Below are 72089 nucleotides of genomic sequence, written 5' to 3' on the forward strand. Positions count from 1 at the left end.
ACACAAATGTTTCCTTCTATTATTAGTTTAGATAGCCTCCGTCCCATAAAGTAAGTTTTAATAAATTATGTGTCATGCTTGGAAGTCATACGCATACTATAATATATATTACAAACACGGTAATTAAATATCGTAATGTCTGTCACGCTGGTCCTGAGGTAATAATTTTAAATGCATATTAATTCTTATAATTATTTGAGCGGTCACCTTTTTTTAATACGGCGTTGTTATTTAAATAAAGATCAACAGACTATTCAAAGAAAATCTCTATTATGTAGTTTTTGTTGATGTTGTAAGTAATGTTCTTATGAAACTTTATTATTTTAATTTAGCAGTACTTAGCCATTATATTATTTTTAGCTGTTTTCTCTTAAAATACAACGTTTTCGTGTTAAACCCTTTCTTTGACACCATTTATAACAAACATAACAGTTATTATTACACCAGTATATTTACCATGTGAATGTAGGTCAACAGTGGTCACAATTTAATTCCTTATTTTATTTCTTACTTATGTACTTTATGATTTCTTCACTTATAATACCTTGTTCGAGCTAAATGACAGAGATAATCAAAACAACCTAAAAATATTAACTAATAAATAGATGGATAAACAGTTTATTCGAGGAATACATAAAACAATAAACGCATTTAAACAGAAATAATAAAACAAACGAGCACACAATAAGCAAATATTAAAAACAGAAGCCTTTATTATGTAGGTACCTCCTGTGTTCCTTAAAAGGTTATAGCTCAATACTACCACATTATATAGAAAACTAGCTGTGCCGCGCGTTTTCACCCGCTCCTGTTGGTCTTAGCGTGATAATATATAGCCTATATTACTCGTGGTCCGTGGATAATGTAGCTTTCGAATGGTGAAAGAATTTTTAAAATCGGTCCGTAGTTTATGAGCCTATTCATTACAATCAAACAAACAAAGTTTTCCTCTTTATAATATAATATTATAGTGTAGACTGTATATTTGTTAGACTGTGATACTACCAAAGGAACTTAATCTGACATTTTGCCAGCACATCTGTAATCTGTATCGTCTTTTATTTAAATATGTAAAGGTGGTTTGAGTTTGATTTTTGATCGGTTTGAATAGATTTGGTTGAACTATGTAATTATTAGTTACTGCATTAGGAATTATTTTCATATTCCCTTTTTGAGTATACGTCTCTTTATCCCATTGAGCCCCGAGCGGCCCGATCGGACCATGACACAATAGATTTTCTATTGTGTCGTGGTTCGGGGTCTGTGATTCCGGGGGCTGAGTTATTATATTATAGATACTCATTGATTAAGAATAATTTAAGCACTTCAAAATCAATGTACTTTTCCCACCTAACTGTTATCTTAAAGCCGGTTCACAGTTACGAAATTTTAAACTCAATTAACAAAAGTGTTGTAAATGCATCATTAATCTCCATAATATAGTATTGATTTACTACCCGCACCTTGTTTAATTAATCAAAGCATTCATTTATATTTTCAAGCATTTTTATTAGATGCTACAGTAGTTTATTATTTCGTTTTGACATGTTTAATATTATTCGAACTGAATTAAGGAAAAGCAGTGGTGGCTCAGTGGTGAGGTGAGAACTTCAAATAGATAAGGTCGGAGTTCGAGACCAGGCAGGTTATGTAGGAAATAAATTGGGGGGACGGGGGAAGGGGGGGTGATTATGATGATTAGGTAAAATTAACTTGGCATTACGGATTTTGAATTCGTGTAAAAGATTTCGTTCAGTGTCTACAACTTCACTCTTACCGAAGCTCGGTATGATAAAAAACATTCTCCTTCAAAACGTATTAGGTATTTCTAGTTTTTTCGGTTTGTTCGTAGACATTATGGATGTTGAATAAATATTGAAAAGTTCAAATTTGTTGTTGACTTTTTTCAAGGATTTCAATATAATAGGCTTTCTTCTTTATTACACATGCTGATAAGTAGTTAGTTCATTAAAATATTTGGTATCAAGACATTTTCAAACGTAGTATGCATTCAAACTTATGTGAAATCTCATCAATGAGGTAGCAAGAATAATAATTAAAACAACTTTTATAATATAGCGCTAAGTTCTGTATTACCACGTATAACAATGTGGTACAAATCAAATCTATGAGGCAGTTATTTGCAATCAAAAACCAAAGAAATTGGAGAATTATAATAAAAGGATTCCGTTCCTGACCGCAAAATTTTTCTTTTTAAATATACGCCTAATGAATAAGGTGCCAATCAATCAGAGGTTCATAATTTTCAATTCAGAGGTTTTATAATCACGGTGACTTTGCGTATAATATTTTGATCTTGATTGCCAAAATGTATTTCTGATAAAATCTGCTATTTGAGTGGTAATAAGGAAACGGCATTATGTTTATATTTTATTAACGAAAACCTTTTCAAATTGTCACGGGGAAGATTGAGAAAGGAGTAGTTAAAACTTTGATGCATGTTTGACAGATCGTATAAGATTAATTAATTAGATGTTTTTGTTACGTAGGTAATTCAACCTTTTCATTCGCTTTTTTCAATTTTTTAACTTATGAGGCTTAATCAGTTTGTGTCTCTTTAAATAAATCGTGACTTTTCCTGTTAAACTTTTTGACTTGTATCTCCTATTTTCATTGACGATTATTAATTGAAATTTATAGTATTTTATAGGTATTTGAGTTGAATTTACTGCCTTGCAGACATACTTACTGTTTTATAACAGATAATGTTATTGTTATTTCAGATTGTACTTTTTTGAAGGTTCGAAAGTAGTTTCTAGGATAATAAATCTAATTTAATCCACCCAATTAAATCATAATTGATTTTGGATACCAGGCGCGCATAACAGCTTAGCAGCTTCGCGTCGTTTGAAAACGCTTAGAAAACTGAGCGCTGGCATCGGTCCTCATTAACCCACATGCTGGTCAGTGAAAGATGGAAACTAGCATAGGTGGTATAATAATGTGAGGAGGTACTGCCTCGGGTCCAGTTGGCACCGCGGCGCCGCCGGGTTCAGACGTGTGCTGTGTTTGTTAAGTGTTTGTGTGGACGTGCGTTCGGGAATATTTTGAGTAAGTTTTTGATGAGTTTTAAAGAATTAAAAAACGGATGTTAATTTTTTAGGTGGAGTAAAAAGTTTTTGAATTTGAAGGAGTTTTGAAGAACAAAAATATTTTAGGAAAAAAAATTAAAAATTCGTTTTTGGATGATTTGAAAAAGTTTTTTGATAATGCATGGTAAGAAAAAGTTTAGTATAAAATGGAAGAAAAAAGTTTATCACAAGTCTTAATAAGTAGGTACAGGGATAAGCTCTTAGCACTATCTTAAAATATTCTATTCAATTTATCGACACAATAAAACTTGGAGTGTAGGTAGGTACTTTCTTTGTAGACATTACCAATTAATGTCGTCATAAACAAATTTAAAAAAGGAATTAAGTATTAAAATACGCTTATGAAAAATACCGATTGTATTTTTCGGAAATGCACATAATAATATTTTCGACCGACTTACAAAAAGGGGAGGTTCTCGATTCGATTAATTTTTTTGGGTTTGTTACCTCAGAACTTTCGACAGGGTGAACTGATTGTAATGATTCTTTTCTTTTCTGAATGCTGATGTCTTCCCTATTAAATATTGTCTGCATCAACTAACAACTTGACAGTGGTTTAATTTTTTTTTATTTTTTTTCCTTAAACATGAATAATAATAATAATTTCGTAATTCAAATAAAAAAGGATACGGTTGACTTGACGTCGAAGATATTTATAGTCAGAATGTATGTAGTTTCGCAAAAAGAAAAATTTAACCGTGCAAATACGCGGAAGTTCAATAAATGTTTATATTGAATTTATAGACCATGTTTATTGAACTGACAACCTGTTTGTTTAACCACTGCGATATAAGATATTATAGCTCACTATATAACAGAAGATTAAATCTTGAATAGCGTAAACTATTATCTAGATAATAAAAGTTTTATGAATCTTAAAATCGAAAAACGATGTGATGTGGTAGTGTAGTATAGTTTAAAAACATATAAAGTAACTATTTTTAAATGTATGAACTAGTATGAATTTTCGTGGAAGTTTAGAATTTTTTTGTGTGAAATAAAATGTTGTGTGAAATAAAGTGGTTTAGACCAATAACTTCAGCAGGTATCTTATTATTGTAGGGCCTAAAATATATTTTATATAGACATTATAATAACCCGTATTTTCTATCAAAAATTGCGATTATCGAAAGTAATTTGACTTATTAGTTTTTTTTACTCAATTACCTATGTTTTTTTTTCATAATTGGCTTAAAAAACTTGATGAAAATGTTTATTGAATATAATTAATCTTTGTGTTTATCTGTGCCTATGTATCTACAGACTTTCTGGAGAACCAGAAAAACAGGCCACTTAAAATGTTGCTAGGTTGACTTGCATGCACAATTTACAGTTTTTCGTTTCACTTGATTTTTTTTGATGCGATATATTATAGTTATAAGAGTAGCTGGTAAAATTAAAAGTGGATATTTTTTAATTTTTATGACGTACCTAGGTAATTGCTATTTGAACAGTTTTAATTTTTATTATCACCTATACTTAATTATTATTAGTTCTAAAAAAATATTGGATTAAAAAAATGTTAATACTTAATCCATTGAGCCCCGAGTGGCCCGATCGGGCCACGACACAATAGATTTTCTATTGTGTCTGTGATTCTGGGGGCTGAGTTATAAAACAACAAAATGTAAAGAAAAAGTTGATTTTGACTTATTTTCTGTTACAATAATTATCATCAGAATTACCTATATTATAACTTATTATATTCATGTTGATAAATATGGAGCTTTTCATCAAGAAATTTTATTTTAAGGATTAAAATGAGTTGAAACAATTCCTACGATACATCACACGTCAAAATCTTCATTCAGAACTCTTAATCTATACATATAATAAATCTGTAGAAGGGTCAATTCTGTACATTGAAAATATTGAAAAAATAAATACCAGGGGGTGTTACTGGATCGATACCAAACCCAAATATGTGATTAAAAAAATTTTTGTCTGTCTGTCTGTCTGTCTGTCTGTCTGTCTGTCTGTATGTGAAGGCATCACGTGAAAACTAGCGGTTCGATTTCGATGAAACTTGGTATAATTATACCTTATTATCCTGGGCGTAAAATAGGATACTTTTTATCTTGGAAAAATACGTAGAAAAAAAATTAATCTTAATTTTTCAGTTTTATCCATAGACGTTGTTCCGTAGAACCGCGAACACACGTTGCGTATTATTATAAGCCTAGCCGTATTTGGGAATTGGGTCCAATAGATATTTAAGATGTTATTGTCAGAGGTTAGGTACCTACCTCTAAATGGAGAAATAAACCATCCACGCGAAGACCGACATCCGCGCGGACGGAGTCGCGGGCGGAAGCTAGTGATAAATAAACTTTCTTCCAAATAAAAAGTACCGCGTCTCAAAGGAATTGTAATTGATATAATCACCAATGGCATAATGCAGTAAATAAACAGGCTACTAATTAAGTTGTCAGGTCACTGAACCCTGTAAACGAAATGACCCAAATGTACCATTTTTGGCAACTTGCATTACGTGGGACTGACAGACAGACGTTTTAATCCTTTTGAAGTTTGCGTTTCGATACATCATTTTGCAGCGATCGTCTTTCGTTATTTCTTTTTCTTGATTCACTATAGCTGAGACTTCATATTAGCCCTACCCGTTCTGGGTAGGGCTAATATGAAGTCTCTGTCTGTCTCATCACTTTTTTACTAAGTCTCATCATCTGGTCTCACCACTTAGTTTCATCACCTGCTCTGATCACTGTCTTATAGAAGATATCTGCAAACAAACACGCATCTGCCCTGAGGTGCCTTATATTACAATCTCGACTCGTTGAAGTAACAAATGACATTTTTAGACCCTCAAGCGTAGAGTGAACAGGTATCTTCTGGGGAAGCGCGTACTACCTTAGACCACATCTCAGCTTAACATCAGGCGTAATTAATTCAGGAGTAATTAATTATTATTATTGTAATACACCATCACTTAAAGCTTTGTCTTTTTTTCGGGATTAACTAGTTGGTTGAGTATATACCTAATAACTGATCGTAGTTGCTTTCTTTTTTTTTTGGTACCAAAAATAGAAAATACAATGTTATCACTGTCATCGACTTAATTTATTTATTTTATACGTAGTTACTTAAATACCTTTGGAACTTGATTATTTTCTTGACAGAGAGATTTTCGGAGACACTAAAAAAAATCATCAATTTTTTTTCGAAAATGATCTAAGTAGATTCGTTCGAAAACTTAATTCCTCGTTCAGAAACTGCTGGTACGATGACCTCCTTTGATTCAATGGTGAGATTAGGGTCACGCGTCGAAAGTATCTAAGTTCGATACATGTATATCCGGTCAAGTGCAAATTCGCTTGTTTATGTACACAGTGCCGGGTTTAAAACGCGTTTAATATAGTATAAACAAAAAAAAATGAAATCGACATGTTTATTGAAAAACGCGCGTCTTTTCTATGACTGCAGAAACTTATTTTTTTAGATAATAATACAAATGTAATGTTGTTAAAAAATACTAACGGCAGTCCGTGGCTTTACGTGAGCACTATAATCCAGGCTATAATTTATTACCGCATCTCCTAATTGTCAGAAATTTGTCAGCTTCTCTTGTAAAAGCTCACAAATTTCACGTTTATAATAATACTAGATTACCGCCCACGGCTTCGCCCGCTTTGTCTAAAACCTAATAAATTATATACTAAAACCTTCCTCTTAAATCACTCTATCTATTAAAAAAAACCGCATCAAAATCCGTTGCGTAGTTTTAAAGATTTAAGCATACAAAGGGACATAGGGACAGAGAAAGCGACTTTGTTTTATACTCTGTAGTGATTAGGATTAAAGAAAAAACTTAAATAATTCAAAGTTGTCATCATATTATTATAATACATCGTTCCTCCAAAAATAAGTAAATTAATACAAAAATTATGCATTCTGAATTACGCAATGTTCTATAAGGTCATTGCACGATCTAGCGCGCTAGATCTGGTTTTATATCCGAAATATAATTAATTGGTCATAGTTATGCTAAACAGATGAATTTCTTGTTAAAAAACTGGAAATGTCTTAAAGACTCTCTTCCTGTGTGAGTTGAAGTTATTTTTATTAGTGTTTTATTTTAAAGGTGTATATTATTCGTTTCCGAAGTAGGTACAAGCTTTCTATTGATAAAGTATTTTTTTAACTCGAAAAGTTTTGTGTTAAAATCTCATTCTAAAATTGAAACATGCATAATAAAGATAATAATACTAGGTATATTGTAACATCTGTCTCCCCGTGACCACGCTCGCTGGTTTGGAGTTTGGTTGGAAGGTTTGCTAAACGTTTAAGATAAAATATAATGAATAGATCGCGTTTAAAATCCGTTAAAATCTTTAATTTCTAAAATATGTACAAATTACAACTAGCTTTCCTCCCGCGGCTTCGCCCGCGTTTTCAAAGAGAAACCCGCATAGTTCCCGTGGGATTTCCAGGATGAAACCTATCCTATGTGTTAATCCAAGTTACCCTTTAAATGTACAGTGCTAAATTTTATTGTAATCGGTTCAGTAGTATTTGCGTGAAAGAGTAACAAACACACACATTCTCACAAACTTTCGCATTTATAATATTAGTAGGATACTCGCGTAAAATCCAACACATGAAAATTCAAAATACTATAAGTCAAAATATGATTATAGCATACTTTATTTTGTAATCTAAGATAGCATACTTATAGCATCGTAATCAGTATTGCCAGTCCTAAAATGAGTAATTATGGTGTAGCGGTAAAAGCCATGCTTAATGTTGATTGGAGGTCGCGGGTTCGATTCCACAGAACACATTCAGTTCCGCTCTATTTTATGGTTACTATTATACATACATTAACGTCTATTGCTCGTTAAAGTTGCATTAAAAAATGCGTAACTGTTTTTTAGTTTCGTTAATTATGTTTTGTTACGTTTGAATGCATCTGTTTAGACAATATGTCATTGTATGGATTTGAATAATTTAAAATGTATGAGGAAAAAAATTAATAAATTTACATCTTTTTAGATTTAACATCATTATTTTTTTATGATAAAAAGTTCAGAATTACTGTTCAACAAGCATTGTAAAAAGCAAACATAAATTTCTTAAAATTAATTAATGTTTTAATATGCAGTTCAGAAACAAGACAATCTATTTATATCATGCGTACTATTCTTTGACTGGCCAGTTGGCTTGGTTGGTAGTCACCCTGGTCCCTGCCTTCAAAGTCTCTGGTCGTGGGTTCGATTCCCACCCGGGGCAAATATTTGTGTGATAAACATAGATGTTTGCTCTGTGTCTGGAATCCATACTTACTAATATTATAAATGCGAAAGTAACTCTGTCTGTTTGTCTGTTACTCAATCACGCCTAAACTACTGAACCAATTTGCATGAAATTTGGTATGAAGATATTTTGATACCCGAGAAAGGACATAGGCTACTTTTTATTGCGAATAAATATGTACCACGGGCGAAGCCGGGGCGGACCGCTAGTTATCTATATAAGTAATTATTTAAAATTAAATTAACTATATATGTATGTTTATCAGCCATCTGGTTTCCATAACACAAGCGAAAGCTTAGTATGGGATCAGATCGTGCCGTGTGTGAAAATAGTTCCGAAATATTTATTTATTATTCTTTATCGTGCATTTATATATTATAACACAAGTCATTTAAACCATAAATGGAATATCGCCTTATTCGAATAGAACTCGATTTATACACAGATAATAAATAATAAACCCATAAATACATTTCACCTACATGTAATGTTTTCTGTTAAACAATCCGTGAAATAACTGTAAATGCAACGTAATATTGCATAAAGTCATAAACTGTTTACCATAAACATGGGCATATTAGTATTCATGAATTTGAGTATTGTATAGAACTATATTTATATTCGTTCTATACATCGTATTTGAAACTCGAGATATATTATTGATGGAAAGTTGGAGTATCGAATGTGGGATGCTTTCGTTGAATACACCTTTTAAATTGTTTGGTATAACCTAAAATTGTTTGATGTTGGGTTCCCTTTTCCTAGCATGGTAATATGATTTACTACATAATTTTATTGTCCATTCATAATTATTATCCCGATTTAAATGTTATTTAGTAAATCTATTAGTTAAAAAGCTGAAGAGTTTGTTTGTTTGAACGCGCTAATCTCAGGAACTACTGGTCCGATTTGACTACTTATCGATTATTTTATCTTTAACTAGCGGTCCGCCTCGGCTTCGCCCGTGGTACATGCTTACGTTTTCTCTCCATAAGAACCATCCTCGTACTTCAAGGAATATAATAAAAAAAGAATTATCGAAATCGGTTCAGCCGTTCTCGAGTTATGCGCTTACCAACACATTTTGCGATTCATTTTTATATTATAGACTAGCTTTCCGCCCGCGGCTTCGCCCGCGTTTTCAAAGAAAAACCCGCATAGTTCCCGTTTCCGAGGGATTTCCGGGATAAAACCTATCCTATCTCTCAAGTTGGATCGAACTGCACATGGTGTGCGAATTTTATTATAATCGGCTAAGTGGTTTAGGAGTCCATTGAGGACAAACATTGTGACACGAGATTTATATATATTAAGAGAAGATAAGATCTTGTATTCATTTAAGAGTTTTGGAAATGATACTCTTTCTTTTCTTTCTTTTAATGTAATTTTTTAAACAAATATTTTTCTATAACGATCAACCAAAAATAAAACCGTAATAAAACAATACATTATGCATTCTCGACTATTCCGTTATTCCAATATGATAATGTTTGCATTTATTCATAGCTCTGCGAAATAACACATTCTGCTGAAGATTTCATAAGATACTATCATGCTTCATTTGGTTAGATTGTTAGATACGAAATAAATAACATTATTGTATTTATTTTTGTTATTATAATATTTTTTTACATAAACATAATATCTACGCTTCAAAGTCAGAACTATTTTTGTAACATCGGTTAAAATGTTTTTAAAAAAGATCAAACTTAATGGACTTGCCAAATCTGTATAAACGTCTTTTCGATTGGAATTTTAAAGTAATAAATAATAATAGGCAGTTGTTAAAAGTTTATTCAAATAAAAATGTTTATAGTTCAGGATACATCGCCCATTTTTGCAAGTGACTACTTTCAAGCTAATTTTCCGTTTGTAGCTTTATTTTGATGAGACGCCCAATAATTTCGTGTACGAAAGTCTCGATTGTGGTAGCTAACAGAGATAACAAGGATAAAATTTTTTGATTTGATGGTTCTCAAATATTTATTACTAACTGAATTTTTTTTTGTTCAATCTCAAGATAATTACCTAAATTATTGGAAAAAATATTTGTCCTACAAAATCTATGGTTTGTTCAAAGAGTCCCCCTTTCCAAAGTGTATCGATAACGAGGTCATCATAAATGATTACTAACAAGCTGATTTTTTTGTTTTCACTTAGTTAATGTTTATATAATTCAACAGACATATTGTCCTACAAATTGCGTAATAAATATTTGAGAACCATCAAATCAAAAAATTTTATCCTTGTTATCTCTGTTAGCTACCACAATCGAGAGTTTCGTACACGAAATTATTCGGTGTCTCATCAAAATAAAGCTACAAACGGAAAATCAGCTTGATAGTAGTCACTTGCAAAAATGGGCGATGTATCCTGTACTATTACGTTAAGAAATAAACGTTCCAAATACAAATATTTGAAACTTTATTAGTACGTATTTTAATACGACTTTTTTCTAAGAACTTCAATTAATTTCAAATGAAAGAAATAAATTAATTCAAAACTCAATAGGTACTAAGCAGTAAGCGTATTTCTAAAAAATCCTGCCTTACCAACGAAAGATTTAATGCTTTAAAGTACTACGGGTTCTTTCCAAAGAGTTAAACGTTAAGAGCCCAGGAGTTCCAGAGTCATTAAGGCAAATTATAATACCTTGAAACATTAAGCCCTCAATTATGGTAACAGTTAAACGTAATGGTCAATAATTGCCATGGTGGTGTCACAAAATACCTAAATTTGGGGATATAAAATTGAAAATCTGACATTGAGACGAGAAAAAAGAGATTTGAAAAGCCTGTATGTAATCGAAGTTAATGTGGGTCGTCCATCAATCATTTTATACTCAACAAACAAATATAAATAGAATATTTTATCATGGAATGCATTCGGAGTTCAGAATTAGTTACGTTAACATTCTTTACAAAAATAGTCTTATCAACCACAACATCAAATTCTATCTCTCAAATACCAAGAACTAAAGCATCAAAGCACCCTTTAGAATCGTTTAATATTTTTATATCAACATAAGTATTAAACTAGTCTATTAATAGACTATCTAATAAGGCTAACTGACCACTCCAGTCTAGAAAAGGCGTCACTATATGTAACTTTTATCGGTTCAATACCATCTCTCGTAATCGATTTACCTTCTCGTTTTATGACTAATGAAGTTTTGTTTGCAGTTTTAATGATCTGCTCAAGGAACAGTTAATCTGGCTATTTATATCTAATATTGACTAACTGTATCGTAGATATGTGTATGTGTATGAGTTGAGTAGTCATTGGACTTTATGTTTGATTTCATCGGGTTAAAAGGTGGCAAATGCTAATGTTAATTTATCGTCTACAATAAACTTGATATCTTTGAATTTGATCCTAAGTTATTTTGTATAAAATACCTATCTTATAGACTTCCTAAAAACGCAACAGTCAAAATAAATCTAGCGCTGTTTTCTTCGATATAGTAATTTTTTCTAATCCTAAACTTCATATCGAAAAAAAAAACAGATAAGACACCAAACGTTTTCAACGACTTTATTAATATGAAAGAATACTTCATAAAACATAAACCTAGCGTCAAGAGCTTTTGCTTACACAGTTAAACTGAATATAAAATCACATTTACGACCCACAATGCTCTGAAACGATGCCGTAATAACGCAAAGGCATTAAACTCGTGAATCTGACGCAGCAGTGTATCAAGACTTTGAACGTTTTTTCTCAACTTTTACCAAACCGGTACTAGGCGATTTGCTTTCGATGTTAGCGAAATAAAACTTTTTCCGCAATCCCATGTCAAGAATTGCAAGTTTCACTTGTCGTTCAGAATATCTAAGTGCTGAGAAATTCCTCGTATATATAAATGTTACACTTTTGAATTGAAATGTGTTTTATGTAAATGTGATACGGATTCTGGTGCTTAGCATAGATTATGTTCATTATAATATTTCGTAACCTAGTTTCGTTATTAATTATTAGCCGTTGTTTTGATGTTGTCCACGTGAGTTGTGTGGGTCAACTTTATTCTATAATACTTTGTATCTGATGTTTTCCTTGAAGAGTCTGACTTGGAATTTTATATTGGTAGCAGCATTGATTTCTACTTAAACTAATAATTAATAATGTATTTACCGTAGATGTTATTGTGTACTCAATATTTATATAGATAATTGGCCATGTAATGAGTATAATTGAGGTTATAAATTCCAGTTCTAATAAATTATATCATAGATAGAGTTATTTAGGTCTGTCCCCGCTATTAGAACTGTGCGAGCCGAGTAAGTAATTACTAGCATATATTCTAAATTCCTTGGACTATTCTCTGCTGCATACTGCGGTAGGGTCAGTGATCTCTACTGTAATTGAATTCATGCAGAAACTTATCCAAGCGCTAAATCAGTACCGTAAACTTTACTTCTCCTAGCAACAAACTTAACTGTTTCCAAGTTTGATCCAAACAAAAACGATTATAGAAATAGGACCAAATGTAGATCCCTGAGACACGCCCACAACTGTATTTAATAAATGCGAGATATGGATCCAAAATGTTAATTCGTTTCGTATCGGAACAGCGCGCTCAGCTTTACTAAAATATAGAACAATAATGGACTTTGTCTAGTAGACAATAGGGACGATAATTTAATGGCATATTAAATCAAAAGCAGAGAAATAAATTTTGAACTGCATATTCCTATCTTTGTCCGCTCACTACAAATGTCCTGAGATTTTTTGCTGAAGGCTAATTAAGAAACTAGAATTCTATTTTTTTACTTTGACAGGATGAGACGTCTGTTTTGTAGTTATAATCTGGTTTAATTAACCCGGCGTCATTGTGGCTACTAAACAGAACTTGGCCGTTGTGGCCGGGTAAATTTTACCCATGTACATTATTGTGCACTGAATCAAGCTTATGTCATTATTAGTTTTATATAATAGGGAAATAGGTAGTTAAATACATTATTAATAAAAATCAAACATTTATTTATCATAAAATGAGCATATTACTCATCAAATTAAATCTTTTTATTCTGCGATATTTTTTTTAGAACATAACATAAAACTTTTATTCGAAAACATAACATAATATACATTTAGAGATAAAACATAAAATTTTCTTAAGAACATAAACATGAAATCATGAACTATATAAAACAAAGCTTATTTACTTATAATATACTTGTCCGCTATCGAGATCAACGCAGCGTTTTCTGACCCTGTGCGGACGTTGGTCCGAGGTGGTTGCGAAGACCATTTGATGGAATTGTCTTTACCAATATAAAACAGCTGGTTACTTGTTGAAACAATTACTTCTTGCTCATCATCGCTGCATTCCTGTTCCGTATCACTGCCTTGACTTCGCTCTGAAATATGGTGCGATTTCACCCTCGTCGTCTGAACTGCACTGTTCATTTTCACTGGCGTCAGCTTGTTCAAACAAGGCTAGCAGTCGACGTTGTTCGCTTTCGTAAGACATGGTTCATAAAACTTTGAAAAACGATATGCAATTTATCAATAAACAATAAAAAACAACAAACACGCTGCCTTTATAAACGTTACGTGGCCATTGTGGCCGGGTATAACTTACCCGCGCGCTCTTTACACATGTCTACACTACGAGGTGGCCGCAGCAACACTAAAGAAGAGAAGAGAATACGCGAACAGAAGTCAACGAGCCAGCTACTGTAACGGACAAAAGACGTGCGCATTTTGTTTTAAAATTATGACAGTTTTAAAATGAGTCGGGTATTAGATACCCGGCAACAATGACGCCGGGTTAAGATTTATATTAGAGATTTAAGCAAGCAAAAACTAGTTTATCATGAGAATGATAGCTATATTACTGCGAATGTTTATCATTTGCGTCTAGACTAGATCATTGATAATATCAAGTAAGGTTTTGAGGTGGAAAAAGTGTGTTTTTTATTTTAAATTTCATTCACGTATTTGTGGCGTGTACGAGTTTCAACAATGAGAAATTTAAAATTCAGTATTGTATCTTCGCTTCGACTTAATCAAGCCCATTCTTGGTGGTTTCACCGGGCATTATATCTCGAATTACCATTGAATATCAATTTTAAACCGTTGTCCCGGCAATCGCAACCAATAAACTGTCTTTGTGTGACTAATGTTGTTTATTTGCGCACTAGCTGCGTCCCGTGGTTGCACTCGCGTTAATGACTTTTTTGGTTCAATCCTAGTATTCCTGATCCTTAATATCATAATAAAACAGCCAGCCAACCAATTTTTACAAACATGCACTACATTTTTATTATTGGTATCAGAATATAGACAATGCTCAGGAAAATATAACCACATATAACCTTAATACAAGTAATCTACTCTTTATCTGCTTTGTCAAAAGAAAGTTTTTATCTTGTGATTTTTTTATGTTTGTCCTTGATTTTGGCAGCGGATGAACTTGATTTTTTTATTGATTCTGGACACGACAAAAATATGCTAAAACGGAAACTATAAAACTGACAAAAATGGCTTTTTAATTAATACATCGAACATTATTTTTATTGCTTGTTATTAATAAGAAATGATAATAATTAAATAAGAAATATTTTATTTTTGCAAGAACCATCTTTAATGTTATACGTATAAATTAATGAATTTTATTATAGTTCATTAATGTTAATTTATTGCGGAAAGGATTATAGGCGACAAATTACAATATAAACAGCTTTCCTTTAAATCTATTGACAGAATTAAATTAAGAATGATCCTTAATCTAAATTAAGACGCATAAGCTAAGACTGATAATTAAAAAAATAAGAATATAGAAGTAATTATATAAACAAAATGAAACTGATTCTATTCAAATCACAATCACAACAACAATTGTACCAACGAAGTAGTTAAATTGAAACCAATCTAACTTGAGCTCTCCTGTCCTCCTCCTGTCCAACCATAAACGAACGAACCTGTAGATCGCAGGTGCCATCAAAACTAGCTTTAACTCGTTCAATTTATCTTCATCTCCCTCCTTATTCACAACTTTTATAAGCCATAAATGTGTAAATGCATTCATTCCTTCAAATGCACTTAGATTAACGTCACCTTATATATCTTGATCATTAAAGCCGGCTACTTATGTACCTGCCCCAGGGGCAATATTGGAACAATCTCGGTTGCACTGCGGTCAGAGCAATTTCATCTGTTCTCTAAAACCGGCTTCTCACCTAGCTACCACTTGTTGGGGCAATTTCGGAGTTGCACCCTTAATTGGATCCTTAATTGTAATATTATACAGCAGGGGCAATTTAGAGAACGGAAACATTGCTCCTATCGCCGACCAACCGAGATTGTTCGAATATTGCCCCTGCGGCAGGTACGTGAGTAGCCGGTTTATAAGAATATGCTAGGGAGCAATAAAATAGTTTTTCACATGTTGCTAAATTGAGGCATTTAAACGTGGATTGACATGTAATAAAACACTAAATTCCAACGTGATTTGAATTTGAATGGCTGGGAATTTTTCATTATAATATCTTCGTTGGCTTGCAATAAAACCCATACTTGTTTAGATTCTTTATAAAGCGTGGTGGTGTTCGGTTTGAAGACATTTCTTGTGTATTTTAAAGCCAAGAATTTAATAGAATGTGTGCTTGGAATTTCTTGAAGATGCAATGTAACAAATAAGAATATGGTAGCAAAATATGTGATGGTAAAAAAATATTTAATTTGTTATTGGAAAAACATTACTAGGGTAGCTTGATTCGACTGTTAAAAACATTATCCCGTATGTACCTAATATATACGTAGGTAGGTAATTTAAATAAATATTTCGGCTCAGTCAGATATGATTAAATTTGATGAACAGTTCGTCAAATTTTCGCATGAATGATTAACAAACATACTTCGATTCATTCTTACAAAATTTCACGTTTAATATTAAGTATCATCGCACATATCACAAAATGAAAATTCCAATCTTCCATCACCCGTAGTTTACCTTGACAATATGTCAGTCAGGGCATTGCCTTTTATACAAATGTAGATTATAGGAACTAATTTGTAACAGTAGGTGCCGTTGTTTTAACAAAATAAAAAGGCAGGTTTACGGTCTGCCAGGGCTTTAGTCCATGGCTTTGTTTCCATTTCTGATTACTTCGCCATTATTAGTGTTTTTATTTTCCCTTCTCACCGCCTTTTTTGGACAGACTGTGTTTTAAATAGTTTTATTGTTATGTTTTATATTTACTGCTGCTCGTCTTGTCTCTGGTTTCTTTGTTAGGTGCGTCTTGAGTATTATTTTAATTAATGAAAGGGTTTTGTAACATTTTAATTTTTTTAAAGTGTGACTGTTTAAAAATAGGACAAAATATGCAGTCTACTTATCTACTAAGGATAGCTAAGGATATTTTTCAAATTTCTAAACTCAAATCAATCACTGTTCAAATCACACAAACTGCTCATCTCTGCTATTAAAAAAAATAACTAAAGAAGCTCAAAGATCATGCACACATGGAAACGTGTCATCCTGCCCAAAATAAAATTGAGGACAAAATATTAAAAATTCAACGCCGATTTAAATTTAGATAAAATAGAATATAATATACAAGAAATATTTAATCTGTCACATCGTAAAACCACTTCTAATTAATTTAAAATGAAAGTGAAAGTAACTATACACGACTCTCATAGCTTAGATCCCCAAATGTTATAACCATTATAATAATATGCAGTATATTGTATTCCTACTGTATATAATTTGAACTTCCCGTCTGCATTCTTCATTTATTATCCGAGTTACGCTGGACTGATCAGAGTTGGATCGCTTTTAACTGGATCTCCTTGTGATAGATGTTATTTTCTGTTTAAACGACTTCACTTATTAGTTAGTGATTCAGGAAAGTTGAACAAAATAGTCAATATACTTTTTAGAATTATTAGGTGTAAACTTTAAGTTATGTCCAAAAATTGTTTTTTTTTTCTATAAGGTATAATAATATAACATTTTTTACTCGGTAAATAAGCAGTTTTCTTATGAAAAAATACCTAGTTGTTTAAAACGGTCAAGTTTTTAATAAATCGTTTGAAATAAAACCAAATCATAAAAATATTGCTCATTACAATATTAGTTTAGATACGCGTATTAATTTGCAAATTGTTCTTTTTCTCTTCAAATCAAACGCTTCAAACGTTATTACATTATAAAGAAGTGAAAATTCAAATTGCATCCATTCAATACCATGAAATCGATATTTATCCAATTTGACGTCCGCAAAAAACGCAAACTCATCTACGCTTATGACTTGCAAAAAATATAGAACAATACAATCAGAAAGCGCTTTCTCAACATTATTGTTAACAAAAGGCTTTAAACACACTGAAATGAAAGTGATGATAATCGAGTGACCATCTACTGTGATGATTTTGTTGATATGGCACGGTTTTGAGGCCTTGCTAATGATATGAGGTTTGAAAGTGTTTTTAACTGTCAATACATTCATTGACAGTTATAATATGATACATCATTATGTATCATGAGAAATTCTCCAAGTATCTACGTCTTTAATTGTATTAAATATGTAATTCATTCATATTAAAACTAGCTTTCCACCCGCTGCTTCGCCCGCGTTTCCAAACAAAATTCCGCATTGTTCCCGTTCCTGTGGGATTTCCGGTATAAAAACTATCATTTGTGTTAATCCAAGTTACCTTCTATGTGTGTGCTAAATAACAAAACACTATGTAATGAATTGAATGATCGTAGTATACCTACTTTGGATAAATTATTAAAATTACTGTAATCACACTTTGATTCGTGAGTGACGTGTCCTGTATTCGATACTCGGTGAAAACTAATAAAATCGATAGATATCAGTGATAGATGTTTACAGTATTACCCCACAAAAGGAAAAAGATTGATGTTTCAATATAGGTATCTGGTCATGGGAGCATCGCGAAACGGTGAAGGAAAACATCGTGAGGAAACCGACATGTCGAAGAGTCAAAAGTTCGACGACATGTAACATCTGCAAACCTGCACTTGGCCAGCGTGGTGGATTATGGCCTGTACCCTCATAGGAGGCCCATGTCCCAGCAGTGAGAACATATAGTATGAGCTGATGATGAAAAGGAAATAAATATCCCATTTTTATAACAACGAATATCGGGATTTTTAATCCACTTGAAAAATAGCTCTTTCTGGAGTAAATACATCAAAAACAGACCTGACATACCTGTTAAAATTGTATCTATTTTTATCAATCGAATAATCACCCGTGACTGCACGCTTGCCACCCAACGTTAAGTTTTTAGGGTTCCGTACCCAAAGAGTAAAAACGGGATCTTATTCCTTAAAACTTCACTGTCTGCCCGTCTTTCACCAGGCTGTATCTCACAAAACGTGATAGATGGACAGTTGACAATTCTCAGAAAATATATTGTTACATTTATGTTACCGCTAAATCAATAAATAATAAAATACCTAGATTATGCAATAGTTGGCATGGTCATAACTTAGATGGGTCAACAATTTAGTTTTGCAGTTGATGTTTAGCTTACTTTTACGGAACCCTTAGTGTCGCGAGTCCTACTCGCACTTAACGATTTTTTATAATATAGCCATTGTATAAAAAGTGAATGGGCAGAGAATTAAAGGGGACAAAAACTAGACGACGAAATAAAAGTACGATGTTCTCGTTGTGAATGAAAACAGCAAACACTTTGTGAACTTTTTGCGTTTTAATTTAATTTTGAGTTTGCAATGTCACCTATCGAATTTAGGGTTAGATGAAAATAAATTCATACATACTATTTCGTTAACCATAACCTACAAAATACATAAAAATCACAGATTACGTTGTTGAAAATCAGTTTCTGATTCTATCTATCTATACTTCTATGACAATATTATAAAGCTGAAGAGTTTGTTTGTTTGAACGCGCTAATCTCAGAAACTACTGGTCTGGTTTGAAAATTTTTATCGGTGTTAGATAACCCATTCATAGATGAAGGATATAATACAAATTTATAAAAAATAGAAAAATAGGCTCACGAGTGGCTGAGTTGGTCAGGCATCCGCCCCGGAATGGCGCGAAAGGATGCGGGTTCGAGTCCCGCCTCGTGATCGAATTTTTTCTATTCCTTATAAATTTATATTTATAAAGGTATGGTAATATCTTCAATCCGGGCTTGCTTAGCCATTGTTTCAATATTTCTAATAATCTTGATCAATTTTCAACCTTCCCTTTTATATTCAATTTACTTGTGTAACTTGTACTTTTACGTATCTTCATAATCTTCTCGTGATGTTGATATTTTTTCATAATTTATCAACCACGCTCTGCTACCATGTTGAAATAATTGTATATTGAAACACAACTTGTGGATGCTGATAAATTATCTTTATTTTTATAATACTTTATTACAAACTACATTGTGCGCACACGACATTACACCACGAACCACTGAGACAGAGAGGAAGGCAAAGACAATTGCAGTTTACAGTGATACCATACAGACTATACAATAACCAAAATACAGATTATAATATTTGCCTATTACAACAATTTTGAATGCCATAAAACCAAAAATATAAATTCATGGATATAATATATCATTACGCCAAGACAAAAAGGAGCCACGCGGATGAAACCGCGAAGCGCAGCTAGTAAAAAATAAACGTTTAATAATATCATAGAAAGCCTAAACAAGAATCTAGTCTAGTCCAGATCTCTCTTCGATATCACAGATGCTAATTAACAATCTACAAATAGAAAAAGTCGTTTAACGAATTCTTCATTATCTGTTTATAACCTATCACCACGGATAATAAACTAGTACATACCTGTGCGAGTCGGACTCGCGCACGAAGGGTTCCGTACTATGGGGACCCCTCTTATAATTTTTATTTTATTTTTTAGTATTTGTTGTTATAGCGGAAATACATCATTTGTGAAAATTTCACCTTTCTAGCTATCACGACTTATGAGATATTATAGCCTCTAGATAGACAGACAACGAAGTCTCAGTAATAGGGTCCCGGTTTACCCTTTCGGCATGGAACCCTAAAAAACATAAGAGTCAATGTCACAATTACAATGTTATTTTGTTAGTTTTTTTATCTGTACTCGCTTTCAAATCGTATAATTAGCTGATTTAATGATGACTTCGCAAACGCACTACGCATACATTAATACGACGCGAGGCAAGTAATTGACAGACAGACAATTTTATAGTGTAATTATTGACTTGTTTACTTTAGTAATAAAAAAAGGATTCTGTTCACATTGCACAGAACATAGTATAATATTAATTGTTAATTGTTGTAATGTTTTAAAAACTATAAAACGTAGTTTAAAGTTTCACAATTATAATACGTAAATTTGTGATAAACATATTATACTACAAATTAATTAAATTAAATTATATAAATACTACACACATATTTTGTTATAACTTATACTATTATAAAGTAAACCGTATATGTAAACAGTTAGGTACCTAAATTTCCAAGAATTTTACTGTACTGTCAAGTAAATATTTACTAAAGTTATCCATACTTATATTATAAATGCGAAAGTAACTCTGTCTGGCTGTCTGTTAATCAATCACGCCTAAATTACTGAACCAATTTTCATGAAATTTGGTATGGAGATATTTTGATACCCGAGGACATAGGCCATTTTTTATCCCGGGAAAACGACGCAATCCCGGAAATCCCACGGGAACGGGAACTATGCGGGTTTTTCTTTGACTGCGCGGGCGAAGCCGCGGGCGGAAACCTAGTTAAGATATAAGTATTATTAGCTCAAGAAGAATTAACAATTACAGTAAAAGTATAAAACCGATAGGAATCCCACACACAACTGACGTATTTCGACTTTAATTGATCGCACAAGTCGCTCGTTTGCTTCGTGCCAATTTGATTCACAAAAACTCCATACAATGAAGTGCTAACAGCAAAAACATGACAGCTTTAATTGGCTAAAAGAAATTTAATAAAATTATAGGTCATTTTTTGTTGACCGTACGTTTTCTTATACTTGACATAGAGACCTCGTATGAACAGGATGGGTATTGGAACGGTATATTTCGCTTTTTGTAAGCTTATTTGAACTTTGCGCTTTGATTTTTTATCTAAGGAAGTTTGTTAATCATGTTTGGAGTACAGACAATATGGCCTTTCCTTGTAAGTTAGTGTATCATTTATTTATACAGGGTGTCCCACTGTTGGTATACTAAGCTCAAAGGAGGTTATAGTTTTGCATACGCTGAGTACGTAAAAATACTTATAAAATTCCAGGAGCAGTTTTTTTTTAAATATATGAATTCTTAAAACTCTTATGTGTACACTCATAACAAGCAACCCGCCCAACTTTGCTACCAGCACGTGACCTATCGTTTAAGATTATGTTTTCATAGACAAAAATCTCACATTAGCGAAGAGAAGAAAACATGGATTTTCAGGAAAAATTTAGTAAAAATTTAACTTGGATTAACACATAGGACAGGTTTTATCCCGGAAATCCCACGGGAACGGGAACTATGCAAGTTTTTCTTTGAAAACGCGGGCGAAGCTGCGGGCGGAAATCTAGTAATATTATAAAGTGCTTCTAGAAGAAGTCTTATTGAATAAATAAATGTTTGAGAATTTACTTAGAGGAAATTTACTACGTCGAATATTCACAGTTTGACAGTTTAAATTTACAAAGACAGTTTGAGTCGTTAAAACAGTACATGTTCACATAAATACATCAAAATAACTCCAGCCGTTCCAACGGGTTATAATAATGATTAAAACGTATTCTACTGGTATGAGGAAATGGTCTAATTGTTTTGAAACTCGTTGAGACAAAGAGACATAATATAAATATTATTTCGTAGTGTAAAGTTATGTGTTTTATGGTAGGTATCTGTTTAAACCGTTGCCCGTTGTTCATGGGCTGTGTGATATATGCATTTTTATAACAATTGCATAGTCTGTTGTTTGAATTGTCTATGTAAAAATAAAAAATACAGTTTCCTAAAATAGAGCAAGGCAGTTTCAATAGTTTGTGCTGTGTTTTATTTTGTTTCAAATGATAAACGACTTATGGATCATTACAGTAGTTCCGGAGATCACCATGTTCAATCAAACAACCCATTCTCAAATAGAATAAAGTAACCACAAGTGGAGATACTAAAATTATCTGAAATATAGATAATAATTCAGCATTGAAAATTTAATGAGGGTCGAAACAAGGCGGTGTTTCTAAATAACAAGCCCTAATTCTATCTAGATAGACTCAAACCTAACAATGGGAAAGCTACTATCAGAAGCCTAGATCTAACTTCTGTTTAAATGGACCTTTTCATAATTTATAGGGTTAGAATTTAGATAAAGCTTTTAAATTTATTTATCTATACAACTGAAGAGTTTGTTTGTTTGTTTGAACGAGCTAATCTCAAGAACTACTGGTCCGATTTGAAAAATTCTTTTGGTGTTGGATACCGCATTTATTTATCGCATTAAGGCTAGGCTATATAATATCATCACGCTAAGACCAGCAGAAGCGGAGCCACGCGGGTGAAACCGAAGAGAGGTTTCTGACGTCTTCTAGTATTTGTCTCTTTCTTTTGTATATTTATAATCTCGGCTATCTCTTTTTAAAGGTATAATATTATTCTCAACTTAGAAACACCACGATTGCGCAAATATAGGTTTACACTTTATACTACCTTTTCGCCCACGGATTCGCCCGCGTTGTCTAAACTTTACCAAATTATGTAAATACTAAAGCTTTCCTCTTGAATCACTCTATCTATTAAAAGAACTGCATCCAAATCCATTACGCAGTTTTAAAGATCTTAGCATACGTAGGGAGAGAGCGGGTAGCGACTTTGTTTTATACATAGGAAGAAACTAGTGTTGCCCAAATTCAGTCTTGGTCTTGCAGTCTTGGTCTTGTTCTTGCGTTTTTGCAAGACCAAGACCAAGAACAAGACCGCGTATTTTTAGCAAGACCAAGACCAAGACTGACCGTGCAAGACTTGAGCAAGAACAAGACATAGCCTGCAAGACTCTTGCGTCTTGCAGCTAGGACTTTGATTTTTCGAATTTCTTATCAAATCTTCAGTTATTTATTAATCTGCTTGATCTTTACCATGGCTATGTTAATTCAAGCTCACAATGTTCCAATTGTAATACGTTTTTCTAAGATTTAAAGTAAACTTTAATAAATAGTAATACCTAGACTAATAGGTAATTGCAAGACTTGCAAGACTCTTGCTGCAAGACCAAGACCAAGACCAAGACTGAGAGCGCAAGACCAAGACCAAGACCAAGACCAGGTGTATTGGCGCAAGACCAAGACCAAGACCAAGACCAGGTGTATTGGCGCAAGACCAAGACCAAGACTGGCTAAGTCTCGTCTTGTTCTTGCATTTGGGCAACACTAGAAGAAACAGCAGCGGGTTACAACTTTGTTTTATACTAGGTACCTATGTAATAAAAGCTATGATATATAATAAGGTACCTAAATTAATTATTTTAGGCATAAATCAATTTTCTTTTAAATGGATTATCCAGTACCCACAAAGCAATTAAATAATTTATTATTATATAGGGCTATATATTAGAACTAAAATAACAGATATAATCTAGGAATTCAGTCTAGACACAGCTGGTATTGTAAAAACGGTATCTTGATAGCCTAGTACCGCAATAAGGTCGTTGTTATATAGCACGCTACAAACTAGCTTTGTTAAACTAACTTTAACAGCCGGCAAATTGCCAGAACGTGCGCCTGCGTAACCATGACAACATTAACAAATTATGCCCGAAAGAAACTATTCTTCTGAATACTTAATTATTCTTACTTTCAATATGCTCTTACAGTCTGTTCCTAATCCAAAATTTTCAGTTCGTCTTTATGTTTCATGTTTGGGCGGTATAATAGACTAGATTTTTTTACACTTACCAAATATAAAATGTTTTTTTTTTCTTTTATAACTGTCATATTTTTGTATGATATTTATAACTTAAGAACCATGATAAGTATAGTGCCATAATATAGCATGCAATGTTATAGCATTTACTCCACACAGACCTAATCTTAACACCAAGGCACGCTCCAGTGACAATTAGGATAGTAAAAAGAGTCAAGCGAGATAATTGTGTTTATTACAAAAAAGACAAGCATTATTTCCGCTTTGATAGACTAGTGGTTCAGTGGTTAACGACTAATAAAGGTCTACTGGTTCATTTTATATAGTTGTTAAAAAGTGAAATATGGTTTTTGAATTATGAATGAAGAATTGACTATACATATTTTAATATAGACCATATTTCAATCTTAAGTTCAATTGTGGTTTTACCGCATTCCTCCGGTGCTGTTGGTCTTAGCGTGATAATATAAAATAGTCTTCCTCGATAAATAGGCTATCCAACACTGAAACAATTTTCAAATCGGACCAGTAGTTCCTGAGATTAGCACGTTCAAACAAACAAACCCTTCAGTTTTATGATATTAGTATATCTATAATATAAAAATGAATCCCAAAATGTGTTGGTAAGCGCATATAACTTTAGAACAGCTGAACCGATTTCTTTAATTCTTTTTTTATTATATTCCTTGAAGTACGAGGATGGTTCTTATGTAGATTTTTTTACATAAGAACCATCACGTGAATAATCACATAACGTGAATATGAACCACGGGCGAAGCCGGGGCGGACCGCTAGTTATTTATAAAAAAGACAATCTTAGCCTTTTACCTGTTCTAGACATATTCCCAATAACATAATATATTTTTTAAATTTTAATCTAATCTTTTTCCAAAACCAAATTAAAATTCAATGTCAAAAATATTTAAAGCTTTTTAAGTTATTTTACTTTCGGCCTCCTTCAAGTGTCCATTTAAATTCATAACATGGAGATAAACATAACTTAAACTTAATCCATCTCACGAATATTAACTTTACCGTTACTTCTCCATAACTTAGTATGTGCTGTTATATTTAGCTTTATGATATTTACTTAATGTTAACTTACATACTAGGCCTTCCACATAATATATTTAATGCAGTATGCGAACTCTTAGAAATATGGCAAAATTAGATATTCGAAAAAATATATACCGGCCGAATGAAGAACCTCCTTTTTTGAAGTCGGTTTATAAAATAAACAAAAACAGGATTTCACAAATAGAGATAAACTTTCTTTAATTTATAGTCTTGGACTGTATATATATTGCTAGCTGTGCTCCGCGGTTTTACCCGCATTGCTCCGTTCCTATTTGTTATAGCGTGATATAGCGTTGCTCGATAAATGAAGTATCCAACAGTAATTTTTCAAATCGGACCTGTGATTCCTAAGAATAGCGCGTTCAAGCAAACAAACAAACTCATCACAATGCATAATGCTCTTTTATAATATTAGTACACTAGCTGCTGAGCGCGGTTTCACCCCCGTGGCTCCACTCCTGTAGGTCGTAGCGTGATGACATATAGCCTATAAGCCTTCCTCGATAAATGAGCTATCTAACACCGATAGAATTTTTTAAATCGGACCAGTAGTTCCCGAGATTAGCGCGTTCAAACAAACAAACAAACAAACTCTTCAGCTTTATAATACTATATAATAGTTAGTACATAATATAGATTCCTACTCAAAAACGATTTATAATGCAAATAAATAAATCATGAGTATCATAAAAACTAAGTTAGCGTAATCAAAATATCGTGATATTAATCTAGACATCTCGCAAATTGTTATTAATAATTTATAATTATTTTTATTTACAATTATTAATTACTAGCTGTTGCCCGCGACTTCGTCCGCGATTACGTCGTTTTAGGTCATTCGTCGTTTAAAAAAAATACGTGACACTTTATTTTTGAATGTTCTTAATTGTCTCTTATAAAATTTAACTACATTAAAATTGAAAACTCTGATAAGAAAATCTAAAAAATCGGAGAAAATCGAAAATCTGAGGAAAACATGAATAAATGTGATTTAAATTCTACATTACTTAGTATTTCAAATAATAATCTAAATTAAATGTAGATTAACAGTTTGAGCGTACCGTTATAGAATATGTACCTAAGTATTAAATAACGTTAGTTTACATAGTAACAAAACAAAAACACGATGACTTTCTTTCGCGCTCGGTACCACAAACTAAGCATGTTAATGGTACGTGGCCCGCGTCACTTGACCCCCGGCGAGTTCCCCTCCGTTGCTATGCGAAAATACATTCGTCGCCCTGCTGTAGGAAAAATTGTAATACACTGTGGCCTGGGCGTTATAACACGCCCAGGGAGTTCCTGAGTGCCGATAGACGTCCGTCTATCTATGCACCCTATCATTTGTCAAACGGTCTTCATATTGAGTAAAAGTTTCAGATTCTAAGATATGACGGCCGTGATCAGCTGTGAGACGTTTTACCCTCTCAGTGAAGGTTTCGGTCTCACGGGATAGTACCTACATGCCGTTCGCGGTCAGCTGTGAGCCGCAATTCTCGTTGTGAAGCGGTTTCAGGTTCTCGGCATAACACAATATGTTGTTTTCGGCCTATAATAGTAAGCCTCTAACGATTCTTGAGAACTCTTATTTCTCATTTTCTTAGCTTTGCTCGATTTTCGAGATAAGGATTTTTTAGGTGGCACTGATGCATGTAAATAAAAATTGAGTTAAAACGGACTGAGAGTGTTATAGACAAATATAATCAGAAAGCTTCGAACTCCTAAGCTATCGGAAGTTACACGTACACATAGCAGGGGGTGTTACTGGATCGATACCAAACCCAAATATGTGATTAAAAAAATTTTTGTCTGTCTGTCTGTCTGTATGTGAAGGCATCACGTGAAAACTAACGGTTCGATTTCGATGAAACTTGGTATAATTATACCTTATTATCCTGGGCATAAAATAGGATACTTTTTGTCCCGGAAAAATACGAAGAAAAAAAACTAAATCTTAATTTTTCCGCGCGGACGGAGTCGCGGGCGGAAGCTAGTATAAAATATATGGCTGTGAGTGTGTAAAAATAAATCCAGCTAGTTTCACATCACACTTATGTTTATAATTAGCTATACAACATGAAAATATACATATTAATTAATACCAAGCAATAATCATACAGGTAAATACTGAAGAAAAGTATTAACAGTCAAAGTTTATTAAATTACTAACATTTAACAACATGTAAATGATGAAGAAATTATAATTATCAACGAACTAACCTTTTCTATAATACTTAACACAGCACATTTTTTAAATTATCTTGCTCAACTCTGCTCAAAAATTTGAGGGTTTTGTTGGAACTTTAATGTGTCAAAACTATGATATATCTAAACTACGATACAACTTGCATGCGGAAATGCTCATTACAATCAGTAAATTTAAAGAATAACTAACAACATACTATTCAATTTTATTGAGCTGATGAATATCTTTTGCCTGGAAGAGATCACCGCCGCCAAGCCGCCGCCTAATAAATATACCTACTGTGTTTTCTTATAAAATCGTAACATAATTTATTTTATCTACTAAATTTTAATAAATTTATAACTAAGTTCTTTTTATCTAAAAATGAGCTTGAGCTTATATTAGGCAAAAGTATACATTAACTTTTTATAATTTCAGGATCGCACCTTAAATGGGGCCTCGGAAAATATGCCTACGGGTTATTAATAGAGAAATGATACACAACAAAGTTATGTTGGTCTATTTTATTTATAAAATATAATGAAAATGGACAAATATAAAACATATTATGTAAAATGATTAAAAATAAATAAATGAAGCAACTACGATTCAAAGAAAACATCTTTTTCAGTGTGAAAATGCTCTAAGCAATCCTGGATGATGAGTATATCATGTACTCTCATCCCAGTACGGTCAGTAACTCGATAGCCATAACGATAAATATTATAATCAGATAACAGCAAAGTCAGAATAAAAATCATAACTTGTACAGTTGTGAGTGCAAAATTTATGTTTCATTTGGCAATAACATTTTTTTCGGTACTAAAACGTAGTAGTTTGATATATGGTTGGCCGGCCTTTCTCTCCTTCCTGAAAAATATCCTCCAAAATTACCCCAGATACTTCCAATGATTGAACCATACGTTGGACATTAACTTCAGTCAAAAATTGACGAAGCGGATGATTACTAATTTCCACTTAATCCTCGCTGCCACTATCTTCATCATCAAATCATCAATTTTCAAGTGGTGTTGTAAAATTGTCAGCAGAAATAGTCTTCCAAAGGCGATATAATTTTATGAACATTGAATCTGTAAATAAAAAAATCAAAAGTTAATTGTAAATCTATAAAAAAAGCTACTTACAAATAAAGTTTTATCAACAAACTACTGTTCCCAACGCACCTCAAAATCTTGTAATTAAGTAAAAAAGAATTCATCATTTTATTATTTCATTCTAAAAGTGTAATAAAATACTTTATAAAACTAATAAAATACATGAATTGCTATCATTATAAAAAAAAAATACCTATAAAAGTAACAACTTACCTTTTGTATGCTGAAAATTCACAAAACACGAAGATTGAATTTGATATTTTTGGTTTTATGACATTCAAATGCTTTATAAATATAAATTTATAAATAATAAATTTATAAAGAATAGAAACATTCGATCACGAAATTATGCGGGTTCGAGTCCCGCCTCGTGATCGAATTTTTTCTATTCTTTATAAATTTATAAAACACGAAGATTTTAAAAATGTAACCATTGAACACAATCAATGTTAGATTAATTGTAATGGTGTCTAGTTTGACTTAAAATAATAAACATCTACCTACCCTCACTTTTAAAAATGTAGTATATTCACACGAAATATAAGCGCACCTTATAGGGAATGGAAGATATGGGTTAAAGAGATAAATAAATAACATGATTATATTTAAATTATTAATTTTCAACAGTGTATTCAGTAGTGTTAACATGTAAATTGATTTGATTTTTACGAAATCTCATAGATGGCGCTGTTTCAAATTTGTCTTTAGACTACTAAATTCATTAAACTGTTTCTCTGCCCAAATTACGTAAATGACATAGTTTTTATTTTGTAAAGCTAGATAATAGTATGGCTTACTCGAAACCAACATTTAAACATGAGTCTTTAGATTGTACGCTGTCGTAGTACACGGAATATGTAAGAAAAATAAAGGTTCACAGCTCCTCCCCCGAAGGTGATATCATGATAATATGTTTAAACTATCCTCACCCGACCTCTAAGGAATATTCATGCAAAATTTGAAGTAAATCTATGCAGTACTTTCTGAGATTAGCTCGGTCAAACATACAGACAAACAGACAAACAGATAAACAGACAAACAGACAAACAGACAAAAATTCTAAAAACTATGTTTTTGGCTTCTATATCGATTATAGATCATGGATTATGTATTCTTTTAAAAAAATATTCAATGTACAGTTTTGACTTTACTACGATTTTATTATATGTATAGATTATCATCATATTATCATGTAGCAGTTAAATTTGTTAAGATAGTAATTTTATTTCCTTAATATTTCACATTTTTTTGTTTGGCGTTAAGCGTATCTATTGGATAGGTCAGTTAATTTTGTTACAAAAAATATGTGTGTCAAATTAACATCTCATAGATTAAAAATACAGAATCAACACCGATGTATTTGCTATTAAGGTATAGTTAAAAAAAAACAAACCATAAAACACGCTATAATTGGTTATACTCATAAAATTATTGTCACCGATCCTTGTCAAGTGTACAAAGTTCGAATTAAATCTGTCCGTTTGGTATGGGTCAAAATCGAGGCTAAAGGAGTCGGTTACACACAAACATACATACATAATTATAGATATGTACTTTTACAAACATACAGCTGAAGCTAATAAAAGCGTGTTACAAACTTTAATGACTTCGCTTTAGGACATACAATTAAAACTAAATTTACCGTTCTTTTAAAAAATAGGGTATTCGTGTCATATTAAATGATAGATGGCTGTGATTAAAACATAAATGAGTTGTTAATTAACTTGATCTAGATTCGAGGAAATATTTCGCCCACGCATGAAGTATTTATTTTTATGTTCGTGTTATATTAATTATAGTTATGTTGTAAATTTATTTTTAAATAAAGTAACCGGCGCAAATTTATACATTTTTGTGATGCCTAAATTAATTGCAAATTTTGAATTTTGATTATTGGAATTTAGATATTCATAACTTAGATATTTCTGTTACATCGTTTATCAAAAGTTTTTGCATTTGACAAAAAAAATAGTTTTTGACAAAGTAGGTAAACAAATTGTTTATTTCTATTGTTGACCTTCAAATGAAGTTCAAGATTGCATGTAGCCAAGTTTATTTAACAAATTCCGTGAAATTGGAAACTCCGTGCCAGCTACGTCGATATTTTACTCTCGTAAAGTACCAGGCGGACAGAACGTACGTGAAAGTTTTGCGATATTGTCCATTATAACTTTCATCTGCACCGAGGTCACGGTGAGTTCAAGCTCAAGGCTATCAGATGACCCGTTTTATTTTATGCGACCCTGGTACAATTTGTTAGAACAATGTTGTTGATCGATACTGGGAATTCTTACTTTGTCCCTGGTATCTTTGTAGTTTATCGTTTTGATTTATAATAAAACTTTAAAGTTAATATTTATAATTTATTCGCGGTCGGTTAAAATATGACATTATGTTTAAAATAGCACTCAATACTTACATAAAACTCTGCTTTATACATCAATATAGGACAAAAAGTTCACTCTACGGTTTAAACACATAATATAATTATTTGATCATAAATAGCTCTTGCAAGCACTACATCAAAGTACCGACAAAGCAAGTATTTTGCACAATCCAATTGTTTCTGTAACTGTTTACGTTGCGAACTGTACCGTTGTTATGTGCATGTATGAGCATGTATGAGGAATGTTTATATTACCCTAGTACTTTTTTGACTGTGGTTTTGCTTGTTTACTACAAAGAAAATTTTAAAATTATTATTTTTACCGTGATGATATTATAGCCTTCCTCGATAAATGGGCAATTTCAAACTGAAAGATTTTTTCAAATCGGACCAATAGTTCCTGAGATTAGCGCGTTCAAACAAAAACACAAACTCTTCAGCTTTATAATATTCGTATAAATGAAATAAAGAAGCAGTAAGCCTTTAAAATCATGTCCGAAGCCGTAAAACCAGATAAAAATAAACTTTCTCACAAATAAGACAAATTATAAGGTCCCAGTCATTTTGTGTCGTTCCAAGAATTAAGGTCTTGAAATAAAACCAAAGTAAAAAGTAATTAATACTTTGGAAGTATCGATGTGTCTCTTTGGTACTGTGGTTAAAGATTGATCGAAAGGTCCAGGGTTCAATTCTGAGAATTGTAGCGACTTATTTAACTTTACTTGTCTTGGATTGGTTTATTTATTTTGAATGGTGTTTGATAAATCTTGGATTAAAAGTGCTTTCATAGTAATTTATTCGCTACTATTGTAATTTATTTTTACTAGCTGCGCTTCGCGGTTTTACCCACAGTGCTCCTCTCCTGTTGGTCTTAGCGTGATGATATTATATTATAGCCTATAGCCTTCCTCGATAAATGGGCTTTCTAACAACGAAATTTTTTTTCAAATCGGACCAGTACTTACCTAGTTCCCTAGATCAGCGAGTTCAAACAAACAACTCTTCTGCTTTATAAAATTAGCATAGTATAGATTATACTGATGATCCTATATAGTAGGGGAGCCCAGGATGCTAAATGTGGATTTACTCGAGCGTCACGGGAACCTATTAGAATTGGTAGATTAGACCATAGCGAGAAAAAAAGGTCCTATAATGTTTTCACTTTTAGCGGTGGGGAAGGGTTTTTTGATTTTTTTTAATTTAAAAAAGAAAAAAATTGGCTTGGAAATACTCAAGCGCGTTAGATATTGATATTTTGCATGCTCCAGGACGTCACTGAAAAAAAGTATACGTTAATCTGACGATTTAAGTGGCGATTTAATCGCTATGAAGAAAGGGTAAAAAATTAAAGTAATATTATTCGAGCGCGTCAGATTAATATATGGGGGGGTTAATTACAATATAAGAAGTCCCCATTTCGCTAATCTGACGATTCGAGCTCAACCTTAGGGAATTATGGATTATTCAAATTTTCCAGCGGGGCCCCTGAGCGCACCCACCAACCATAACTGCTCATATTGACTAGAGGTACTAATGAATAGCTAAGGTACCGTCCCTTATAGTAATCTGACGCGCTCGAGTAAATCCCCAAATCCCCTCTTGGGCTCCCCTACTAATAGATACTATGTCCTTTCTTCTCGCGAACGGGTGCAGTTTAGTTTAAGGAGTCGTTAACATTTCAATATTTTTCTTAAATTTTCTTTCCTAAGAATTTTTTCCTGTCAACAACAAACTTCAATAGAATAGAAAAATTGGTCTAGCACTTCACGCATGAAGTCGAAATCATTAGAAATAGAAAATGTTCTCCAAAAAACTCAGTTTTTTCTTGGGTGCCTACTTTACCTAACTAATAAGAACAAATTGAATAACGAACGAATCAAAAGACACACCAACAGACTAACATGTATCGAAAAGGAAACAAGAATTTATCAAAACGAATTTTCACAACACCAATTTCGCCTATAAAAGCACCCTTACCTCTATTATATTATTATATTGTAGACTCATAAACAGCATTGTTTTCACCGACCCGAATAGAACGGATTTACCGTTTCGATATTAACCTGAATTTCATATTTTACCCATTATTCTTGTAGGCTTCGAGAAAGCCTATTCAAGGTGCACTTGCATTGACTTAGGACTTGTAAGTTACAGTATATAACTTAGAAGTTACAACTACCTACTAAGTTACTGTGTAATATAACGTACTAGCTTTCCGCCCGCGTCTTCGTCCACTTTGTCTAAACCCTAATAAATTAGTAACGCTATAGTAACGTAACGTAATAGTAACGCTCTTGAATCACTCTATCTATTAAAAAACCGCATCAAAATCAGTAATTTTCACTACATAGTATAAAACAAAGTTGCTTTTTCTGTCCCTATGTCCCTTTGTATGCTTTAATCTTTATAACTACGCAACGAATTTTGATGCGGTTTTTTTTAATAGATAGAGTGAGTCAAGAAGAAGGTTAGTACATAATTATATAATTTATTAGGTTTTAGACAAAGCGGGCGAAGCCGCGGGCGGTAAGCTAGTTTCATTATAATATTAGTCTAACCTCTTAAATATAAATATAATAATTTAAATTCAAAATGACACGTTAAATTATACAAAATTACAAATTACAAAAAATTACATGCTATTATCTAAAACTAGTGATTATATCGCAAATACTAATAAGAACTAGAGTAAATATTAATTATACTAATGTACCTATGTAAAGAATGTATTTATGTCTGTCGTAATAATATGTATTTATGTGTTAAAAAAATGAACACATATTATGTGTTCATTTTCTCGGTTTGCGCTTACAATGTTGTTGTTATAAGAATTTAATCTTAACTAGTTAACGCTTGTGACTTTTTCTGCTCTGAATGTTAAATATAACAACAATATCAGATTGAATACAAGTCAATAACTGCGTTAAAAAAAACAATCGACTTCCAACTTGCACATTTACAAATACAGACAAAAATGTTCATAAAATAAAAACCACTGGGCCTATCCGAATAAAATTTTTATGGGACCAATTCGACACCATCCCGCATCGAACAAAAAAAAGAATCACGTAAATCGGTTCAGAAATCTCGGAGTAATCGGTGTACATACATGAAAAAAAAAAACATACCGGCCGAATTGATAACCTCCTCCTTTTTTTTGAAGTCGGTTAAAAATTAGAATTGTGTCTCTCAAACATACCTTCATCATTCAGTCATTTAAATAAGAAGATTAATTATTATGGACAATTTTTGCATTTTGTCACGAGACAATATTTTTTAGTAATATTCCTATCGTAACAAAAATAATCGCTCCTATAATCTTTGTAATTCATAGTAGTTCTCAATGATATTTTTCGTTTAAATGCTTGATGTAATTTTTTTTTCGTCTAATTACTATGTATTTGAGTGTCTACGCCTATACCACTTAAATATACATAATAGGAAATCAAAATTTCCAGATTTTTTATTCATTACTTTAACCTTATCCAAATCTCGCTATACATATCATTATAATGTCTCTTTCACTATACATAAATAATTTTGTCCCTAAAATTTTTGTCAAAACACAAAAATTGCTCCAGGTGAGGCTCGAACTCACAACCCCGGCATCGCTCACGGCCACTGCCCTATAAGTACCGTGCGCTAACCAATTGCGCCACTGGAGCTATGGTACAGGGTTCGAATTTAGGCAACAATTATATTATTTGTATATTTACGAACGACCCTCTTATTATTTATAAAATTTTCTTACAAAGAGCGCGTGTGCTAAGCACACGTGTCAGAAGTACTTCTTTGGCAAGATTCAAAGATACCAAAATCGTTGCCTTACTCCACGACGTGACGTTATTGCCATGACGTGACGGTACTTATTGCCATGACGTGACCTTGAAATTTTACTCTCAACGCGCCCAAAGAACTTAAAAAAATTAGCATACAAAGAAATAGGGTCATTTTTTTTAATGAAGGGCTGCTACGAGTACCTATGTGGATAATTTTGTCAAAAGATGATTTTTTTTACTAACTATTTAACAATCTGATAGTATACGTTGCCTATGACGCTTCACTTTCGATTTTACTATCGTTCCTACATTTTTTTGTCAAAAACACAAAAAAATGCTCCAGGTGAGGCTCGAACTCACAACCCCGGCATCGCTCACGGCCACTGCCCTATAAGTACCGTGCGCTAACCAATTGCGCCACTGGAGCTATGGTCCAGGGTTCGAATTTAGGTATTATATGTATAGATGTAATATACCCACTTATAAAATTTTTAACCTAGGAAATGTTGTTGTTGTTGTTCGTCGCAAAATTCACTATAAAAAAGCTTTTGGTGTTTCATAAGCTCTTTAACCTAATAAACAAGTAAGTAATATCTCATTTTGTTAAATATAAAACATGGAATAATAAAATAAAATTCATTATTCAAACTTAATAACTTCTACTCGTATTTTCTAGGGTTTGATTTTACGCGAGTATTATACATTTAGAAATTAAAGACTTTTTAACGGATTTTAAACGCGATTTATTCATTCGATTGATATTAGAGACATCTCTCAGGGTCTCCCCGTGACCACGCTCGCTGTAAAGTGTTCGAAACGTCGGGAAAATAATAGAATGAATAAATCGCGTTTAAAATCCGTTAAAAAGTTTTTAATTTCTAAACTTCTACTCGACTTTAAAGAAAAGTAGGCTCTTCAAAAGTTTGCTCGAAAGTTGCGTCAAAATTGCTAATATTTTGGTATTTCAATATTTGGGACAGACGGACATAAAAATATTTTGACTAATTGTTAATAATATGTCTCTTACCTATAGGTTTAATAATTTATCCCGCTTTTTCTATATTATCAATAATATTAGTATTTAAACTAATTTTCCTCTTTCCTTGTTACAGGAGCCGAACATCATGACCGAATGCTACCAGTGAACAAAACAAATTAGTGAATTTTGAACTTGTGTGTAATAAACTAGTGATTTCAAAATGGAGGTCAAATCTCATCTCATCGCAGCAGCTGTTATTTTGGTGTTCGGTAAGTACTTTAACTAATTAGGTAATTATCAAATAAAAATGCAAAAATAATACTAAAACTAAATAGTAAAAGATATGATAGCTTGAATATTTACTAGACTAGAACCTACTCACAGGATGACCGTTTTAAAAGCACATTCAAATCGAATCATCCGTTTAGGATCTACTATACATACCTCGTCACACGTTTTGCTTATTACAGTAAAAACTACCTATTACTTACATTATTTAAATAAACAAATATTAAAAGGAAATAAAAAATATTTCGATAATAAATAATAGTTGTTGTTATAGTGATTTCTTTGACATTGAAAATATGGTTTAATCCTTGTTTTAACTTTCTTACAAAACAAATGACGATCATTAATTATTTGCATTATTATATACTTTAATTCCTAAAACATTAATAATTCAGTTGTATAATTAATTAAATACGATTCGTTGAACTATGCAAATGTAACATTTCATCATTGATAATATAGCGTTGATTAAATTTTCGCAGATGCAAATTCGATTACGAATACACGAAATAAAGCCAAATGTATCGAATATTCACGTGAATAATTATGTTGCTTTCACTGAAATAATATTAAAACAATAATGTTACATGAAAACCTTCTATTTATTTACATAATGTATTTCGCAATTTCACTTGCGGCTTTCGCATCTATATTTATTTATATCTATAGGTACTAACATTATAAAGCTGAAGAGTTTGTTTGTTTGAACGCGCTAATCTCAGGAACTACTGGTCCGATTTGAAAAATTATTTCGGTGTTAGATAGCCCATTTATCGAGGAAGCTGCTATAGGCTATAATATATATCATCACGCTAAGATCAGGAGCGGAGCCACGAGGGGGAAACCGCGAGGCGCAGCTATTTTATAATATTACTAGTACAATGATCATCATCAGCTCATATATTGTGTTCCCACTGCTGGGACACGGGTTTACGATGAGGGTAAGCCACCACGCTGGCCAAGTGCGGGTTGACAGATGACACGTGTCGTCGAACCTTTGATTCTTCGACATGTCGTTTTCCTCACGATGTTTTCCTTCACCGTTTCGAGCAGTGATATTATCAACATGCGCATATAAATTAAAAAAATCAATTTCTTAACTGCAAGCCTCCGACTTGACTCCTTAATACAATTTAGTGCAATAGTATTTTATTTAAAATTTTAAATATTTCAGGACAATTTTCACACACGGCACGATCTGATCCCATACTAAGCTTTAGCTTGTGTTATGGAAACCAGATGGCTGATAAACATACATATTATATTATAAAAAAAAAAAATAAATACTTATAAAGATAATAAACATCCAGACAGAGCAAACATCTATGTTCATCACATAAATATTTGCCCTGGGTGGGAATCGAACCCACGACCTCTGGCTTGAAAGGCAGGGGGACTGCCAACCAAGCCAACCGGGCAGTCAAATTAATATAATAATTGTATTTGTTGGGAATCGTATCCACGACCTGTGTCACTAACCACTGAACCAACGGAGTATTACCAAGAAACAAAGATTACCTGTTATATATTGTTCTACATTCCATTTATTCATAATGATTTACATTCATGCCGCACTCACAATAAATCATCTGGATCATTGATCGATAGATCGTGATCGACGCGCTGCCAATAACCGTTAATGTGACATTAATCGATTATATTGATCCTTGTTGTGTTTAACCTTTTAATAGCTTTCAATGAATCATTTATTTCGAACTCTCGGTTAAATGGTTTAATTGTTACGAAGGTCGTGGGTTCAATTGCGACGTTTTTATATTTTGAGGGTATTTCTGGATATTTTTGTTCTTATAAAGTATTTTCGGTTCTTTCGGCTTCGTCTCGACTATTAAATTTTCTCCAGATTCGGTCAGCTGTTTTGCGTAAAAGATTTCACCTGTGTTTACATATCTAATATCTTATTTTTAAAAGCTTAAGGCATTTATTGCATGGGTATCTATATCTATATTGAAGTATCTGTTTTTAATATTTAAATAATCGATTTTTATTAAATGCATAAGAATGTATCTATACTAATATTATAAAGCTGAAGAGTTTGTTTGTTTGAACGCGCTAATCACAGGAGCTACTGGTCCGATTTGAAAAATTATTTCGGTGTTAAATAGCCCATTTATTGAGGAAGGCTATAGGCTATATACCATATCATTACGCTAAGAACAACAGGAGCGGAGCAATGCGGTTGAAAACGCGGAACACAGCTAGTATACTATATGCCACAAAACACCACTACACGGAACATGCACAACACTCTTTATTTAGTAATTCGTTACGCTCAATCGCTAAAAAGTATGTCAATTCGTATTTAAATAAATCATTTGAAGAATTTCTTCTTGAATCCCATTCGTTTCATATTATACAGATTAACTTTAACACTATTTTTTGCGAATAAAATTGGGTCTTAATCAATCAATAAGCTTTTGAGAACAACCTGTAATTTCGGTCCGTTAAACAGCTGATAATAGGAGCTGTCAAAACAGAGCGTCGAGCTAATGTAACACATTGTAACACGTACGTTGATACACTGAGCCTGTTTTTGCTAAGTTAGCGGTATGTGTGTACAGGGTGCTTCTTTTTAATTAGATTAATTTATTTAGAGGGAAGAAGAAATATTTTTAATATATAAATATTTTAATTGATATAAGTAATCCATGTTTTGTTGTTATTTAATAAATATATTTAATTGGGGTATTAAAAAATATAATCGCAACACATATACCAAAACTTTTGGTACTTTCTGACTTCTATGCTATCTTAAAGTATTTTTCTGTATGTTTACTCGTTTACTGTAATGTTATAGTAAAGTCGAAGGAAAATACGATATATATAAGTACCTTAATTGAGTTTTCATTATTTATAGTTTAAAACGAAAACTACACTCTTTTTCCGTGTTTATTTTAAAACACACTTTATAGTAAATAACGTTCAACTCAATTAAATAGATTCCTATACATAAATATTTACTGCAATAAAAAAAAATTGAACACGCTGTATAAGATATAACTCATGTCGTTATCTCCGCGTTAACCCACATCGTTTTTATCCTTACTGTACTCGCGATAATGTGTTTATTCCGATTATTAGTTATAACTATAATTACGTTTTATCTAATTAGTTTGTTTCCGATTCTAATTATAACATGAATGCTGAGCTTTTTTTGAATTTGAGTACAATTTTATACATTAAATTAGAGATATAAATATGTACATAGAATTAGTATTCTGTTATTGTCTTAAAATCCCATAATTATAAACAATCTCAAAATAATTCCATATAAAAAATTACAAAAAATATCTCAGAATATGTGGTTTTTACCTTATTTATGAATGTTAATTATAAACCAAGTGTTAAGAAATTGGTGACAACAATCTTACAAACAACACAAACGGATAAGCAATTACTCTTGTATTAATTTAGGTAACTGTTTTTTTTTTATTATAAACTAGTTTTCCGCCCGCGACTTCGCCCGATTTGCCTAAAACTTAATAAATTACATACCAGAACCTTCCTCTTGAATCACTCTAACTATAAAAAACGCCATCAAAATCAGTTGCGTAATTTTATAGATCTAAGCATACACATATAGGAGGATAGCGACTTTGTGTTACTATGTAGTGATGGCTCTTAATAACAGTTTCTCACATATCTATGTACAAACCATAATTTTAACTACCCATGAAGATTTCTTAACATAGAATTTGTCTATAAATAGATATAGATAGGCGACTATATTTACTCTCGATAAATCTCGCAACTTGTCGCCAAACCAGTTGTTCGACTAGTTATCATTATATTTGCATTCACGATTATATTGATAATTCTATTTACACACAAACTTACACCGATTAAAACTGAATTAACTTGATAGAAGGAATCTGTTGATTTAAAATAATTGTAAAATATTGGAAAGTTATGTTAATTTTATTGTAATTATACTAAATGATTGGTTTATTAATAGCATCTATCAATTATTTATGTTGAGATTGTATTATGGGAACATTTATACATTTGTTCTACGACTTTTGGCATAACGCAATAAATTATTTTTAAATGATTCTTTAAACTTTTATTGTACTCTCCTAACATTTGTAAGTCTATGTTCTATTCATTATCGGATGGACGACGCGACGCCCCCTTCCCCCTCTCGTTCGTTTCTTGTTTACAAAATTTTTGGGAGGCGTACAGTTTATAATATTCAAACGGAAAATTAAATGAATATTTATTTTTGTATGAAAATAAAATCTAACAAATTATCAAAAGTCGTAGAACAAATGTTATTGCTTATGATGTTAGCTATCTTGTCCTGCGAGGTTGCTGGTGTTTTTCAAGTAACCCTGTATATGTATATACGAAAAGTAATTGTACAATAAATATATTATTTTACTAGCTGTGCCGCGGGGATTTACCCGCATTGCTTCGCTCTTATTGATCTTAGCGTGATGATATAATAATATAGCCTATAGTCTTCCACGATATATTGTCTAACAGTGAAATAATGTATCAAACCGGACCAGTAGTTCCTGAGATTAGCGCGTTCAAGCAAACAAACTCTTCAGCTTTATAATTTATATTTGTTAGATGAGACTTTACAACAAGAAAAAGTCACACTGTGTATTTCTACTCATAAAACAAAATCAATTATTCTAATACAAACTTATATGTCTATAGCACAGATAATACTTAATATAATTCTAGAGTCTATAATGACCCACTTTTTTAATAATTTAGTCTATATGACTTGTATAACTGTACTTCCCAATATAAAGACATTATTCTCTAACTGATTACATAAAAGATTATACGCCTTCACATAATTTACGGGAAAATAGCTAAATACGATTATCGTTAAGATAATACTAATTGGTATGCAACGCGTGGTGAATATTAATTTTGTAAGTAAACATTATTATTCTTTAAATGGATAATATTATGTACTAGATTTCCGCCCGCGGCTTCGCCCGCGTTTGCAAAGGAAAACCCGCATAGTTCCCGTTCCCGTGGGATTTCCGGGATAAAAACTATCCTATGTGTTAATCCAAATTACCCTCTATATGTGTGCTAAATTTCATTATAATCGGTTCAGTAGTTTTTACGTGAAAGAGTAACAAACATCCATACATCCATACAAACTTTCGCCTTTATAATATAATATATTAGATGTGGTACATGATTTGAGTGCAGTGGCTTAGTGCTTCGAAGTTGAAGGTTTCAGGTTCGTTATAGGAGATATGCCAACAGTTTATCTACATTCCTTATCATTGAAATATACATAACTAGGTCTCCGCCTGCAGCTTTTTCCGAATTGTCCATGACTTGAAAATAATTTTCGAAAACTATAATAACCTCGCTATCCATTAGTGAAAATAGAATGAAAATCGGTGCAGTAGTTTTTGAGTTTATCGCGAACAGACAGACATAGAATTTGTTTTGTATTATGTAGTGGAGTGTTTTAAAACCTGTGGTTACTCCAAAACGTTCGGATACCGTAAGCCCCAGATTCCTTTACCGTAAGAAATAAATACTGGATAAAAGATAAGGGGAATTAAATCGAGATGTTTAAAATTTACTCGTGAGTTGATTGCAATCAATGGATATTTAAAATTGACTGCTACAGGACGATGTAGGTGAATTTTAATAAGTACATGTTTCTTCGAAATTTGAGATGGCTGAAAAAGATTTGTACCTACCTTATGGTTTCTTAATTGTAACCTCTATAATTAGTTCAAACATTTAATTTTTAAGACTGTTTAAAAACTTTCGTAAGCTTGATGATTAACGAAAAGTGATGTGAAATGATTTAAAAAGTTTTTTTTTAACTTTAATTAATACAATCATATATTATAAAGCTGAAGAGTTTGTTTGAACACACTAATCTCAGTAACAACTGGTCCGATTTGAAAAAATATTTCGGTGTTAGATAGCCCATATAACGAGGAAGGCTATAAGGCTATTCATGTTAGGAGTTAGGACCAACAGGAGCGAAGCAATGCGGGTAAAACCGCGGGGCACAGCTAGTGATAACTTTAAATGGATGTTATAGTCTGATATTTTGTCTTTTTATAGTCGAAAAGCTATATGTAAACACTACCTTACCGCCCGCGGCTTCGCCCGCTTTCTCTAAAACGATTTACTATCCTATCCCTCAAGTTGGATCGAACCGCACATGGTGTGCGAATTTTATTATAATCGGTTAAGTGGTATATGAGTCCATTGAGGACAAACATTGTGACACGAGATTTATATATATTAAAGACTAGCGGTCCGCTCCGGCTTCGCCCGTGGTACATATTTCGCAATAAAAGGTAGCCTATGTCCTTTCTCGGGTATCAAAATATCTCCATACCAAATTTCATGCAAATTGGTTCAGTAGTTTAGGCGTGATTGAGTAACAGACAGACAGACAGACAGACAGAGTTACTTTCGCATTTATAATATTAGTATGGATTAACATGATATTAATAATTATTATGATATTATTTTTATGACATTCAATCATAAAACATTATAAAAAGCTTGTAAAACGACAAACCACTTAAACCACTTTGTAAAAATCGATGCAGCATTATGTATCGTGAGATTTTTATTCAATTAGCGCTGTTAAGAACAATAAAAATAAAAGTGTAAGAACAAAATGATTTAATTATGTAGTTATTTTCATACAATAAAAGAGAAATCTTCACATTGTTATGTTTGTGCTTTTTACTTACATGAGTGATTCAATAAATGTAAATGATGTTTTCCGTTATGAAAGCTACCAAACCAAGTATTTTTTGGGTATTTCCCGTTTTATTTTTAAAAAGTTATTATTGTCATTTTACTCATTAGGTTAGTAGTACTTTCAATATCAGTTTAAAGTATTTTGATATCTGTTATAGTTACGGAATAATGCCTGTGCACACTTAACGATTACACCCTGTAGATCTTGAAAACTACGCAACTGATTATGATGTGGTTGTGTGATTCAAGAAGAAAAGTCTAGTATTTATAAAAATGAGGCCCTATAATTTATTTCACCTGATAAATCGAATGGATTAGTTTACTTTAAGGTAAATTTAAATTATAACCTCATACTCAACAAACTGGACAACTTATCTCATGAAATATGCAGTGAAATTGTGGCAAGAAACGCCGCGGGCAAATATTAGTTTAAAACGGTTTATCGAAGTCGAAATGGGTTAATAAGCTTTTAACTTTCTCTGCGATGCACTTGTGAATTACGAGCAGTGAAATGAAACGTTGTGGTGTTGCCAGATTTGTATGGAAACTTTAATACTTAGTTTAAGTTGTCCATTATTTTGCTCTCGTTCTTTCTAAAATAAATAAACATTATTAATTATTTAACCTGAAAATGCAAAATGGAAATTATAACCTTACTAGCTTTCCGCCCGCGGCTTCACCCGCGTTTTCAAAGAAAAACCCGCATAGTTCCCGTTCCCGTGTGATTTCCGGCATAAAACCTATCCTTTGTGTTAATCCAAGTTACCCTCTATATGTGTGCTAAATTTTATTGTAATCGGTTCGGTAGTATTTGCGTGAAAGAGTAACAAACACACACACACACAAATCCTCACAAACTTTCGCATTTATAATATTAGTAGGATTAGGCTAAAAGCTATATCTATAATAGTATGCTGCAATCTGCATATTATTATCACATGTACTAAACTCTTAATTTTCTAATAAGAGATCTCAACAACGTGGTTCATAATGTGTCGGATCATCAAATCCATAAGAATATAGATAGTGACATATGCTATTATTTACCATTGTGAAAAATCATCTACAATATAAAAATTTATCGCATTATGTGTTGGTAAGTACTTGAGAACGGCTGACCCTATTTCGTTAATTATTTTTTTTTAAATATTCCTCAAAGTATGAGGATGATTGTGGTAAAGAGAAAACATAAACATGTACCACAGGCGAAGCCAGGGTGACTTTCTAGTATTCCCATAAAAATTTCCATGACCTGTGAAGCTGCGAGCGGAAGGTTAACATTATAAATAATGTACGAAACGCTGTCAAATTTAATTTTATAGTAAACAAGTGATCAGAGTAACAGTTTCCTTGTGTATATTATGAGCATACAAATAAAATTTTCATCACTACATAGTATAAAACAAAGTCGCTTTCTCTGTCCCTATGTCCCTTTGTATGCTTAAATCTTTAAAACTACGCAACGGATTTTTTTAATACATAGAGTGATTCAAGAGGAAGGTTTTATAATAGTATATAATTTATTAGGTTTTAGACAAAGCGGATGAAGCCGCGAGCGGTAGGCTAGTAATATTATAAGAATTTGATAGTTTGTTACACAGAAATGTGACAGTTCCTTTATACATTTAGCTTTGCCTTGATAACTTGATCAAGTATTGTTATAACTTGGTTATGACACTACAGTTAGGCGAATCCTACTAATATTATAAATGCGAAAGTTTGTGAGGATTTGTGTGTGTGTTTTTGTTACTCTTTCACGCAAATACTACTGAACCGATTACTATGAAATTTAGCACACATATAGAGGGTAACTTGGACATAGGATAGGTTCACAGGAACACATAGGATAGGTTTCCCGGAAATAGCACGGGAACTATGCGGGTTTTTCTTTCAAAAAACGGGCGAAGCCCCGGGCGGAAAGCTAGTAATATCTTAACATAAATGCTTAATTTGATCGGTTATTTACAAATAGTATAAAATTTAATGCAATTTCAATTTTTTGTTGCAGTCCGGTTATTAAGTAAATAAACATTAATGCCTAGTTACTGGATCCATTAATTTATGGATACTTTATAATGATTTTCTATTTATATTTTATTTTATTGAAAAATAATTTGAAAGAAAGGTAAATAGCAGTTGCATTTTCATACTAAATTGCTTATTGCCTGTGAAAGTTATTAGATCCAGGGAAACGAAAACTTTCTCAACTTTACCATAACTCAAATCGCGCGAACTTATTATTTGTAAAGTAGGTAAAAGTTTATAGTACAATAGTATTATTTTATTTGCATCTGTTGATATAATTATAGTGATATTATTGTTTAACTAAATTTCATTATTCTTTAACTAAATCATGCCCTAAACATTGCATGTAAAACCACACTAAAAAAAATAATTAAATTATTACGAAATGACAATTTTCAGGATATTAATTATTAAGTCTTAAAAATTAAATTTTGCCTAAATTAATGTTTCTGAAGTAATTATTAGAAATTAATTTCAGATTTTTTTGAATCAATTTAAATATTCTTCACATAACCTTTATTTCTACAAAATGTTTCAAAAATAAATTTAACACCCTTGCGTGAACACCACGGCCATCTATCACACCGCAACAAATAAACAATCGAAGGATACAATTCACAAAACTACAAACAGTATAAATGGTTTCGCGTTGCAGTCCCTGTCTTCGCCCACGGTGTAAACGCGATCATTTGTTAGGGCTGTCCCTTCCTGAATCATTTAGATGACAAATGGTAAGAGAACGCTGTAGGAATGATAATTTCGACTTAGAACTGTTCATGATGTATTGTGTGTTTCTAATGCAAATATAATACAATGTTTTATGGATATTAATGGAAGAGAAATTCTGTGTTTTCTGTTAGGTATAGGAATTATGTATTCCACATATGTTTTGATGATCAGTTGCTTAATGGTGATAAATTTTCCGTGCAGGACTACATTCTTACACCTATGCAAGCCCTATTCAGATAGATTTCCAAAATAAAAATTTTTATGTCAATGATTGCTAATTTTCATATTTAAAAATAATGTTAGACGTACACTATAAACTTATTTGAGTCTCATTGTTATGTCGACAACCATTTAATTTATTTCAATAAATTATCCATCATTGCTAATTAAACAGTCATTATCAATGATATCATAGAGTTAAAAATAATTAATCGACAAATAAAATTAATATAATAAAAATTAATATCACAATTATTAAATTAATAAAATTTTTATGGGACCAATTCGACACCATCCCACATCGAACAAAAAAAGAATCACGTTAATCGGTTTGGAAACCTCGGAGTAATCGGTGTACATACATAAAAAAACATACCGGCCGAATTGATAACCTCCTCCTTTTTTTGAAGTCGGTTAAAAATGTATTGTAACAACCCTTACCTAAAGCTAAGTGTTCACTGCTATAATTTATTGAGTTATCTTTATAGTCAGAGAGCACGTTCGTAAACTTGTCTCGACTGCTTCTAAATCTTCTACTTTTTATTGTAATTGATATCAAGTAGAACAGATCGTAGTCTACTAGGTGTGGGGCTAGTTTTTGCGCATGGTTTTGCTTAGGTTAGATAATTGTATAACGTAATCGATTGAGGATTGTTTTTGTTGACGATTTGTACAAAAGCGAAAGCTATGATGTATCTACGTTTGTATGTTTGTTTGTTAGTCACAAAAATGGTCGGTTGGGTCTGATCTACAATAGTATGTAGGTATTTTACGATTTAACTATTTAGTAATTTTACTTCAGGAAATTACAATGTATCTGTGAAACCAATGTGAAACTCTATGGTGAAACTATTAATTTCGACGTTTAATTTACTTCTATTGTTTATGCCTTTTATTTTTGTACTACCTAAATGTTTTAAATCAACATTTAAGAAGTTTTTGAGTCCACCCATGATGGACGCAATAGCTTTCCCTAAAGTACCAAAATGAAAATCGCAGTAAACTTTTATTTATTTTAAATCGCAAAGTGCATTCGAAGTAACATTCGAGCCATCTCGAGAGCTGCACAAATACCATTGACACGGCAATTTCTATTTCATCCAAGAGAAAGTGACAACACGTTTTGCATGCGAATGTACCGTAATCTCTTACTAGGGACCGTGACGGACATGGTAAATAGTGTGGTCACCAAACGGGATCGCCTATGAAGATATGCGCGCCTGGTACTTTAATTAAATAAACTCGTTTTCTGTATGTAATTGGATGTTTTTTATTTATGGTATGGAAAGTTTGTTTTGTTTATTAATCTTGGTTTGCGGTTAACTCAATTACGTTTATGCATATTAATTTCGATTATTTGATTTCTCGAAATTAGTTAAAATTTGATTTATTGATAAAGGTTTTTTAATGATAGCTTGTTATAATTATATAGGACAAACTTTCAACCAAATAAAATATTAAAGTACTAGCTTCCGCCCGCGACTCCGTCCGCAGGGAAAAATTAAGAAAAATTACGATATTTTTTTCTACGTATTTTTCCGGGATAAAAAGTATCCTATTTTATGCCCAGGATAATAAGGTATAATTATACCAAGTTTCATCGAAATCGAACCGTTAGTTTTCAAGTGACGCCTGAACATACAGACAGACAGACAGTAGACAGACAGACAGACAGACAGACAGACAGACAGACAAAAATTTTTTTTAATCACATGTTTGGGCTTGGAATCGATCCAGTAACACCCTTTTTTCAATATTTTCAATGTACAGAATTGACCCTTCTACAGATTTATTATATGTATAGATTACCGAATATTGCAACGCAATTATTATGTTTCAGTTTCTACAAAATTAATAAAGCAATAAAATATAATTTCAAACATAATAATATTATACTTTTAGAAATTAAAGACTTTTTAACGGATTTTAAACGCGATTTATTCATTCTATTATTTTCCCGACGTTTCGAACACTTTACAGCGAGCGTGGTCACGGGGAGACTGAGATGTTGTACGTCTTGATGGTCATTCAAAAATTGTTATTTGTGAACTACCTCCACCTATTCCTCCGTAGTTGGTATCTGGAGTATTTTTCCGGATGTTGGCAGTATTGGCTGATCGTGTCTTCTAGTCTTTTGGTACGTTTGACATGGGATTTTAAATTCTTAATAACAGGATCCCAGGTGTTAGAAAGTTTCAAACCATCTTCTCTATTGAAATTTGGATGTTTTTTAATTTCAATAGCCTCGCGCACAAGTCTTGGAAAAAATTTATTTTCTCTGGCAAGGATTTGTGGTTGGTCAAATCTTATGAAGTGGTTGTTGTCCAGTGTGTGTTCACATACCGCAGACTTCTTGTTTAAAATCCGTTAAAAAGTCTTTAATTTCTAAATGTATAATACTCGCGTAAAATCAAACCCTAGAAAATAATATTATACTTATTGCAAATGTATTATTTCTTTTTTAATTTTCTACCATCCTACTATCTTTGTATCTAGTAATCAGAGCTCCGATTTGGATGAACTTTGTAATAAATAATATTTAAAACTACGCTCAAACAGCCTTTTTTCATGACCGTTAAAATAAAATGTTTCCCGTCGTTTTTATCAGCTGGGAAAACCGCGAGGCACAGCTAGTTATTTTATAATCATTAACTTTTCAGTACTAGGGAAACATAGATGTACAGGATAACCACCTATATCCAAGAGTTTGACATTTTAACGTAAAAACAAAATATAGAGCACCCTACCAACCTTGAAAGTTGTGGAATGCGGTCACATCCCAATCAAGTATCGGTGTCGTTGATTTATTAAAAGGAAATCTCGCCATTGATAAAATGGGTAAAGATCGATACACTAAGTGTGTTGTGAAATTACTATAATATTTTCTAGCAAAGTAGTAAGTAGTAAGTAGCAAACCTAAGCAAGTTATTACTTTACTTACTTTGCTAGAAAATATTTAAGTAAGTATTTGGTTTTATGTTTAAATTGACCGCTTGCATGAAATTTTATAGGGCGATACATTGAAAGTTTTCATTCGAATTTTCACATTTTCTGTTATGAAAAAATAAAGATCATAAAATAAAATTTCTGCATACACACGTATTTCAAAGAAACGTTTTTATTCATAGAAAGAACATAGATTCCATTCAAATTATCATAATTTATCTACCAACGTCGATACTTCATATTTATAAATACAACGCCTAGAAAAATCTTAAAGCGCTTCAACAATTACGCATCAATTACATGAAATATCTCGTAAATTATAAACATTTTAAACACCGCTGAAGTGCTAAAACAGTGGAATTTAATGTTTTCCTTATAATGGTTTAAAATTTATATCCAGGTATAATTTATGAATGATTAAAAAGTTTATAGATATTTTTATGCAACTTTTATTGTGAAGGAGTTTCCTTTTACGAAGTCTTTAACATCATCACTACATAGTATAAAACAAAGTCGCTTTGACTGTTCCTATGTCCCTTTGTATGCTGTAACTTTTAAAACTACACAACGGATTGTGATGCGATTTTTTTTTAATTGATAGAGTGATTCAAGAGGAAGGTTTTAGTATATAATTTATTAGGTTTTAGACAAAGCGGGCGAAGCCTCGGGCGGTAAGCTAGTAGAATAATATAGTATGTAATTTATCGGGAAGTCTTTCCTTTGTTTTAACACGCTTATTATTATACTCACCTGTATGATTGTATGTTTGTCTGTCTGTATGTTATGTAACCGACTTATTATGCTTTTGACACACTTTCAATGGACAGATTTATTAAAAAATTTGTACACTAATCATAATTAATTAATTTTTAAACTAGAATTTTTTTTTTCAATATTCGTTATTTCTTTATTTCATTCTAACTTACATAACCAGCCAGTATTCAAAGAATAAATCCATAGATAATAATATATATATATGTAGGTATATAATCAGTATATAATATATATAGCTTTTGAATTTTTTTTATTATCATTCCAACTGACATAACCAGCCAGTATTCAAAGAATAAAGCCATAGATAAGCCATAGGTTCGAAAAACAAATTATCGCAAGTAGCCATGTGCACATAATTCACGTAATGCCTAATGATAGAAAAAATAAAAGTTGTCTGATAGACTGCTGTTGCATCCCGGGGTTCGTCCTAATGGAGTTTTCTAGTACCTATAGGGGAAGTACGGACAAAATGACAGGGTGTTTTGTTTTTCAATCATATTTATTTATTTAATGGCATTATAATCAGTCTCAATCGTTTATACTCATCTTAGGTTCATTGGCTATCAGTAACACAGTCTATTAATTAAGTAGGATCTATAATAAAATATATAATAATAAAAAATATAACTAATAACAAAAACCATTTTGTCCATATAGTATGGACAAAATGACATATAAGATAAGGACATAATGACATACAAATTTTTAAGAGCAAAGTTCACAAACAAATCCTTTGGTCTTCTTTGGGACACCAGCACATGACGCATGAGCCCAAAGGTAACAAGTTATAAATCGCCGGGCTTAGAATTGGAAAAGAGGTCATTGCAATAAATGCAAGCGCAGTCACTATCGTCGTCATTGGCCTCGCATGAGATTAAATCTTCGCTTCTTGAGCCATCATATTTCGGAGCAGTTCTACGCTGCCTCGATGCTCTCAATTTCTTCCCTGATTCTTTTCTCTGAGCGTTTTTAGAAGCAGAAATATTTATTTCATCATCATTACAAATTTTTCTTTTAACCTGTCTCTTTTTTTCTGCCGGTGGATCCTTTGGTCTATTTTTAGCAATAATTACCACCAATAATCACCTAAAAAATTATAAATAAATCAATAAGTACTAGGTACACCCAAAAAATAAATCATCAAAATTATGTTAACAGAAACACTATGGACAAAATGGCATACTATGTCGTTTTGTCCAATTTGTATGTATGTCATTTTGTCCCAATTCACCGAAAAACAAATAAAAATCATAATTCCATAAAACAACTAATGATTTCAATAAACTTAATCGAAATCACTGGATACTAGCGTAGTTTATCGATTTAAATACAAATAATTACAAATAACAACAAATAACTCACCAGAAAATAGGAAAAAAAGACCTGTAAAATAAACTTTTGAAGGCGAGATACAAGTTTGAACTGGTAACTCCGGCGCAACTGTCAGAATGATGCTCAACGTCTGACAGGATTGTAAATATGGCTGCCGTCACGTGATACAGTCGCGGAGACGTAGCTAAAACCCGCCAATTTTGAAATAAGGGGACTATGTCATTTTGTCCATACATGTCGTTTTGTACGTATTTCCCCTACATGTTGGAATCTTGGGGCTATAGAACTAGCGATATACTTTTTTGTAGTTTTTGTATATTTTTGTTTTCATGGTCGTATACAAACCTTTTTGTAAAATGTATTTTTCATTGTTTTACTTCAAAAATAACAAATATCGAATTCTTTCAGTTCTTCAGTTTTTGTCTAGTTTGTTTATGTAGGTATGTTAGCTGTAGGTACGGTGTACCGCGCGGCTGCACCCGCGTGGCTCCGCTCCTGTTGGCCTAATAATAATCTAACACCGAAAGAGTTTTTCAAATCGGCCAGGTAGTTCCCGAGATTAGCGCGTTCAAACAAACAAACAAACTCTTCAGCCTTATAATATTAGTATAGATTGCGTAAAAAAACATAATAATAATAAAAATGTATTTACCTAATAAAGTTTTTACTGTTCTGTGTAAAAGCTCCTATTTACTGGCCACCAGACAGACAATGCGTGGCGATTGCTATCGACTAGTGGCATCTAGTGGTGAGATGTTGCGACGCCTCGCGTGTTTTCACACAATTATCCTTATATTTTATATTTAATTCCCACTGAATTTGCTACTAAATTATAATCTCTATCGCTGATTCTGTAGTGGATTTATCGAAAATGGCTTGAATTTATACGTTTATACTTGAACATTGATTATTGATTTAACAAAACTTCTCATATTATCAATTTTCATGTATGCATTTAGGTTCATTGACAATATGTGTCAATGGCTTTTAATACATTGACATAATAAATTATCCAGTGTGTTTTATCCATACTAATATTATAAATGCGAAAGTAACTCTGTCTGTCTGTCTATCTGTTACTCAATCACGCCTTAACTACTGAACCAATTTGCATGTAATTTGGTATAGAGATATTTTGATACCCGAGAAAGGACATAGGATAGGTTTTATCCCGGAAATCCTACGGGAACGGGTTTTTCTTTGAAAACGCGGGCGAAGCCGCGGGCGGAAAGCTAGTACTTAATAATTCAACTAAGCTAGGATACAAATTTGTCCAATTTTTCACTACCGTATCGTTCTGGAAAATCATACTTATTGTTTCATTTTTCCAATTGTTATTGTTTATCAAACATACTTCAATAACCAATTAATAGGTGCACAATTCTAGTCTCTGAGAGAAAAAAAGCTTTACTCTTAAGCTTAGTCCGTATAATATTAGTCCATTATTTCTAGCAAATGCAACTATACTGATAAAATTTCAAAACTGTATTATTTTTGTTCCAGCGCTATCCTGGGTCGATGGGGCAAGGGACGCATCCTGTCCCCGGATCTGTGGGCCAGCGTTACAGGGGGAGCCAGTTTGCGCGACTGATGGGTACATCTACCCATCGCTTTGTGAGATGAGGAAGAAGACTTGTGGCAAAGGTAGGTTTGGAGTATCTTACTAGCATCCCTTCGCGGTTTCACCCGCGTGGGTCCACTCCTTAGCGTTAGGGTCTTAGCGTAATGATATAACTTCCTCGATAAATGGGCTATCTAACACCGAAAGATTTTTTCAAATCGGACCAGTAGTTCCTGAGATTAGCGCGTTCAAACAAACAAACTCTTCAGCTTTATAGTTAATAACAGTATAGAAGTATAGATAAAAGTTTTTTAATGTGAATGGTGTAAAAAAATACTCTGAGAACCGCTTTTTTTTCTGGAACCATTAATCGTCAAAAGGTTATTTTGTTATAAAAAATAATAACTTATTAAAAATAATTGAATTGGAAAGCATTTAAATTAAACATTGTTAGTTCTAGTTCTGGTGATGTCTGAAGCTCTGACGATGAATTGGAAATATTTTTCCTTATTCTACATACTTACATAATAGTTAATAATGTGAATAGATTACGAGTGAAACACAGATTAATTGAATTAACACTTCTTTTATTTCAAACCGTCAAATTTAACAAGACACTTATTATTTTTCCTACTGGCAGTTTTTTAAAATAATATTTCGCTCAATTTCCAGGAGTACGATTAGCACCCGACCAAGGCTCATGCTCCCGCGCACAAGGCTCCAAATGTGACCACAGATGTACCTCTGAGAGGGACCCGGTGTGTGGCACTAATGGAAGAACTTATCTCAATAGATGTATGCTACAAGTCGAAATCTGCAGGTAACATTTTTCGTATTAAATGATGCTCAAATTTATGTATTAATTTCTGTAGTGCTTTAAGTTTCCACGATATCAAATAAAGAGGCTAATTCAGTTCTCAACATAAATAATAACTACACAGCTTGCACATACATAACATCGCTGATCTCCTATATTTAATTCGGTGAATTTAACTTTCTAACTGTAAAATATTATATTTTGTAAATCGATCGAGCAGTTTTTGAGTCGAGTATTCGATTAAACAAAAAATAAGCAGTTATAAGATCTGCTCATAGAAAGCCGAAAAAGCAACATACATACATTTCATAACACCAGCATTTTGGTAACGCGAACTCAAAATATTTTGCTCTGCCAAAAATTTCTCAACGCGATTAAAGAAGTTTGCGCTTCAATAATACTTTCCTCTTTACAATATCAGTATACCTTACTTTTCTTTCTTTCAGAGTGGGCATCGGGCTCTCCCATCTAGGCGCTTGTAACAACATCAGTGCGCATCGAGAGAACTGCCCCGTGGACTGCTCGCAGGCGCCGCTCGATGGGCCTATTTGTGGGTCTGACGGGAATGTGTATAAGAGCACCTGTCAGATGAAGCTTTTGACTTGTGGGTACGTGAATCATCTCCATATTCTACACATCTCCTAACATCAATAAAATAAATTAATCAATGTTACATTAATGCTAGGTGATGAGAAAAATAGGATGGCAATTTCCTGTGCTACTAATGTATTTGGACATTTTAAACAATTATATACAACGTTTTGTAAACATAGGTTCTATATTAACCTAGTACATTTTATTATTGCGTTACTAACTTCAGCTTCCATCACTAGATTATTCTGAATGCAGCATAATATCTATGTTATTCAACTAATGAAATGGTACGTAACGAAAGTGCATATCAAATTGCAAACAGGTTAGACTACGTGCAAAAAAAATATTCACAGCCATTCGATAAAGAACAAATCATCATGGACAGTATTGTAACCTAATTGAGCTTAATAATCAAGAAGATATCTCTTCCAGGCAAGGTGTGGTACGAACAAACAAGAAACACTGTCAAACGACGCGACATTGCCGGGAGTCGTGCTGGAGGGTCGCACGACCGACTTGCGGCTCTGATGGTAAACTGTACGCAAACGCTTGCAGGATGAAGGCTACTAACTGTGGGTGAGTATCAATTACGTCATATTAGATGAATGAACTCAAATCGGAAAATTGATTAAGATGTGAAACTTATATCAGAAATTATTGAAATTAGGTACCAGATTTTCGGACATCAAATACTTTTGCCAAAGTGATTGAAGTATTCATCAGTTTTATCATGAAACGATACTTAATTTCGAATTTAACATTCTAAAAATTCCTGAAAAAATTGATTAAAGCGTAAGTAGGCTAGGCGTGTATATTTTATAAATTTTAATTAGATTTTTTTTTTCCCGAATTCAATTGATAAATAAATGTTGCCCTAGAGTTTAATCCACAGAAGAAAATATGACATACATCTTCTTTAGAATTAAACACATTAAAATACTAGGACTTAACAACAAACCATACATTCCAGTAAGCACGTGTTCGAAGTGCCCATGGCATTCTGCGTATCACAAGAACGAACCTCAGGAGGCGAATACTGTCCCACCGACTGTTCTGACCAGAAGGAGAAGCTGGTGTGCGGTTCTGATGAGAACATCTACAGGAACGAGTGTGAAATGAAGATGCTGAATTGTGGGTAAGTTATCTTGGTTGTGTTGGTTTACGTATTATTTTTGATGATGGTTGATGAGCTGTTATTAGTGAAAGTGATCACTATGCCTCATTATAGTGATTATTATTATATTTAAATTTTTGGATTTAAATTTTAAATATTTTATTTATTTATCTGAAATAATTACCCTCCCCATGTTATTTGATTCACTGTGGTTGAATGCATTCCAACAATATCGCTGAATGTTTTCCACTCGTCACCTTATTTATTGTTTTAAGGTTCCACATTATTTATCTAGTACCAAGTCAAAGATCCTACTAGACTATATCTATAACTATTTCTAAATATTCCCTAAATTCATTTTAATAAAATGTCACACAATAATAACAAAGTTAATCACAATATCAACCATCTTACAGCGTCAACAGCAGGAAGATAGTCAAGAAGGTAGACATGGAGAAATGCAAGTCGAAAATAAGCAAATGCATGAAAGTGAAGTGCCCCAGTGAACCGGACCCGGTGTGCGGGACTGATGCTAATGTGTACACCAACCCTTGCTTCTTGAAGGTCGCTACTTGCCTGTAAGTTTCATTACTTTCCAGTACATTCTGTAAGGTGGAAATAAGATACGTAGATTGCTTCGGATATTGTTTTGTGTAATTTACAAAAAGAAATGAAAATAGAACTTGATATAAACTAATGGTGGGTATAAATTTGGAAAATAAGCTATCAAGCAAAAGGTAAAATATTTATAAGTACAAACAATATTATGAATAAAAATATTGTTCTTGGAAAAAAGCATGTGTGCCAAGCACACGTGTTTGAAGTGAAACTTCTTTGGCAAGATTCAATTTCAAGAAGGCCTCACTCCATCACGTGCCGGTATTGCCATGACGCGACCTTGAAATTTTAGAGCTAGCGCGCAAGAGCAACTTTTGTCTCCGCGACTTTTTTCTCCGCCACTATTTTGTCTCACCCATCAACTCTATGGGCTAATAAAAAAGTCTCTCGGGAGTTGCGTCGCTACGTGCCCGCACTTTCACTAGCCCATAGAGTTGATGGGAGAGACAAAATAGTTGCGGAGAAAAAAGTTGCTCTTACGCGCTAGCTCTTTAGTCTCAACGCGCTTAAAGAAATTTCACTTCTAAAATAGTTGAAAATGCTACCACAGATAAACTTTATACGACTTTAAATTAAACGATTAATTAATTATTATTTATCTCCACAGCAAAGGAGTACAACTTGCTCACTTTGGTAACTGCACGCTTCTCCCGCGACTCGAAACCGATTGCCCTGAAAACTGCGACAATGTGGTCGACCAGCCTGTCTGCGGTTCTGATGGCAATGTATACAAGTGAGTATTATTGCTGATGAAGCAAATGGGAAACTTGATCTCGGTAAACTAAATTAAAAGGCTGAACAAGTTTAATTTTTAAATACTGAAGACAAGGATATAGAAAAGGTGTCCTTAGGTGTTTTAAGATGAATACTGTTCGTAGTAAATCAATCAAGGAAATAGTCTTATCAGCGGAAATAATTCTGCTATCCCGTGTTAATTCGATCGTTTTAAAAAACTTATACAAGTTTTATACTTCTGCCCAGAAAAACAAATGATCAACTTCGATGGAATCTGGTATCGAGGAATAATAAACCATATTGTAATTATGATCATAATCAACATCATCAGCTCGATTTCTCACCGCTTTGTCTCTTTGAATAGAAACTCGAATGAGCTGATGATAATTTAAAACGTATAATTATTTTATGACGCAACAAACTTGATTATTAAGAAGTAGCTGGTAGCGCTGCGTGTGAAAAGTTGATAATGCACGTTCAACTGTTCTGACCAGTGTTATTGATGAACTGTGGCTCAATAAATGCTTACCATGAATACATACGAGGCTATAAACCATTATTATTAATTGTTCCCCAGATCGGAATGTGAGCTTCGCCGGGCCACTTGCGGCCAGCACGTAGTGGCGGTGTCCGTGTCCCACTGCCGTACCACTGCCCTCTGTCATGGCGACTGTCCAGATACACCAGCGTTCGTGTGCGGGTCTGATAACCGGTTTTATAAGAACGAGTGTATTATGAAGAAGGAGAATTGCGGGTAAGTCTGTGTGTGATTGTGGTAAATATTATGGTAGATAATGTAATAAAGTTTTAAACGAAGGGCCTTTCTTAAATGATAATTTATCAGGGCCTCCATTAGTTGAAAATTTATCATTTCCATAATTTGCAAGTTCAATTTTATTAAATGAGATATTATATTCACGTTAACCTCGTACCTACGTATACCTACAATACAGTTGCAAGAAGAGAGTTGTATTTTACTGAAGATTTTTTTAAAGAATTTCCTATGTAGGTATTTCTGTAGTGAATATTGATTCCATTTAAAAGCACTATTCTGTTCCATTTTACACATGCGTAAAATCAAATAACAATCAATAGGTCGAGCTTTCAATCGACGGTAGAAGTAAAATATGAAACGCCTCGATACATTCGATGTATTGAGCAAAAAATTGATTTCACTTTATTGCACAGAATTCCCACCTTACCTCAAAATTTAGAACAGTAAAATATATCTCCAATCTATCCCAAATACCACACAAATAACTCTTTTCAACATGTTATCATCATATTCCAGGAAACACGTATTCGTAGTACCACTAAAACGTTGCCTAGCGCGGTTCCAATACGCGGGCTGCGCGCGTGTGTGCCCGCCGGAGTACGATCCCGTGTGCGGTACGGACGACAAGACGTACTCTAACTCTTGCTTCTTGGAGATGGAGAATTGTAGATCGAGGTAAGTTGGTAAATGGTTGCTGAATTCTTTCTGTATTTTAAAAACTCGATAGCGCTTCTAAACGAAGTCTAATGTAATAATTCGTAGTAGTAGTTAGAAGAAGTTGAAAAGTTTAGTTTAATAAATTAATAATTGCGATTGAGTTCCGGTATATCATTTATAAAGCAGTGGAGGTCATTTTTATTTTCTAGTGATATAATATCAATGGGAAGGAATTAAGAATGGAATTTTTTCTCTTATTATTTTTTGTTGTTCCACTCAATCTCAATTTTTTAACATAGCATATTCACCCCATCTTGACTTGTGATGATATTATCATCCCATGTTTCTTTGTTACCAGGTGATGATTTTTTACTTTTAAATCTACATGCTATGTTAATTTCAGAATTATATTTCGTGTAGAATCTTTGGCCAAACTCTCTTGATGGTTTGTATGACGTCTTATGTAGAGGTATTAACTAATCTAATGACTTATATGACTTGACTAATGTATTAATTATATTATTTTATTTATTACAGAAGCCTCGTTCAACTCAAACATCTAGGCACATGTACTGAACCCATCGCTGAGGAACCGAAGAACTATCTATATCGATAAATTCATCAAATTGTGTATCGCATCAGTCATGCATTGCTTCCAATGGGTCAACCATTTTACAATTAGTGCCAATTCTTATATAGTGAAATAAATATACTTTATTCTTTACCTGATGGGAGGTAAATAAATACCATCGTGGCTAAAATAATTAAAAATAGTGTAATTCAAATAAGTTTTTTTAGGGATATCATTGTTTGAAATCATAAAAGTTGAATAATAGGACTTAGTTATTTTTCACCTTTGAATTATTAGGTACACAATATTGAATGTCTTTTAGATAACGCAAAAAATTATAAAAATAATATTGCTAGATTATGAAATTAACTCAACACATGACGATATTATTTACCTCTCATATAGAAATATAATGTCTTCCATTTGTGTCTGTAGATTATTTATTAAGTACAAAAATATTTTCAATTTAAAAATCAGCTCCATCTCTTGGATTGTGGGTTGAATTATATGAATAGAATTTGGCGCGTTTTTTGAAATTCTTTTGAGATTTTATTACTTCGCTCTCAATTTTATGTGGTTGTACTGTCTTCTTAATCATTGAAAAATTGTTTTTTTTTCTTAGTTATTAGAAACATACAAGGCATGTAGCTATCTCAAATAGTTAGCATAATAAATCCGGAAGGTTCTAGACTCTATACTCATTTGAAGGTTACTATAGACCTACCCATAGACTAACTAATCCACAGAGCGAAGTATAGGTAGTCATAGACTCTGCTATATCAGAAATTAAACTTAAACCATAGTATAAAAAGAGAAGTAGGCCAACTCCTGGCGTTTAGGAGCGCACGGTACCGGTACACGGCGTTGTGTGCGTGTTCCGTACATGAACTGGGGGTAAGGCCATACAAACGACGCGATATTCATTTGTTCGAAAATAATATACTTCTCTCTTTTTACTATGCTTAAACTTACTAAAAAAATCTCGCAATTTCCTTGCCATTTCACGAACAAATTACATAACTCAACGCTATGGGATTTCAATGTTTAACGTAGCAATGGAAACTAATTTATGGCATTAGATAAGTGTATTATAAGGCTAAGTTCTGACTGTTTATTTATTGTTCTAATTTATTATATAATTAGTTAGTATTTGTACATAAATAAGGGATGTTTCCACTGGTCATTATAAAGGGTGTTTTACAATGAACAGTGGGAAAATATTGCATTTAAAAATCGCATTTCACTTCAATATTATAATTGAGTATGTAAACCATAAAGTGTAAACATAATAATCTCTGTACCGATGTTTTATAAACAAATAAATGGTAAAACTGAGTGTAAATGTCTTTTATTCTTTCCTAACCTAACCTCGAAATATTATTTGCGCAAGCTGATATTAATTAAATTAAATTAAATTAAATTAATTAATTAATTAATTAAATATATTATAAAGAGGAAAGGTTTGATTTTTTGTTTGTTTGTTTGTATGAATTGAATAGGCTCCGAAACTACTTGGCAGATTTGAAAAATTCTTTCACCATTCGAAAGCTACATTATCCACGAGTAACATAGGCTAGGTTTTATCCCTGAAATCCCACGGGAACGGGAACTATGCGGGTTTTTCTTTGAAAACGCGGGCGAAGCCGCGGGCGGAAAGCTAGTATTAAATAAAATGCATTCAATTATTACCAGACATTTATAAATAGAATGGACTCTCTTTTAAAATTAATTAATATCGGTTTATTCACTTTGGCTACATACAGACATTTCATTATCTATACATCTGTACATATTACATATATATTAAAATCGTAGGAAAGTCAAAACTGTACATTGAATATTTTTTTTTTGTTATCTACAATCAATACCGAAGCCAAAAATATAGTTTTTAGAATTTTTGTCTGTTTGTCTGTATGTATGTCCAGGCTAAACCCACAAAGTATTGCATGGATTTAATTCAAATTTTGTACAGATACATAGAATAGATTTTATCGCTAAAATCGCACGGGAACGGGAACTATGCGCGTCTTTCTTTATCTACGCGGGCGAAGCTGCGGGCGGAAAGCTAGTTATTAATAATCATTATAATTATAGTAAGTAAGTATGGTAAGTACTTTTTTCAATACTTACTTAAAGTATCGAAAAATTAGCTTATTAAATCAAGTTGAATATGTAAACATATCCTGGTGTGAAGCAATAGTAATACACGTGCTAAACCATACTTTCATATAATCCTGCATCAATAAAATTTCTGTCACAAAACAAACAAATTAGTTAACTGAGATACGCTTGTACATACAAAACGTGACTTTATTGGCGTTCATTTAATATTTACTTTGATTAATTTTGGTGAATTAAATAAATATTTAATAAAGAATTACTTTTAGTGTGGTATTTTTGTATAAACTCCTTCCTTAGCAACATCTAGACAAACAATAATTTTCACATAAATATATCTCAAGAGAACTTTACACTAGCTGCGCTCCGCGGTATCACCCGCGTGGCTCAGCTATTGTTGGTCTTAGTGTGATAATTATAAAGCCTATAATAGCCTTCCTCGAAAAATAGGCTAGATGCAACACCGAAAGAATTTTTCAAATCGGACCAGTAGTAATCTTGAGATCAGCGCGTACAAACAAACACTCTTCAGCTTTATAATATTATGTATAGTACCTATAGATATTAAAATTATTGTTAAAAAATACCAATATAGTATTTACGTATTACATTACATGTCTTCATTATAATATTATATAGTATTAGAATCGTAATATTATGTTAATGGTAGCATTATCAAATTTTATTTGTGGGATTATTTATTTCTATAAATAGATTGAAAATTTCACTTCCGACGGGTATATTTTTATTTATTTATCAAAGTAATCACACACAATAATAGACTCATTTCGTCAAACAAAATGGGATACATCGCAACAATATTATTTTTTTGTTATTAAAAAAAATCAATACAAACTTTAATTTCAATCAAACCCCCATTTTTTCATCCGTAGATTAATACACAAGTTGCATTTCATCCAAACAAAACCTGGTGACCATTTCAATAGGGTATCCACACGGTTGGAAGTACGTGGCCATCTCATCTACAAGATCTTGAAATTTTTTGGTAAATTCCTCCAAGGTATGAAAGTTAAGCGCATCGTGGTTGTTTAGGATCATTGCTATAATATAAAATAAAAATGAATAAATATATATTTCGGGACAATTGTCACACAAGGCACGATCTGATTCCTTACTAAGCTTTCGCTTGTGTTATGGAAACCAGGTGGCTGATTAACATACATATTATATTAATATGTAATTTTAAATAAAGACTCATATAGATAATAAACACCCAGACATAGAACAAACATCACACAAATTTTGCCCTGGGTGGGAATCGAACCCACGACCTAATAAATAAATGTTTGAGTTTGAGTTCAATACATACCGACGATAACGATGTATAAAAATAAAAATATCCAAAACATGTAGATAATATTGACTAGCAAAAGATCTGTTTTTTACTGATCAGAAGGTTTCTTCCATGAAAAAAAAAAATTGTCCAGAATAATTTCATATACCTATAAATTATTTATTTGTTGTTGACAGGAATTTGCGGTGAACGTTTCAGATTGACATTAATTGCAAATATTTTTTTTCATAAAGATACGATATCATTTTAGTATAGAACCTTGTATAGAACTAAACAAGGAAACGCCCCATATACTAATCAAGCACCCGTCAAAAGTAAATGTAAGAACTGAGTGCTTTTCCATCAGAGATGTGCTATGCTACGTTGTTGTGGCTTCAATATCCACCAATCATATCCACTGCGCGCTTAATAAATCCACCAATCATATCCATTGCGTGCTAACTTTTAACTAAAAAGCTAGCAAATTTAATTTATATTATCCGAGCCCGCGTAGTCAAAGAAAAACCCTCATAGTTCCCGTTTCCGTGGGATTTCCGGGATAAAACTTGTCCTATGTCGTTCCTCAGGTTTCAAGCTATATCTGCAAAAAATTTAAAGAAAATCCATGCAGTACTTTTAGAGATTAGCCCGGACATAACTACATACAAACAGACAAAATTATATTTTTGGTTTCGATATTGATTGTAGAGCCCCCAGTATTATTAAAAAAATATTGAATGTACAGTTTTGACTTTCCTACGATTTTATTAGTTATAAGATTTAAAAAAAAGGTTGATTTATGTTTATCACATTAGAAACTAGATTAATTTCTTGATGTAAAATTATCGTGTACTAGATTTCCACCCGCGGCTTCGCCCACGTTTGCAAAGGAAAACCCGCATAGTTCCCGTTCCCGTGGGATTTTCGGGAAAAAAACTATCCTATGTGTTAATCCAAGTTACCCTCTATATGTGTGCTAAATTTCATTGTAATCGGTTCAGTAGTTTTTACGTGAAAGAGTAACAAACATCCATACAAACTTTCGCATTTATAATATTAGTAGGATCAAACGTTTCTCAAAGATATCATACAATAATAATTATTACACTTTTTAATATACTTCTATTATATCTTTTTCCGTAGCAAATGTAGAGAAAAAAAAACAATTAAAAAAAACGACGTGTGGCACTCGGGGACTGCCGCGGTAAAGCTATTGCATGCTATGCCTTCAAGCCACACCTCCGCCCGTCGGAGTGTGGAGCGTGAGGTTTTTTCGTTATGGAATTTCTCGATTCGGTCCCCGCGCTCAAGGCCCGCGATAGAAGCTATGCAATAGAAAAAAAATACGATTTTCTTTATTTTTTCTCTACAGTGGTTTTAGTATTATTGTAGACACATGAGGTTGCTATCTGTTTTGCTAACTCACGAGATTTATTGACATACAAACTATTATCTCAATCGTGTTCATTATAATATACAGGTTCAGAAGCGTTCGTGAACTATGCATGTTGAAGACGTGTTTTTAATTTTTGTGATAATATAATAATATATTATATCTCATAAGAAATAAGTATGTCTATGTAGATTTATATTTATTATCTTTATATATGTAATTGTAAGTATATGATATTATATATATTTAGATATGTATTAATTTATGTAGATACATGTTTGTATGATAAAACCTCTTCTTTATCTTGGTTTTTCTTGCAATTATTATTCTTTTTTTTCTGTTCTCGTCCCGCCTGTACTCTGTTTTTAGCTGTAAGTAATTCTAAGGTTTTCCTGTTTGTAGGTATAACTAATAAAGTGTTAAATAAATAAATAAATAAGTATAGTAATTGTGGTGACAATGAAAAGATTGATTACTTTTTCTGAAGGCAGTAAGGCTACGCAAGTGATGTGTGCCCTTTTGAGTGAGTGTGTTTTTTATTATATTAAATTAGTTTTTATACAAAATGTATGTTTTTGGTGTATTTGCATACCTAGGTACTTATATTTTATGTGGACAGAAACTAGTAATAAATATAATATATTGATATTTCGACTTTTTTATATTTGTGAAAATTGCTGTTAAATAAATGTTGACTATGTTATCTTAGAAATACTACATATATATTATATTATATCGTATACTTTGAAATTATACAAATTGAGAAATTACTAACGATTCTTACCTGAATATTTTTATTCATATTAGTAATCAACCTATTTGTTTTGACTGATTTGTGACTTTGTATATTAATAAATAAATAAATAACAATCTAAATGATGCATTTCTTCTTAAAAACTACTTAAGTATTCTTACACATTAATATACATTATTGTATATTAATATTTAAACAATAGTAATGCACAAACTTGTGCACAAACATTAGGTAATTGGTTTGAAGTTTAAACGTTAAAGTACCTACTTCAAAAACGCAAAAAATATGCATCGATAAAACTCGTTTCGAATATTGTTTCTATCTTTTTTCCTCATTTCTGATGCACGCAACCTTAATATGAAGTTTAAAAATTGTTTATTTGTTTTTAAGATTTTAACCGATTTTAAGTAATAATTCGATTAGAAAGCTGTTGAATAGGCTATTTGATATAAAAAATAAATTACTTTTTTGTATAATCCATATATATATAAGGTTTTTGAAGCGATTTAAATTAATAAATGATATAAATAATAACTTATTTATTTATAAATCGTCGAGAAAAAACATCATATTTTTTAAAATTACCACGTGACCGAAAACATCCATGATTGGCTGCATCTGCCATGACGTCACAGCGGCGTAAATAACAAAATAATGATCCCAACGTTTATTCACGTAGTTGCTGAATTTCGCTTTTGGTTTTGTTTCTTGTATAACTTATTTCTTGTGATTCAAGGTGTCTGTAATCAGTTTTGTTCTTTATGTATTATTTTTGTTTGTCATGGAGCCTAATTTCGAAAAAGCAGACAGTCGAAATCTACCTAAAGTGGACGCTATAATGGTTGGCATGTTCTTTAAAAACAACCCAGATTTTTACGCTCCTCAATAATTGAAAAATGTGAAAACAGCTACGTAAGTTAATATTTCAATCGTCATTCATTACCTTTTTAGTTAAATGCTTGTTAAATGTATCTACAAACATGAATGACAATAGCACAATAATTATGAAGTATAAATTTTTTAGGTTCTTTTGTTTTTCATTGCAGCCATCCAGTTTATAGGATTGACGTGTTTGTATTGATTATTTTCAATATACAAACACGTCATCATCAATTTATATATATTATCATTATCTTACCTCAAGCAGGTAAGTAATGAGACGATTTATACTATGTATTGCAAATAAAATAAACTGCCTACTAGGTATTCAACACCATACTTACATCGAAGTGGTCTTCTCAAAAAAATATAACTGTTTTAATTGATATACCTAATTATCTAATATCACTTGGATTTCTGCGAGCTAACTGCAACCACTTTCTACGCATTTTTATATCTTTTGGAGCACATATACCTAAATACCTACCTAGTTTGTCAGGGGTTTTAATAGTTGTATTTCTGCATCCAGGAACTACACACCAATAAGAACTCATTTTCTGGTTTTTAAACAGATTAACTTAATTATACTATACCTAATTAAAACAAATACGAACAATAAGTACTAGGAGCAAGTTGATGTTTACGCCGCTGTGACGTCACCATGGTCGCGAGCCGCCATATTCTTCAAAATTGTGTTTTGGCGGCATATTTGAATATCATGTTTTTATTTTCCATTTTCTCAATGAATAACTACAAAAAATTAAGAAACATGTGTTTTGTGTGTTCTATAAACGTATCTTAATAATTTGAGACAGTTTTCAAAACCTTGTCAAATAGCCTATTAATTATGTTGAGCTGTTTTTTATGTAAAACTAGCAGTCCGCCCCGGCTTCGCCCGTGGTACATAGTTACGTTTTCTCTACATAAGAACTATCCTCGTACTTCAAGGAATATAATAAAAAAAGAATTAACGAAATCGGTTCAGCCGTTCTCAAGTTATGCGCTTATATTATAAGAATAGATACTTCATTTGGCAAGGATGTGATTCTACAAATAAAATGATTCTAATAAATAATAAAAACGAGTTGCTTTTTTTCAATTAAAGCCTAAAGTAGCCTTCTTCTGTACTTTTTGTAGGTATGTTTGTTTTGCGATTTGTCTGTCAATTTTATATTGCTTTGATTTTAAACTTGTCATATTATGCTCATACTGTTAGGCCGTGTCCGCACTTCGGATATTTTCCGCGCGTATTTTTAAAATAATTTTATCATGATATAACTTTCATCACCTATACAGGGTTACTTGTAAAACACCGGCAACCTCGCAGGACAAGATAGCTAACATCATAAGCAACAACATTTGTTCTACGACTTTTGAAAATTTGTTAGATTTTATTTTCATACAAAAATAAATATTCATTTAATTTTTCGTTTGAATATTATAAACTCTACGCCTCCCAAAAATTACGTAAACAAGAAGCGAACGAGAGGGGGAAGGGGGTGTCGCGTCGACCATCCGATAATGAATAGAACATAGACTTACAAAATATGTTAGGAGAGTACAATAAAAGTTTAAAAAATCATTTAAAAATAATTTATTGCGTTATGCCAAAAGTCGTAGAACAAATGTTGTTACTTATGATGTTAGCTATCTTGTCCTACGAGGCTGCTGGTGTTTTTCAAGTAACCCTGTATATTAACTATGTGTGGGTAGAACATGTCATTTCCATGCGATATAGTCTTGATATAGTATGTAAAAGCCAAGCATAGAGGATTATTTTATTTTAGAGATCCAAGAAGGCTAAATAGCGGCAAAGCAAGACCACGGAATATAACATTAACATACCAACAAATTAAAAATAACTCAACTAATATCGAATTTTTTCAATATAAAATTAATTTATAGCGCTCTTTCTAATATTTATTCTAATTCACAAATATTATAATTCTAAGAATTGATTGCGATGCTTCATTTTGCAATATTACTATGCAATGGCATATTATAAACATGCTGTTAAATTTTCATTAGGAACAAATACATCATCATCATGATCATCATCATCATCATCATCAGACGTACTCATTATCAATCTACTATAGATAGAGATGTACAAAGAGCGGCTTTATCGCTCGTGAGCAATTTCTTCCAAGCAACTCGAATAAATAAAATGTTTGATGGTGTGAATAAATTAAAGACTTAACAAATCAATTTCAATTCTACGTCCTTTCTTGACTAAAATCATACCAAACACTGAGCCACCACTGCTTATTATACAATCTGTTTTCTATTTTCAGTAAATATACCGGTGTTTTCTTATGGAGCGTCCATTGGGTGGATGTCACCAATGTCTCTTCTCTTGCAATCTGAGGAATCACCAAGGGCTGTTCCTTTGACTGATATTGAGGTTATGATTCTGTTTCAAATAACGAATATTTTTTTTATCAGATGAAATATAATTTCTAATAAATTCCTAAAGAGATACAAATAAATTATACATAATAATATGTACAAAATGAAATACGTTAAAGCTCTTGAAACAAATTTTCTGAAATACTGTGCATTTCAGCTTTTAAATCTTTAAGAGCATCAATAAAGATTTCCTATATTTTTCGTCTCTACTATGTTTAATTACAAACCACATTATTCAAACTTACTATCTCATTAACTACTCCAATCACTTTTATAAACATGTTTTATATCACTTTTTAGCTCTCATGGATGGCATCAATTGCCTATTTAGTATGTCTGCCCGGTTCCTGGATACTAGCTATAATAGCAGATAATATAGGACGGAAGAATACACTGTTTATCATTTCTCTATCTGCTCTTGTAAGTATTGCTAATTAATCTTGGAAATTAACGTTTAATTTTAGCTATTTATTTATTTATTTACTTGGAGCACCAACAGCTTATACAAAAAAGATATATGTAGCAGTTCGGATAAATACAAAAAGCCAATTAAAGGTTCTCACGTATAGAGATTACATATAAAAGAATTGCCTGTGAGGGCATTAAGAGAAAAGTTGTTAACACGCCAAACTCATCTTAGAACTAAACACTTATCCAGAAAAGAAATCTGCACTCAACCGATGCCTTACCGAGGCATTTTACAAGGACTTGTTTTATATTTATTTCAATTTTGGTCCCCATTATTATTGTAGCCTTAGTAATAAATTTTCCATTTCTCAATTCAATTTTCTAAATCCTGGTAAAATTCGTAATCCGGAATAGGAAATTTCTGTAATACGTTTTTTTTTATGAAAAGTAATGTAACTGTAACATAATCTATACTAATATTATAAAGCTGAAGAGTTTGTTTGTTTGAATGCGCTAATCTCAGGAACTACTGGTCAGTTTTGAAAAAAATTTTCTGCGTTAGATAGCCCATTTATTGAGGAAGGCTATAGGTTATAATATATCAACACGCTATGAACAATAGGAATATATAGAAATAGGAATAGGAATGCGGGTAAAACATCCAGCTCAACTCTCACAACGTTTCTTCCTGTATCTCTCTGTTCAACGTTCCATCTTTATGTATCTTTTAAATATAATAATATTAGACTCATTTCTTAGGCTTCCTGGACGCTACTCCTGTGCTCTGTAGAAACATGGGCTCTTATAACCGCAAGAGCCTTGGTCGGTGTGACCATGTCTGGTGTGTATGTAGTCTGCCCCATATACATTAAAGAGATCAGCGATGACTCTATTAGAGGCAGTTTGGGTTGCTTGGTGAGTGTTATTTTTATCTATATCAAAAAGCCAACATTTGAATTGAGAAAGTCTGTTGAAGTGATAACTTCTTTAGCGGCGTAGAGCACTTTTTCTGTAATGGGTATAAAATCTTAAACTCGCGTCAGGACACGTGACCTGATCGAAAAAGCGGACGGATGGAGAGTAGACAGCTATCCCCTCTCTACTACGCACGTTTTCACTTCTGCCAGCACTCCCGGAGTGCAACCCGTATTTTTTTCTTTTTCTTTACTTTTAGAGACGATTTTATGGTATGATTTTTGTAGAGTAACATAGTTAAGAGGCTAGACAGTGAAATAGTTGGCTTTTTACTGTGGTGAAATATCTCATTTCTATGGGAATGTTCTTTGATCATGCGAGGCTAGCCGCTGGTAGAATGAAAAGATTATATTATTTGCTAAAGAAAGAAGGAAAGAAAAAAAATTGTGTGCGTGTACACACGTAAGAAGTGAAACTTCTTTATGACCTTATTTTATATCTTGTTAAAATGATATGCTATCCCTACTCCGCTGGAGAAAGTATAATTACGTCGAATCACGCGTGGTAGGGATAAGAATAAGATGGCGCGTAACGGAAAAATGTCACGCGTAACGAAAAAATGTTACACTAAATTTTTTTCCAACCCCGATAAAGAAGTTTCACTTCAAAAATATTCGTCTACCGTTATTGAATAAGAAAACAGTTACACTGTTGAATAAGAAAACAATTAAAAATACTTAAATTTAAACTGTATCTAAAATGCATGGTACAAAAATGGAGACCTTTCAATATATGCGGCATTTTCAAAGCAGACGCAGTGCTGATTTTCAGAAGTACTCTATTTTAAGGGGTAGTTAGACAACAGTTAAATTTTTGAATCATAGAAAACTATAATAATAATTATAAATGTTCAAACGATATAAGAAACTAAACGACTTTGTAACGTTATTATTGTTTTAGATTGGAGTGTTCCATACCGTGGGCAATTTATTTCTCTACGTGATTGGAGACATGCTCAACTACAACACAATTCTCTGGATTTGTCTGTCAATACCGTTTATTCATATGTTGATATTTACGACTATGCCAGAAACACCGTCGTACCTTATGAAGAGGGGGAAAGACGAGGTGAGTACTTATTATAATTATTAAGTAATAAGTGTAAGGATTGGAATAATTAAAATTAAAGGTAGAATAATAAACTGAATAGTTACCATTATCATTTAATTAATAACAATTAAGTATGCTAATAAAGATAATTTAAAAAGCAAATAACGTTACTTGTTAACATCTAAAAGTGTCATGATGTAGGATTTATGAAATTGATACTAGATGTGATTAAAATAAAATACATTATTGTTTAGCAAGCAGTAAAAGCATTGGCATGGCTGCGTTGTAAATCTGAAAATGACGTAGACGTAATTAAAGAGTTGGAACGTATGAGAAATGAGCAAGAAAATGATGCTGAAGCTAATAAATTCCTGCTTAAAAGTATATGTAAGTATCCTATAGTTTTTGTAATAGATATAGTTTAGCTAAAATTATCAGATGAAGAGAATCTCCCAAAGAAAGTAAATTACCAAAAAGTATTTGTTAAAAAGCTACATCTGATTTGGAATATAAAGAACAATGATGTATACAGCTGAATATCACACAAAATAGAGAGTTGTATACAATAAATAAAATGTTGTATCAGAAGGATAAAATATTATAAACACAATTAATGACATAGAAATTTTCTTCGGTGCTAATGATGCATGCAATTTAGAAGCATAAATCAATAATAATAAGAGGAACTTTAGAATGTAATTAAATCTCGAAGTTTCCAATCTATATAATATAAAAATGAATCGCAAAATGTGTTGGTAAGCGCATAACTCGAGAACAACTGAACCGATTTCGTTAATTCTTTTTTTAAATTTACATTTTTTGAAGTACGAGGATGGTTCTTATGGAGAGAAAACGTAAAAATGTACCACGGGCGAAGCCGGGGCGGGCCGCTAGTAACAAATAAATTTAATAACATACACGCAAATAATCACATTCCTTGATAACAATTTTACAGCGTTCTATGTGGTTCTTTTTCCTTAAAGATCAACTGTGTCAAACAAATTTTATATTTTCCGTTTAAACAAACACAATTTAATATTAATAGCACATTATCTTTTGTACATTGTATGGCTGTAATAAAATAATTGTAAACAATCCGTGGCTTTCCTAAAAATCTTAATGTAAATAAATTTATTTCTTTTTCAAACATTGAATTTGTGATTAGTGAATGTTATATCAAGTTCAGGTATTTCATGTTCATGGTCGAATAGTAGTCGAAGCATTATATTGTAACAAGTATTGTGCCCAAGGTTCTCTCGTGGTTAACTTACAGTTCTTTAACTTATAGTAACTTTTGAAGTGAAACTTCTTTCAGTGCGTTGAGAGTAAAATTTCAAGGTCGCATCATGGTCATATCGTCACGTCATGGAGTAAGGCGACGATTTTGGTATCTTTGAATCTTTCCAAAGAAGTTTCACTTTTGATACTTGTACTCGACACACACGCTCATTTTTTATTGTCACTTCTAACTCTTCTTTAAGTTTCTTACATAAGCACATAAATGGATCTCCATAATATTATATTAAAAAAGAAGAAAGAGTCGTTAAATACTATGATAGGTTATTAGGTTCTTATACCTTTTCTTATCATTACATGTTATAGCATTTCTTATTAATTAGTAATTTTATTTTTTAGACAACAACAAAATCCTCTTCAGAGCATTTTGCATAGCTTTGATAGCCGTATTAGCAAGAGAGGCGTGCGGAGCTGTTCCAGTTCTGAACTTCGCTGGAGAAATCTTCACAGTATCGTCCGAAGGTTCAGGGTTAATCCTGTCACCAAATCAGCAAGCGATTCTGTTGGGTGCTGTGCAAGTTTTGGGGTCTGTAGTGGCGAGTAGTGTTGTGGAAAAAACTGGAAGAAAGGTAAGAAACTATGCTTCTTGAATTTGATATTTTAGTTTTACAACATAATATATTTTTTTAAAGAACAGAAAACATCATATTGTTACTAAACCGAAGACGCGGGTTCGGATCCCGTCTCGATTTTTATTAACGATAAGAACGTTTGGGAGATATTAGATTATATTATATAGAGTTTGGGACAACCGACGATTTAATATAAATTTTCATAATATGTTGTATTTAAATATTTTTTCAAACATTTTGTAGCATCTGAAATAAGAGATATTTACCTAAAACAAACTGACATAATATGTATATCTATGATGAATAAGGTATTTCCAATCTTATTTCACCATAAATGTTTTCCATTGATAAAATTTATCTCTGAAAAGTTTGTCTTATATTTTTTATTTTGTTTCAGTCCCTCATGTTCTTCACATCCCTGCTCTCTGGAATAAGTATGGGTTCGTTGGCAACATGGTTCCTGTTGAAGGAACTGGGTGTGTACGCGACGTCCTGGGTTCCTTTGCTGACACTTTGTATGTGCATCTTCTGTGATTCAGCTGGACTGCAGCCTGTTGCCATGGTGGTAGCTGGTGAAATATTCTCGTTCAAGGTAAGAATATGATTAGTATTTAGCAAAAATATTTATAAATCTTTTCAATTCCTTATCATAATATAAATTACATTA

The 72089-nt window shown here is 32.4% G+C and overlaps 2 protein-coding genes and 2 non-coding genes across 4 annotated transcripts in view; 2 read left to right on the forward strand and 2 right to left on the reverse strand.

Moving 5' to 3' along the window:
• The first annotated feature begins 2977 nt into the window (after nt 1-2977).
• LOC123701726 (agrin) lies at nt 2978-59609 on the forward strand. Its single transcript, XM_045649234.1, has 12 exons — nt 2978-3072; nt 35921-36056; nt 52336-52476; nt 53066-53213; nt 53657-53818; nt 54237-54380; nt 54775-54939; nt 55335-55496; nt 56144-56269; nt 56849-57025; nt 57563-57721; nt 58241-59609. Exons 2-12 carry the CDS (start codon nt 36008-36010, stop codon nt 58317-58319), a joined length of 1512 nt encoding a protein of 503 aa, XP_045505190.1. The 5' UTR covers nt 2978-3072; nt 35921-36007; the 3' UTR covers nt 58320-59609.
• Trnai-uau lies at nt 34603-34694 on the reverse strand. The gene is given in 2 exon segments: nt 34603-34638; nt 34657-34694. It is a non-coding gene; the product is annotated as a tRNA-Ile (tRNA).
• Trnai-uau lies at nt 35144-35235 on the reverse strand. The gene is given in 2 exon segments: nt 35144-35179; nt 35198-35235. It is a non-coding gene; the product is annotated as a tRNA-Ile (tRNA).
• A 7150-nt stretch (nt 59610-66759) lies between the features above and the next one.
• LOC123701949 (facilitated trehalose transporter Tret1-like) overlaps nt 66760-72089 on the forward strand; it is a 5777-nt gene continuing 447 nt past the window's right edge. The window contains exons 1-8 of the mRNA XM_045649584.1: nt 66760-66787; nt 66968-67116; nt 67422-67541; nt 68289-68444; nt 69405-69572; nt 69809-69941; nt 71190-71419; nt 71820-72014. Coding sequence (XP_045505540.1) covers nt 66760-66787; nt 66968-67116; nt 67422-67541; nt 68289-68444; nt 69405-69572; nt 69809-69941; nt 71190-71419; nt 71820-72014 — 1179 coding nt within the window. The remainder of the gene's footprint in view (nt 66788-66967; nt 67117-67421; nt 67542-68288; nt 68445-69404; nt 69573-69808; nt 69942-71189; nt 71420-71819; nt 72015-72089) is intronic.

This window comes from Colias croceus, chromosome 22 (assembly GCF_905220415.1).
Source record: "Colias croceus chromosome 22, ilColCroc2.1".
Taxonomy (NCBI): Eukaryota; Metazoa; Arthropoda; class Insecta; order Lepidoptera; family Pieridae; genus Colias; species Colias croceus.

What these genes read in the sequence shown, in the direction of transcription:
- LOC123701726 (XM_045649234.1), top strand. Translation starts at nt 36,008, where the DNA reads ATGGAGGTCAAATCTCATCTCATCGCAGCAGCTGTTATTTTGGTGTTC. An exon ending in AGCTGTTATTTTGGTGTTCG is followed by an intron (nt 36,057 to 52,335) that starts GTAAGTACTTTA and finishes TTTTTGTTCCAG; the next exon opens with CGCTATCCTGGGTCGATGGG. An exon ending in TCTGATGGCAATGTATACAA is followed by an intron (nt 56,270 to 56,848) that starts GTGAGTATTATT and finishes ATTGTTCCCCAG; the next exon opens with ATCGGAATGTGAGCTTCGCC.